This window comes from Nothoprocta perdicaria, unplaced genomic scaffold, assembly GCF_003342845.1.
Source record: "Nothoprocta perdicaria isolate Ctin4 unplaced genomic scaffold, notPer1 scaffold_11, whole genome shotgun sequence".
NCBI classification, from domain to species: domain Eukaryota; kingdom Metazoa; phylum Chordata; class Aves; order Tinamiformes; family Tinamidae; genus Nothoprocta; species Nothoprocta perdicaria.
In genome coordinates this window covers 2822731-2893451 of record NW_020454205.1, presented here as the reverse complement: position 1 = coordinate 2893451, position 70721 = coordinate 2822731, and the positions used below count along the sequence as shown (strand labels likewise).

General features: G+C 49.1%; 1 protein-coding gene across 1 annotated transcript; it reads left to right on the top strand.

Moving 5' to 3' along the window:
* Positions 1-16270: 16270 nt before the first annotated feature.
* Positions 16271-64868, top strand: PLEKHM3 (pleckstrin homology domain containing M3). Its single transcript, XM_026049101.1, has 7 exons — positions 16271-17067; positions 23536-24471; positions 29989-30134; positions 34289-34482; positions 42559-42622; positions 55690-55847; positions 63520-64868. The coding sequence occupies exons 1-7, from the start codon at positions 16512-16514 to the stop codon at positions 63695-63697; spliced, it is 2232 nt and encodes a 743-aa protein (XP_025904886.1). The 5' UTR covers positions 16271-16511; the 3' UTR covers positions 63698-64868.
* Positions 64869-70721: the final 5853 nt, after the last annotated feature.

The window sequence follows — 70721 nt, the reverse complement described above, 5'->3', positions numbered from 1 at the left end:
TAAGACCCTGTTTTTCCTCTGGATAGCCTGTGTTCTGCTGAGAATTTTCTGTCATCTCCAGGGTCAAGCAAGAGAGACTTGAGTTTCAGCTGCTTAGGCAAGTGCTGCAGATCTGCAGTTTGGCAGGGGATGCAGCCCTCATCCCAGCATCCAGCAGGAGAGAGAACAAGGGGTGAAACACAAGATAGACATGAGCCCGACGTTGTATGTCTTTCTCTACATCAAAAAACGTAGAGGAGAGGGTGAGCAAGAAGCCTCCAAGAGCAGCAAAAGGAAGTAAAGGTGAGAGTTCACTGATGACAACTGAACCCTTAAGAACTGATATAATCCCCTAAGTCAGCCAGCTGTGCATTGCATCTGGACTGAGAAAATAGCTTCCTAGTCTTCCTCCTTCCTTGGCAGTAACCGTTCTGTGCGCAGCAGGCTGCCCTGTACACATTAGAAAGTGCTTTTGGAGGCTCATAAACCAAAATTCATATCTGTATATATAGCTTCACACAATTATGTTGTGAAAAGTCAAAGCAGAACCTTTGTGTTCTTCCCCTTGCTGGGGATTGTAGACAGGGAAAGAGAAGGAGTTAAGAGAACTGCGAATTTTTAGAATAAATGTTAAACTTTGTGTAGACTGACATGCTAGGGAGAGTATACAAATGTCTCACTGCATTGTTTATGGGAAATACTGCCATAGGTAAACTACAGAAAACCTGTCACCCCTAGGCCTTTAGGACATGCTTAACTTGCAGAATTGCAGAACACCTGACGTAGGGAAGGGACCTTTGGAGATGCCCCAGTCCATCCCCCCTGCTGAAAGCAGGGTCAGCTGGAGCAGGCTGCTCAGAGCCCTGTCTGGCTGCATTTTGAGCACTTCTAAGGGTGGGAGCTCCCCAGCCTCTGTGGGCAACTCGTTCCGATGTTTGACCACTGTGCTAGGTGTATCTAATAACCTTCCRGTGACAGCTTTACCTTAGACTTGATGGAGAGCGTAGGTGACTGGCAGCTGGTCAGTGCTGCCATTGGCACGTGCTCAGGGTGGGTCCCAATTCAGCAGGGTTACTCCTGTGCCTTGTAGTAGGCACCTCTTTTGTTGGACACGTAACAGATTTTCCTTTGTGCTGGATAGACTCAAGTCCTGGAGAGAGCAGAAGAGGCAGGAGATATGAGGCTCAGTGAAGAGCCTGAAAGTCAAGGGCAAGGCTTAGATACCSCATTTTGGTGTAACAATAAATGCAAGCTGCAGTGCAGAGAAAACCCCWGGTAAGCACCACAAATATCATTGCCATCCATATCCCACCTATCCTTTGYTGGGATATGCATTGCTATCCTCCCTGCACTGCAGGATCACGGGTTTCTCCCTAATAGCTAGGGGAGAAGGAGCCATCTCTCTTAACCAGCAAGCAGCATGTTTCTGTGTATTACATGGTCTTGCAGTTCTGGCAAGCAACTGTACAGCCACAGACCCACTTTTCTGGCAAAAAGAGAAGAGGCTTTGCTGGGTGCAAAGGACYCTTTGCCAGCAGTGCAACAGGGAAACAGGAATTCCCACATTTTACTGGCATTGCTTACCTTTGTCCTCCTTCTGGTAGGGTGGCAAAGGTACTGACTGCATTAATCCTTTTGCAATACTAGAGGGAGCTCATAGCTTGAACATCCAGATTAAAGCGTAATGTATTGAACARTTCTTGAGGTACCACAGATGGGAAGTGGCACTGAGGGCTGTAACGCACCTTTTTCCATCACTGGCAAAACTAAAGGGCTGAATTTCTCTGTAGGAAATGATATGTTTGGCTCAGAGACACTTGAATAATAAAAGGTTGGAGCCCCAATTTCTTTGGTATCTGAGCACCTCTCTGTCACTGTTGGATTTATTTTCACAGCTTCCAGTAAGGAAAAAGGCCCGCTCCTCCCTAATAATGTGTTTGAGACTGGAACACAGAGAACAGTGTTTTGTGCTGCAGCTTTCACTCTGTACCTGCCGTAGTGACCCCAGGTGGGCAGCAGTCTGGGGCTGCTGCTGGAYGGACAAAACTTAGATAAAGTTCAGCTGGAGGATGCTTTGTACCCGAGTTCACTGAGCATGGGTCCCTGCTCATGTTTCTTTCCCCATGTAAGCACCTTGCAGGGTATGGCCACGTGCAGGGGTCAGACACAAGAGTGCATGTAAGAGAACACACAAATAGGTATATGCAAATATAGCCTATATGAGTGCACAGGGAAGTATTCCAAAGGCAACTTCAGATGAACCCTGGAGACTTGAAAGCATGGAATGAAAATGGAACATGATGGCTACTTGTTTTGGTTTGCTTCTTTGCCACCTCCTTGTTTTCTGCCCTAAGGATCTGTCATTGGAACAGGGAGGACTCAGATCTCTTAGTTGAGACAGACTTACGTAGTCAGAACAAATTTAATTTGCATTACAGCCATTTAATAGCTCAGAGCTCCTGAGATGTAGACTTCTAATCCCAGTTAGCTTTACCAATATCCTGCTTCATTATATGTTAACAAATCTTTAGTCCTTTAGGAACAGCTCAGCAGTCGCTGTGATGCTCAGGGAGGTTTCTGGAGGTGTCTGTGCAGCAGTGAATGGATTGCTTCCTTGCCGGAGGTGAGCTGAATTTTACCTGCTCTGCTGAAGTGTGGCCTGGGGTCCGGGAGAGGGCAGTGATGCACAGAGACCCTCCAGCAGACTTGCATAAACAGAGCTGCCTTTTAATAGCCTGCCTGGGCGCATGCAGCTGAACTGCTCTTCCTCTAACTTAGTTTATTCTAAATGTGAAGTGTTTAATGCAAGATAAACAAGTACGATACCACTGGATGGGAAGTGAGGCTTCTTTGACCTTTTCCAGTTCTGGGGTGAGCAGAGCTGTGCCGTGATCCTCCTTTTTACCTCCACGTGGGCAGGGAGAGAGGGATATCTCCCCATGGGGCTTTCAGGTGTTGTCAGGCCAGCCTGAGTGCAGCTGGGAGTCTTTGCCCTCAAGTGCAATATACCAGGTTGAAAGGAGCATAGAGACTGGGGGTACTACATGTGACACAAAATAATTATTCAAATGCAAGCCACAACAGGGGAAATTATGGCCAGACACATGGTTGCAAACAGGCTGTTCCAGGGGGAACATGCAACAGGACCATTGGGAAGTGCTGAGGACCTAAGCCTAAGGACCACAGTTTTCCTGGTGTTAAGTGTTGATAATTGCAGTGAGAACAGTCTAGGGTCTGAAAGAGCTGATTTTAGGATGGGTGCAGAAGACTGAAGTTTTTCTCTTATATCCSTTGCAGCACAACTATGTAAAGCTGGATCATGTGGTCTTTACTCTTAAAGGATGGAGTAGCAAGAAATGYCATTATTTGCTCTCTTATAGATGGCACCATAAAGAGTCCTCTGCCCACATCATGTTCATTGTCACCCAGACTGTTCTTCCTCATGGACACTAATGGCATCATTGTCAATCAGAGTGTGCTCTGGACATGAGGACAAGACAATACACGGGGATTTAAGCTCCAGGAACAGTATTTGTGTAGATGTTGCAAACTATGGGGAAGGTACTTGCAGGCCATGTTTATGCCCTCTCTCCTTGCACTGCAGAGTGGGAGAACCTTGGGACTGCTCTAGCTTGCATCCAAGTGCAACTGTCGCGAGTAGCTACAGCAGCAGCCCGAGAAGACCTCACCAAGGCAGCCAGTCCTGCTGCTTTTCTCCAGACGCTCTGTGCTACTCAGCATTAAGCTGAATGGTCACTGCAGAGGAGTTCAGAGATGGACACCACAGGTCAGTCTATAACTCCTGCTCTGAGGAGAAAACAAGGGCAAGTTTCTAGCACTGATGAAAACCAACACCAGTTGATAGAGACGGTTCCAATTCAGCAGGTTACTCTCCTGAAATCTGTGCCATCGCAGACATCTTACATGTAGGAAATGGGATTGGTTTCAGGTGTCTCTATGCAAGCTGTCCCAGGAGGGTTAGGAGTCGGGGTCAGTGCTGAGTCGCAGCTGTTGTCTGGTCTCATCCAGCCCCTCTCTTGCCTTCCCGCAGCAGCTGCTGCCCCAGCAGGAGCTCACGTAGGCTGTGCCCTGTGAGAGATCCCGGCGCTGGCGGGAGGCTCCCCGTGGTTGTGCCGCTGTGCAGGGCGATGATGCAGGCTGTGGGTGCCTGTCAGCACAGCAGGTTGGTGAGCTTGGGTGCTGCACTGCCCTGAGGTGTCAGAAGGGCTCCCATGTTCAAATCCCTGTCTCAAATTTGTCAGGTCTGATGCTGCCTGGGGTGTCTCTGCATGGTAGGGATGTCCCYCTTGGCTACCGTGTCCAAAGCTTCTCAGGGAGAGCGAGCAGTGGTTGGAACCAGGTTTGTGCCTGTGGCCAGGAAGCTTGAGAAGCTGTGAGCTGCCCTGAACCAGGCCAACGTAGGATGAGAAAGCAGAGGCCACTGCTCTAATCTGGCCTCCCCTCCTTTCAGCCTGCCCAGAGAGAGCTGCCTGGGCAGCTGCCCCTCTTCTGGTCTTGGGCCTTGGGCCTTGGTTAGCTGGCTGCCAAGCAGGCACGTGTGACGAGCTGCCAGTCTAGGGCATGTTCTAAGCTGTKAAAGTAGAAGTTTTTTAGAGAATGAAGAAGTGAAAGGATGARGAGACAAAGCAGAGAAGTGACAGTGAACTCAACCAGGGTGTGCTCACAGAGATTGACAACCACTTCCTGTCCCGTATTTCARTATGTTTGTCTGCTCATGGTAGTCTGCAAATAAGTATACAACTGATTTGCTGCAAAAACATCTTTTATTCCTGTTTGKTTTTTTCCTGAGTTTCAAGGCACAGGTACAATGAAAGGCACAGAAAATGTGAGTGCCACAGAAAAAATGTATGTATGATGGTTCTTTTTGAAAAAGGAAGTGTGAAAGATAAGCAGAAACTCTGATTAACATGAAGGATGAAAATAGGAGAGCAATCCATCAGATATTTCAAAATACGGTGAGAGAATACCCCTGATCTCAAAACAGAGCACTAAGAGTCCAGAGAAAGAGCCGTGTCCTCTTCCTAGCTGTACCAGGGCAAGAACAACCTCAGGTATTGTCATTTAATTTCCTCCTGACTTAGTTCTCTATGTGCAAAGCGTGATTGCTCTCTATCTGACATGCAGGCAGGTTTGTTTGCAGATGTTTTGGTCCCAGAGAGATGAGCCAGAGAGGCACCTGGGAAGAGGTTTTGTTACCAAAGATGCAGCTACTGGTGAAACGTTGAAAGAAAYATCCTGAAGTCATGAAAATTTTGAAACTGCCAAACACTCAGAAAGAAACGGTGAGTTCCTGGGTGGAATGTGTTTCTTTAAACCTGAGGCTTACTGTTTAAACAATGAAGTGTTTCCACATTTTTGCCTCTTTTCCATATTCCGTATTTTTATTCCTCTGTTTGTGATAAACACTTAGCATTAGGCCATTTACCAAGGCGGAGAAGGCTCTGTGGGTACCTGTGTGGGTATACCCCATCTGAAAGATGTTCCTCAGAACAAGGGTGGCAGCACTGATGTCAGGAGCTGCAGGATCTCAATACGTGCATGCTGCAGGAGGAGGTTTGCGGCATGCACATATTGCTTTGTCTCTGCCATCCACCTGCACACACTTGTGGGAACTTTTTCCTTTACTCTTCTTTATTTTCCTCATTGGCTAAACCTGAGTCTTGCAGTACTCAGCCTTATTTCCAGAGTGCATTTTACCTTATAGAGAAAAGGACTGTATCGTTCTCTTGGTTTATTAATTAGACATATGTGTGTCTTTACAGTGCACTCCTTGAACACCCTCCTTGGCAGAGAAGTCCTGAGACCTCTTGTCCCTGGTTTATTGTTTAGGTGCCTTGCTGCAATAGTGCAAAATGCTTCCAAAGATGAAAACTAGTGTTTGAAGATGAGGACAGTCTGCGAGATGACTTTGGGCATGGGCCTCTGAGGACRGCTCCGAAGGCTCTCGGAAAAGAGGCTCACGCTGCTTTTTACCTCTCCATCAGCAGGAAAGCACCAGCAGGCAGAGGTAGGATCTGCTRACCTGTGCCTAGATGCCCACCTGCCTTTTCCAGTCCTTCCCAGCAGCATCTCGCAGACGGAGCTGCTGGTCACGGACAGCAGCCCCGGGTTCTGCTGCGAGAACTTAATCTGCACTGTCGTCCCTCATTACTGCCACTCSGTGCTGTTGAGCCCAGCCATGAGAGGTCACGGGATGACATGAGAGAGGCCAGGCAGGGGGTGCGCGAGACGCCCTGGYAGGCACTGGGAAATACGGAAAGGCTCAAAAGAGAACAGCCACCCAAACGGTGCTCCCGGCGGCGCCGTGGGGATGGCCCGGGAAGCCGCTGGGTTCGCGCCGAGTTGTCCCGCAGGTCACTCTGCAATATGGTGGCGGGGAGCCGCGCTGTCGGGGCGCRTAAAGGCAGCCCTCCTCGCGGGGCGGCCGCGGGGGAGGAAAGCACGTTTGTTTAGAAGCATTAGCGTGCCCCTCCCCCGGGCCCATTAGTGGCCCTTATTAAACCAACACAGACAAAGAGCAAAGATGCCCTCGTTAATGGAGAGTCTCCGATAATTACTCTGCTCTGCCGCTTCTTTTGGGGCCTCAATGGCCTTTGAATAATGTTTCTCTTGCTGTGGTTGCAGACAATACCCTCGCAGACTGCTTTAAGCGGTGCCAATCCCATTAGCAGAAGAATAGCAGGGCTTTCTGGCTGTGTGGGTGTGTGTGCTTGCGGGGAGCATGGCGAGCTTGCAGTGGGAACCAGGGCCACATTTGCCCGCTGCTTTGCTCGCCTCTTTTACCCGCCACCACGCGAGGAAGCAAAGCAGGGAAGTGCTTGGGCGAGGCTCTGTTTCTGAAGCAGTCTCCCTGTTTTAGCTGTGTCTGAGCCGAGGAGATCCAGAGAGCCTCTTGCTGCAGAGCCGGGCCTTTCTGCTCGCCCTAAGGGACAGGAACAGTGGCTTTGAGGAGGGACGAGCTGCAAGGCAGAATCTCCCCAGCGTGGAGATCTTGTCTGGCCTCAGCTCGTGTTCCCTGGACCAGCTGCTCTCTCACACCCATGCAGGTCACTGGAGGGGACGGATGCCTAACGGCTTCCGACACCAGCATCGGTCCATGCCGCTTCCTTATGGGGTGCAGCAACGGGGTGACAGCCATCCCTCTGCAGCCAGTCCATTACAGAGCATGAAAATGGCCATAGCAGCCTATTTAGGGAGGGTTAATTCTTCTGGGCTGCATGCACCTCGAAGGAAGCTAATTAGTGCTTTCAATAGGTAGCTATCACCAAACTTGTAGGAGTTGGGAGTTATTCTACCTGAGCCCTTCTCTTTGATCTCTCTTTCTGCATGATAAGTGAAAATAGTGTATAGCTGGGCTGGCTGTGGTGTTTAATTTAATCATCTGATGATATTTGTTTTCACAAACATGAACTCAAGGAACAATTATCGGAGAGGTTTCATCTTGTGCTGAACACGCCAGTTAACGGCCTTTCTGTGAGGAAATAGCTTCTGTGTGGGGAGTCAGTAATTAAAATGTGTGAAAAAAGGCTCCTTCTTCAGAGGCAGCGGGGAAAGACAGTGGGTCTAATGCTCGGCTGGTGTGAACTGGCAAGTCTGCCCGTGGCCACAATGAATTGGCATTGCTCCTGGGCTCATTGAGAGGGCTTTAAACGAGGTATGAGGGGGATAAAATTGGGATCGCTAGGGATGAGCCATGGGGCAGCGTGCCAGGGTTGGGAGAGAGCTCAGCACCCAGCTGAAGTGCATCTACACCAATGCACACAGCACGGGCAGCAAACAGGAGGAGCTCGAGGCCACGGGSCGTCAGGGAAACACAGTCACCATCACTGAAACGTGGTGGGACCCTCGTCAGGACTGGAGCACTGCGAGGATGTCTCCAGGCTCTTCCGAAGGGATAGGCAAGGAAAGGAAGGAGGTAGCGCTGTATGTTAGGGAGCTCTTCGATTGCATGGAGCTACATGTGTGTGATGGAAAAGCAGAGTGCTTATGGGTCAGGATCAGGGCAAGGCCAGCAAGGCTGATATCCTGGTGGGAATCTGCTGTGGGCCAACCTCCTAGGGTGAAGAGACACATGAGGCATCCTACAAGCAGCCAGCGAAAGTCTCACAATCGACAGCCCTTGTTCTCCTGGGGGACTTCAACCTACCAGATTTTTGTTGGAAATAGAACTAGGCAGAGAGAAAACAACCTAGGGGGTTCATGGAGTGCATGGAAGGTGACTTCCCATCACAGCTGGTAAGTGAGCCTGCCAGGGGAGAAGCACTGCTGGGCAGAGAAGGAGTGGTGGGAGATGTGGTCCGAGGCCATCGTGGGCAGAGTGACCACGAAATTCAGGTTAGATATTAGCAAAACTCTACATGGAAATAGTGGCGACGCATTGGAACAGGCTGCCSAGGGACGTRTGGAGTCACCATGCCTGGCAGGGTTCAAGAAATGTGTAGTGAGGCACTCGGGGCACAGTGTYGAGGACCTTGCAGCTGGACTCACTGATCTTGAGGGTCTTTTCCAACCATAGTGATTATAGGATTCTACAATTCTGCATAACACCAGCTGAGGATTTGCCCAAACAGTTTTGTGAGAATTTCCCATTTAAGAGGAGGACGTTTAGAATTRTTACCACAAGGAGCCCAGCTTTGGCATAAATGGTGCAAGGATCAGTTTCTGTTGGACAGGGGTCTGCAAGTACTCACAGGAGATGTTCAGATCTAAAGGCCGCTTATTCCTGCAAGCCCTTGCACAAGGAAAGCAGCTAAGCTCCTGCTTTTATGCTCCTAGACCTAACACAGAGCCATTTCCTCCTCCTTTTGGTACTGACTCTAAATGTTTCCACAGCCTCAATCTGAAAGCTAAGAACAAAAGTGTAGATTGGGGACTTTTGGGTGGAGGGACGATGGTTTTCATTGCGTGGCCATGCAGGGCAGGGGCTGCTGGTCACCGTATGGCTCTGTGCAGCGTTGCCTGCGGGCAGGAGGCTGAGGGGCAAAGTGGGCAAAGGTGGATGGTTTGGCTGCAGAGCYGCCACCACGGCCTCTTTCAGCAGCACGTCCTGCTCAAACAGCCTGTGCTCTCACGTTGGTGGGTGGCAAAGTGCTCAAAACTGTTAGAGCTGCTAATCGGGAAGTTACACTTTTAAATGTCTCTGCAGAATGATGGGCTGCGGTGCTGCAGCTTTGGGGCCGACCGTTCGGAGTAATGTCGGTCGCTTGGAGTTTCCCCGGCCTCGCAAAGCGCAGGAAGAGACATTCCCCCCCACGAAGGAAAGGGGACACCGGGGAGCATCCCAGGAAGCCTCTGCCCTTTGCAGCCGTGGCCAGGCGAAGGTGGTGATGGACGGGGGTCTAAAAGCAGCACGGGGAGGCGCGGGCGCCGCCGGGGCCCGCGCGGCGGCAGGAACGCGGCGGCGGCGGCGGCGTTTCCCGGCGCGGCGGAAGCCTTAGCGCGGGCACGCGCGGGGCCTGCGCGCCGCCTCCCCGGCGGCCGCCCCGGCGCGCGGCCCGCCCGCTCTCCGCGCTCCAGGTAACTCCCCGCGCCGCTCGCTCGCGGCCCCGCCGCCTCCCCGCAGCGCCGCAGCCTGCCCGCGCCCGGGCACCCCTGCCCCCCCAGCCGGCCCAGGAGCCGGGGGCTCGCGGCGCTCAAACGGCAGGAATTGAACCCTCGGTGCACGAAATCAGCCCCTGAAAGGCAGAGAGAGGCACCTGTGCAGGGAGCAGCCGCTCTCCCTGCCCCGTAAAGGGCACTTGCATCGCTTCTGCAGCGTCTCACGGGCTTGAGATGATGCTGTGTGGGGCGTTTGATATAAGCAGGCGTCGTGAGGGGTCTGCTGGGCTTTCGCAAAGACTGTCTACAAGGAAGTTGTGGTTTGGTCTAGAAAACAGCCGGGACGAACGCTTGTGCTGGGGCAGTCGCACGGGTCGCTAGCAGGACAAGSAGCCCGTGGGGCTTCGCGGTTGCGCTGGGGCTGCCAGGGCCTCAGGACTTGGCATGAAGCTCAGCGGGGTTTGGGGCRTCGCTCCCTTCCCTTCTGCCCTCCCTTGCTGCCCGCCCCAAGAACGAGCCAAACCACCGTGGCCCTGACTGGCTGAAAGACGAGAAAAGGCCTTGTTTGAGGCACAGGGGGTGGTCCCATCGATGTCAGCGTTATCCACTAATAGTTATGGGGAATCAGAGTCTTGCTGCACAGAGGCTTGAGCTGCCTGCGCAGAGTGGCACAAGTGCCACGGCTGGAAAGAAGGGTCAACATCTCGCATCAGGGCGGCACAGACAGCATCGTGATGGGCAGATCCTGCACGATCCCTTACYGGGAACTTGGGGGAATCACCTATCCCGTGTTCCTGTGGAGGCTCCTGAGGTTCTTGCCCTTCTGGCAACTGTGATTGCTAGTTGTATGGSGGGTACTGGGCAGTCCTGGCAGAACCAGAACCTGGTGGTTGCTTCTGGCTTGATGTTCTCCAGTGAAACCTGCTCTACAGAGCTASGTATAAATTAATTGTGCACTCTGACATAGGCCTTAAAGGATTCAGCTATAATTATTTATATCAACTACTACTTCATCTAGAAAGGTCTCACAGCATCTTACTGGCCCTGAGTCCTGCTCAGAAGCACAGAGGTGACTTCATCTGGCAGCTCCCTCCCCTTTGTACGTGTCCTTCATTGCCTAAAYGCAGGGCCAGCAGAGCACTGAGCAGCAGTTCAGCTGGCTGCAGAGCCAGGGCGAGAGGAGCAGCACCCTCGGGAACCTCGTGCCTTCCATTTCCACTCAGCGCTCATGGAGACACGGTGTTTTCCTTAAAAAAAMTGAAAGTCAAGCTTCTAAGGGCTGCTCCTCCCTTGCAGCGTAGTTCTAAAAAGTGTGGAAGAGGGAGACATTTATAAAATTTCAGTTTGCATTAAACAAAAATCTGTTTTTTTTTTTTTGGTTTTGTTTCGTTTTTTAAATCAGTTGATATATTCAGCGTTCTTCCAGGCTGGAAACAAGTGGGTATCTCACGACAGGTACAATTAGAAATATTGAACTGAGTCTTATTTTCTGATCTTTCTTGCATGTCCAAGTCAGTCACTTTTCCTCTTACCCTCCTCTCAGATACCGTGTTCCCCAAGCCTCCCTCTTCCTTGTTCTGAACTCGGGAACTAACAGGCTGCTTTTCTCCCGCGTCCTCGCGCCGTCTGCCTGCCTAGCAGAACGTGCAGGAGAGGTTGCAACCAAGAGCAGCATTCAAAGYGCAAGTTACATCATTTCAAGCAAACAGGTACTTGCAAAGCAAACAAGCACAAAAGTAGAAATCACTCATCCTCCCATGTGTTGTTGGGTGGGACTTCATGKGTGCTGAAGGCCACGTGCCTGTGCCCGAGGCCGAAGCACTGCCTGGTTTTGCTGGGTTTGTCCTGGGGGGTCAGGAGCTGAGGTAGCCACGTGCGGCGGTGCTTGGCTGGCCTGCAACCCAGCCTGGGTGCCACRGGGAGCTCGCTCTTCTGCCCTTCTGCTCTGCGCCTTAGTCGTTTCCTTGGGAAGGGCCTCGTGCTGCCCCAGGCGCTGAGCTCTGCTGGTTAGTCAGCCCCAGCACGTGAACCAACCACGCAGCCCCGTGTCTGTGGTGCTCTCCAGGCACGAGGGACGGGGCTCACGCGGCTGCCACGCAGGGTATCGGTGCTGCAGAGCTTGGGAGGCTCTACAGCAGTCTGCCCTGGAAAGGAAACCCTCTGTGATCCGCTGCCCTCCTCATCCTCTGCGTCCACCACGTTGTTTGGGTGCCGTGTGCTCCTCAGTGCCCTGGAGGTGGTTGCATTTCGATTATGGCTTCCAGAGCGCACTTACGATGAAAAGCCTGTGCTCTGCAAGCAATACTCGTGTTCATCACTGGACAGGGTGGCCGTAGCTGGGACGTGCCACATATAGAGGATGCCTGGGGAGGCTCCTTGTTATGTGCATTGGGCCAGGCCAGTGCCAGGGGTAGATGTGTGTTCRCTCCTGTGGTCTTGCTAAGTGTCTGCTTCCCCTGCTCCACCGCCTGGCCTCCTCAGTTTCACCTCCTTGCTTGTTAATTCTGTCTACTTTTTTTCTTTATTTTTATTTTTATAGTGTGGAAGAGGTCTCTGCTGTCTCTTAGCTTCGCTGAGATTAAGCACTAAATTCATTGCAGCTGTTCCTGCTCTTTATCTCTCTCTCTCTCTAGCAGAGAGAATTTAGGAGCTCTTCCTTACTGATAGATTGTAGTGGTTCCTTTTCATCATGCAGGGAGATGGTAGCAAACAGGTGGGTTTTGTAGCAGACAGATGTCTTCACTTGTATTCACAGTGGTCTTGCAGTGCTTGGCACTGCAGTCAAGCAGTGGTTACTGGAGAGCCCCTTCTCCAGCCCTTGTGATCTTTTCCTGAGTATTTTCCATGGCTGTGTGCAGTAGTACTGGTCAGAAAGTACTTGTTCTGGCACATTTTTAAAGTAAGAACTTTAGGAAATTTTAAGCAGCTAGAGAGCTAGCAGTGCATGTGTGGGGTTCCTAATCCCTGAGAGTAGCAGCATTTTGCACTGCTCTTTGGTTACAGATGGATGGCATGCAGCAGAAGAGTCTGTTTGGGAACCTTGTAGGCTGAGTCTTCAACCCATAGCCCCTACAGCACCATGCCTCCTATGGCTAGGAGGGAGCTTTGAGGGAGCTCGGGGTCAGGAAAAGGCTGACAAGCAGATAAAACCTCACCTCTGCAAGTGAGCAGATAAAACCCTGCCCCGCTACGTTGGGGGGATGCTGTAAAGATGGCACAGCACAACAGCTTGCAATTTGCTGCTGTTTTCACCACTTTTTGCAAGCAGCCTGTGCCACAATGTGCAGAAGTGCAGACAGCAGGAGAGACTTGGTGCCCGCTGCGCATCCTTGTCCCCTTCGCTGTCTGTTCCAATGTGCCCCCACTTCATGGTTTCCCAGGGGTTCAGTGTGGCAGAGCCAGGCTCCCAGGCACTGTCACTCACCTGAACGCCTCTCATTCACGCTCTGGGCACCCCGTGCCTGGTGTGAGCCACAGAGCCAGCCAGAAATGTTTGCAGCAGCAAAGCCCCTGCGCTGCTAAGGAAGCTCTGCACTGATTTTCCAAGTGCAGACCTTGCAGACATTGAGGCTGTGAGTAGCAGTTGCTCAGAGCCTGACAGAAAAGCCCAGCAGGTATTACGCACAGCAGCCCCAGTCGTTGGTGTTCGAGGGGGCTGCACATCCATCTTTCCTYGGATCCCCTGCTGCTTAGGCAAGGCTTGCCCAGGCCTGCAGCACACCAGAATTAAAGGCCTCTGTTAAATGGTTCCTTGCAGGGTATGCTCATCTGAATGTGTCATCCCGGAGTTTTCTCTGCTGTCAGATTGCCATCCCTGCAGCTCCTCTGAGCGCTGCCTCGTCTTGACGAGGTGAAACGTCTGTCTCTCTTGCGGCGTGACCAGCAATCCTGGCTCTTTACCTCAGCCGTGTGAGTAACGTGACCATTATGTGCTCACGTCGATAAAAACATTACTCACGTTGCAAGGGCACATTTAGTTACCTGGCACCGACGTGCTCGTGCATGTGTGCACCTGGGCCAGGTTCACACACTGAAACATGCACTCTTTAGCTGCTGCCAGCTCTGTGCAAAACTTYACAAAGTACAGGGCACTGTGTTCCTTCCCTTTTTGTCAACGAGGTTATTTCCCAGGGCCCTGCATGAGCTACATTTCTCTGGAAAATTTCCTATGTTTCCAGGAACCAAAAGCAGTATGTTTTGTAGTTCATCCTGTCCTATTTTTTGTCTTTTTCCCTGCTCCTTCTCCTGTAGGGAGTGATTACCATTGCTTTTCTTCCCGGATGAGACCGCTGGAGCCATTTACTGGCCTATCAAAGTTTGCTTTCATTTGGCTCCCAATCAAAAGTCAAGGCCCTTGTGCAGTTGTTGAAAGAGAATGTAAGAAAATGGCACGTAGAAATGTAAGAAAATTGTGTTCCTGGAGAACACGTGGTGGCAGAATCCCAGYGCTAGAGAGGATGTACTGCACAACTGCCCTAGCAATTCCTCTGCAAGGAGGGGACAAGCGGCCCTGCTGGGGTCATCCTGCACACATTTGTTGAGCAGGGCCAGCAGAGGAGCTGCAATTTGTGAGCCATGTGACGCAGGGGCCTGTCATCTCCCCGTGACCTCGTGATTCAGCACCTTGCTGGACGTGAAGTCATCTTGTGCTTCTGAAAGGCCACAGTTGTCTGCGTAACTGCTGGTTAGAGCCGGTGTCACAGCATCCAGGAAACCTGCAGGCACCRGGAGCACTCAAAAATGAACCTGCTAAACGTGAGTGAGGATTTTCCCCCCCCTTCCCTCCTACCTTTCCGAATGATTTTGAGTAAAGCACAGCAACATTATGTCTTCCACCACTGAAACTCTTCCCCTGAAATGTGTCTGTTTCTGTGGTGTGTCGGGAGCCCTTCTGGACCGGCTACTGCTCTGGGGGTTCAGGGAGCAGGGCTGCTCCTGCAGCCTCTCCGCGGCGGCACCTCTGTCCGGAGCAGCCTCTCTTCCCTGCTCTTGGCCGTATGAGTAAGGGCACTATTTATTTGAGTGAATGTGTGTAGCAATTTTGCAACTTTTAAATGCTCTCCTTGCCTTCGAGATGGGTAAGTGTATGTGCTGCGTCACGTCGTGGGCCTTGGCCCGTCTTCGCTCGCTCCTTGCTGTGTTCTGCCTGCGTGCAAGCCCCAGCAGAGCCCGGGAGAGGCCTTGGCTCATGGTCCAGGGCCTGAAAACACATTGCTTGCAGTTGTTCCATGGCAAACCATCGTGTCAGGGCTTTACAAGGTGAGACCTGAGGCAGAGCATGACACGGTAGCCCCAGCTGCTGCCCTTCCTCCAGAGATGCTGCRTTTTAGGTGATATGAATCCTGCTGGTGGTGGAGGGGTCATTCATGCCCTGTGTCCCCTTCGTGGGGTGGTGGTGGCATTGGTCTCCTTTGGCTCACGAGAGCAGAAAAGTGCCTCTTCAAACTGCTTAGGCGGTGCATTTCCCTCCTGAGCAAGGCAAAGGGACTATTGTGCCTTCAGGAACCTTGTATACAAATATTTTGTGTTTCATGCTGCTTAATTGATGTTTTTTCCTGCTAAGCATAAATCTATATGGGTCTGATAGCACTTTAGCAGCACTCACAAGCTAATGAGCTGCTAATTACCAGCCCTGCCCAGGCTAATTAGTTCCATGAAAAGCATATTAATCTAGGCAGAGGGCTGAGCTAATGCAGCCTCCCTGTTCTGGGGACCAGGGCTAATGTGGTCAGGAGTGGGACATGGATCTTCACWCCTTTGGCTTGTGCTCCATGTCTGGACTGTAGGCACCGTGATTCCTTCGAGCAGCAGTAAGACCAGCTAGCAAAGGACCAGTCCCCAGGGCTCAAGAATTTGCACGTGTTTTATCTTTCTGATGCCAATTCTGCACCTCAGAAGGCAGAGCCGTGGGTGAAGCTTCAGGTCGGAGGGAGGAGGAGAGGGCATCAGGCCTGGTCAGAGAGCAGCCGGTGATGAGATCCTTGGAGAGACCTGCAGCCCTGGTCCCAGCCTGGAAGCCTTTCTTTTCCTCTCTGCTTCCCACAGTGGGTCAGCTGCTTGGAAGTAAAGATGTGCAGTTTTCTGACGGTTCTGAGGGTGGTATATTTTGTTTTGCTTGTGGGATGTGTCTAGGACTTTGGTTGTTGCAGCACCTTGCATAGGTGCCCAGCGATGCTGCCAAGAGAAGGTCCACGTGAGTGCTCTGCAGCAGCCCGTGTGGCAAATATTGCAGCCCTGMGTACTCGGACAGGTAGGAAAGGAGCTGCTGCCAAGGCCCACGTCAGTCCCCTGAGMATGGGAATGCAAACAATCCACGAGAAAAAGTACTCCTAAACCCTTCAAGGCTGGCTGGCTTGTATTGCTGCCCCTTATTTTTATTTTTTCTTAACCACCTCTTGGGAACATGTGTGACATGTTCCCTAGGCAGCTGCATTTGCAGTGTTGATCAATCCCATGTTGAGTGCAGCTCTCCAAAGCTTATGTTGGTTAATCAATGTTGTCCCTGTGGTTTCACTTCATTCAGTGCCCCAAGCTCCTCTCTGCAACCTCCCACCCAAGTGACAACCTGCACGTTGAACAACACAGACCAAAAGCAGTTACTTGATATCCTGATGCTGTTGCACAATGAGGGAGAAAGGGGGCTAGGACTATGGGAAGAGTTATATGATTAAACAGCCTTCTGTGGGAAGAGGCTCCCGTTAAACTGATGTTTTGCTCTGCTTTACAGGCCCTCTCTGTCACTGTGAGTTTAATCCCCGGGGATTGGAGTCGTGCTCAACTCTAACTGACTGCATCAGTCCACGTTGTGTCTGAAGACAAGAGTTGCTTTGGTTCCTTTTCTACCACGAAAGATTTGGACTGGCGAGTGCATTTGTCCCATCTCCAAGCCAACGGAGCGGCCAGGGCACATGTGAAGCGGCTCTCGGCCTGGATGTTCATGCAGGGTCTGCTYGGTGCCGCTGGCAGCGTCCAACATGGAGGCTCTCGAGGTTGATGATATTAGCCCTGCCCTGGAAGTCACCGAGGACTTTTTCAATAGTTTTGATGCGAAGCTTGATAAGATTGTGCAGCCTTCGGAGGTGTTTGGGGTGCAGCAGGTCCCTGAGCTGGTCGGACGCGAGGTATTCGATCAGCTAACCGAGAGCAGGAACCTGAGGAACGTCGCCTCCTTGGCCAAAAGCGGCCTCCTCTGGGATGGCTGCAAGAACGGGCTCGTGGAGAGCAAAGCGCCGGCCCCGTTCCCCGCCCGGGAGCAGCTGGCGGCGCGGCGGGGCAGGGCCGCCGACGTGAGCGCCCCGGCGCTCGACATCTTCTCCCTGTGCCAGCGGCGGCGGGAGCGGCCCCGCTCCGTGAACGACCTGCTGGCGCCGAGCGAGGCGGCGGCCGCCTTCAAGCCGGCCCACGGGCGCTCCCGCTCGGACGCGAGCCGCGTGGACTGGGCCGCGCGGCAGCCGCCCGCCCCGCACGCCGCCTGCGCCCTGCTCTCCTACCTGGCGCTGGCCACGCGCGAGGACCTCCAGGGAAACACAGGTGCGCATGGGGCTGCTCCGCGGCCTCTGCTCGGCAACGGCACCCCGGAGCAGGGGATGCTCGTGCGAGGGAGAGGAGCCCAGGCTCCTCGCATGGTGGCCACCAGCACAACTCGCTCATCTCCACTGTAGCTTGCTTCCCATTTGTGTATCTAGGGACCTGTTTTTAAAATGATCCCAACTCCCGTTCTTGCACGGTCTGAGAAACTTTAGTTGCTTTACGTTTTGCTCCTGCTTTCTCCAGATTGACTCGGGTAAAAAGCATTGGTGCTTGTGGTGTATTTCTGATCATTTCCTTACCTGCTTATCGTAAGCTGAAACGTCTTTGAATGGTAAAGCTATTTGAAGAATGGCAAATCCTAACAAAGGCAGTTTTTATTTTATATATATATATAAATATATAAATATATAAATATATAAAATTGAAGAGAGCTATTAAGTAGGGAGTATACAAAGCTTTCCTGCAAGCTCTGCTCTATTTCTTTAAGAAATGTTGACTATTCAATTCATAAACAATGAGCAAAAATGCGAGCATCCCATGTGTGCCTGTCAATACTAGTGCATCTCTGCCAGCTTTGTACGGGATAGAGGAAGTCCTGTTATCAGATTGACGCAGGCATCTCCAGCGGGACACGTGGGGTACTGGTTTCAGCAAAGGAGGCTTCTTCCTTTTCCTTTCCCAGGCGACCTCACTCCAAGAGGCTCTGCTCATGGCTTTGGAAAAGCTGAGCTGGTGTCTCCCTCTCTGTGATTTATGTGGTAGATGCCAGAAGGGAACCATGCGCTTGAGGGAAAGAAGAACAGCTTGTGCCACAATGATTTTATGATCTAAATAATGGCATGGCTTCATGAAGGAGTTCCAGAAAAGGCCAGAGGGTTGGGGAAGATGATACGTGTGGTCAGAGGGCRCTGGTTATAAAAACCTGGGCTAGCAGTTAGGAAGACAGGAAGAACTTCTTCACTGTGAGGGTGCCCGAGCCCTGGCCCAGACTGCCCAGGGAGGCTGCGGAGGCTCCTGCTCTGGAGGTCTTCCCAACCCTCCTGGATGTGACCGGGTGCCCCGTGCTCTGGGTGTCCCTGCTGGAGCAGCGGCTGGACTAGATGATCTCTAGAGACCTTTTCCAATCTCAACCATTCTGTGATCGTTCTGTGGCTCTGTGGGTGGCTGATGGTTAAAAACCCAGGACGGGGCATGTCCCTGTGCCCGCAGAGGAGCTGGTAAATGTCGTGCCACGCAGGCCAGCACGGGTGCCCTGGCTGTGTCTGAGGCTTAGGCTTTTTGACCCAGTTTCCATATCCTGCCCTCAGGAAAACAGAACGGGGTGGGGGAAGCGGGGGTAATTATTTATAGTAAGAAATATCCGGAGCGAAGAACTAAGCTGCTGCTGTGAGTCATTCTGTATTTCCAGGCTTGCTCACGCGCTTGGCCGRCGAGGGTCACTTCGAGCCATGATTTGGTGGCGGCCGCGGTGGCCCAAGGGCTCCTGGTGGCCTGGGCCCGCTGGGGGATGGATYGCAAGGCTCTAATGGCCATTAAACAAGTGGCTGTGAGAGGCTGAGAGCAGCTCGGGCCCCTCTGCGCTCYTTGCCCCGGGGAAGAACTTCCCTCCGCAGCCTGCAGAGGTCCCTTAGAGCCCCGAGCTTGCTGCRAGCACTGGCTTTTCACAGATACGTTTCTTCCTCATCTTCACAGCGTGTTTATTACTGAGATTGCCTGTTCCTGTAACTCACCTTTTCATAAGACAAATACAGCGGAGCTGGATCCTTTCCATGCACCATGAGAGGAATGATTTGGGCAGAAGGTTTGCCCTTGGTGGCAGTGCCCCAGCTCGTGCCCTCGAGAGGCGCACTGGGTGCTAGGGAGCAAGCCCCACGTGGAGCTGGCAAAGGAGGAAGCTGCATGGAAACTGGAGGCAGAATTTGTGTGTCTGGCCGTAGGGCTGCAGGCAGAGAGCTGTTCCTGCCGTAGCCAGCGCGAGCCTGTCCGGATCATTAAAGCACAACATGGGAGCAGTTACCTTGGACAGCCATGCGGATGCTTTCCCTGTAACCCGGCGCTCCCTGTGCGTGTGGGTGCTACAGCCCTTTCCCGGGGCTCCTCCTTTGCCTGCGGAGCCCGCGAGCCCCGGGGAACCTCCAGCAACACCGTGTCCTTCCAGCAGCAGCGATGCTTGTGCTCAGCCAGCCTGTTCCTGTGGGCAGCATCCAGGTAGGGTCGTTGGCAGCGCTGCGACGCTGGGAGCAGAGGTCCTCGAGGTCTGAGGAATCCCTGTTTGGGGCTGCTTCCCCTATCCCAGGGATCCTATGGACTTCAGGGATCCTCTATCTGCTGCATAGCCCTGTGTGCCATARGGAAGCCAGGATTCCACCTCGTCCAGCTGCTGTCACAAGTGTTGTGYTCTGCAGAAAGGATGAGGCTGGGGGGACCCTGCCTGTGAGCTGGTGAGGGGAATTCAAAGGGGTTTGTACTTTGACTGGATTTATTGCTTGTAAAAGGAGCAGGTGAGAGCTGTGCAGCCGGGGTCGTTGACACCAAGAGCTACAGCAAACCAGTCGTGAGGCCTGCAGGTCTCCTGCRCTGTGCAGGACTTTCCCCTCGCTGATGTCCTCGCGTGAGCTGGCCCTGTTTCTGTGGCTTCCTTCCTTCTCTTTGAATAAGTGAGTTTATACCAAAATCAGCTGAACCAYCATGGCTTTTACAAGCACATTCAAGTCCCTCCTGCTTTTTGCAGATTTTTGTTCTTCCCACTTGCGGATGGAGCACGTGAGAACATAAGTCCAGTGCTTCTAGGAGAGAAGTGCAGTTGTTCTGTAGATATTTKCATTTACCATGGCTAACTATTATATGAAGTGAGGAGGAAAAGAAAAAGCTAACCCAGTGTTGCCAACCATGGACAAAGCTAAAATTAAGATGTTGCCAAATTTGACATTTCAAATCAGGTTTTGCCTCTGCTGAGCTTAAAGGGAATGAAAATAGAGTAGTTGATGTAAGTGAATGCAAAGCACTACCTAGTTAAAAGGTTTTGTTAAAAATGAAAATAGAGTAGTTGTTGTAAGTACATGCAAAGTGCTACCTAGTTAAAAGGTTTTGTTACTGTAAGGGTCCCTTGGGAAGAGGTGGCACAGGGAGAATAAGCCAGACTTGGCTACGGGAGAGCCAACTGCTGGGAATTTGTTGCTAAATATCAATCCCAATGCTTGGGGCAAGGAGGGACATCCAATGAACCTGCCTGAAAAAGGTGCAGCTGCAGAGCCAGGCAGGAAGATGGGGGGAACAAAAGGCTGCTTTTCGGGAGGAAGGAAACGGGTCCCGCGGATGCCGGTCGCACTGGCCGAGCAGCGGTTCGTCCCTGACCCGGCCCCGGTGAGCTGAAGGCCAGGTCTTAAACCTGAGTTGAAAGTGGGGGTGTGTGTGGAGACTGTTTCCTTGCATGGGCCTTGGCAGCCTCTTCTGTGAGGCCGACTGCAGACGAGCAGCCTGGGATCCTCTGCCTTGTCCTCGTGCTTCCGCAGGCTGCCRTGAGCGGGGCTGCACGTGAGGCTTCCCATGTGCCCATAACTCCAGGTAAATCCACCCAGCTTGGGATGAGGCAGGAGCTCCCAAGAAAGAGGCTGGAAGTGGAGGGAACACACGGCCCATCCTCAGCTGCTGCATCTCCCTTTGTTCCCTCTGCCTCCTTCCCCCTCCTCGCTTGAAATTATAACTCCAAATGGCTCAGACGTGGGCCATTTACTCTCATTATTTCCCTTCTTTTTATTTACTCTTCTTCAATTTACTCTGCCCGTCTCTGCAGGAAGGAAAAAAAAAGATGCTGCTTCTCTTCGGAAGGTGGACGGAGGGAAAGGGAGCACTTAGTATCCGAGTGGAAAGGTATTATCTGGCACAGGGCACATCAAGGAGATAAAGAAGCAGAGGGCTGCAAGGTGTGTGTGTTTAGTGCACGGGTGCATATGGATGTGACCCCTCTCTGCCAGCCTCTCCTAAAGAAAACGGGATATTGGAATATTAACCAAGTTGGCTGCTGGTTTTGTCCTGTGTGCAGCAGGACCTGRTGGAGACGATTCTCAAGAGCTCGAGGGAAGCAGGGAGAGGGGCTGGTTCTGCCCTAACCCAACAAAAGGAATCAAAAGCCCCCCGCTTTTGCGTGCTGGCAAAACGGGGGGCCTGGGGAGGGCCACGAGGTGGTCTTAGCATGGAGCAACTTGAACTGTCATCTGTACCTGATGGAAGCGAGGGAGCCGCAGCAGCGCTGCCTCCCTGATTGGATTAATAGCAAAGGAAGATGACTCTAGAATGGCTGTCCATTATCTGCACTACAAAGGGATTAGTGTGGGTTTCASAGAAATTAATGGCTTTTGAGTTAGCACAGAAATACTAATGAATGTCAGGCCAGAGATGTATGGGGAGCAAAATTGGTTCCCTTTTAGCGTGCGCGCGCCTCTGTGTGTATCTGTCCATTTGAGGTAGCAAAGCAGGCTTTTTCTCAGCCATTCTAAGTCTTRGAGTGGGCTTTCAGTTTTCACGTTTAGCCAAAATGCACTTGAGTAGCTTATTTGTCTGCAAAGTATAGTTATATCGACTTCTTTTGAACCTTTTCAGACCTAGTGTCAAAGTAGTGAGTTTTTTTTTAATTATTATCATGCTTTTTATGATCTCTGCAGGAAATCTTCATAGGTAAAGTGCAGAGCATTTTCAACATGGTGTTAAATACAATCTCCATCCTGGGTATGTGTGGGCTAAGTGAGGAAGCTGAGCATGGGCTGGCCCAGCAAAACCCCTGCCCTGGAGACCTAGACACCTAAAGGTGTCGTTTTTGCTGCAAACGTGGGTGGGAAGCAGCATCCTTGTCCCGTTTTTCACTGCCTGCCCCAGGTCTGCATGTTCACGTTAAGTGTAGCCACACTCTACATTAATGCTCATGTGTGTTTTTGACTGGGACTTTACTTAATCCTTGTAAATACTTAAAGTTGGTATGAGGAGCTAGCCAGGACTTTCTGTTCTTAGTGGTCTCCTTGCCCAATAGACAACTCTGTCAATCCACCATGTGCTTTGCAGCCAGGAAAATCTTTTGTGCCGCCGTCTACCCCATCCCTCTTTCAAACGTTGTCAGCCTGAGGGTAGAAACCACGGGCTGAAGCAGCTCTGGATTTGCTGCAGTGCCCTCAGGTCAGTTGATGCCGGTCGTGGTTTGGCCCGGTTGTGCCAGGCAGAGTTTCAAGAGCCCTTCCCAAGTGGTTCCCATGTTCCTGCTTTGGGAACAGAAGCCTCCAGGGGCGATTGGAAGCTGGAATTTCTCTGTTAATTCTGTTAACCCAAAACCTATGTTGTTAATTCAAAGCCTATTGCAGATTCCCTTGCAAGGAAGGTGAAGCAGAAGCCAGAAAGGAGCGAGAATTGTTTCAGTGCTGGATTACTTTGGGATGTTGAGTATTAAATTTGTCATTAGAGCGTAACAGTGACTTCCTCTGAAGTTATATTATATATAAAGCCACACGCGCAGCCTCAGGTGAAAATACAGCGTTCACGTGTGTWAACAGAGGCTGGAGTGATGCAGGTTGGATTGGAAACAAGTTCAGCACAGAAACCCTTTTAAAATTCAGAAATTCTTTTAATAGCTCAGTTTAAATTCTTATGGTTCTGATGCCCAGAGGAACTTGTGCCTGGGCTGATTTTCTCAGAACTAAGAAAATTCCCCTTGACTTCACCCTGGGCCAGGGTTTTTGAAAGGGCCTGATCCAAAGCATTTGAAATGCTGGGGAATTTAACGTGTGTCTGAGACTGGGCAGCCTCCTTTTCAAAATAAATAAATAAATCRGTCGTGTCTGCTCATCCTAAGCTTGGTTCTTATAAATAATCAAAACTCCYTTCTGGTAAATGGAGCTGGGCAGAATGTTCTGGTCTTGGGTCTTGCCGAAATGCCGTGAGAAGCTCCTGTCATTGGATACAGTTCTGCACTCCCTGTCTCCTGGTGAGTCTGGTATGTGAGTATAAAAAGGTGTAAAATGCTATCAAAGATGTTGCTAGAGGCACTGTGAGAGAGACATTGAGACACCAGCACAGAGCTAAACTGGTTGCTTTTGTGCAGGATTTAGCATTTTGGAGCTGCCATTCTTGTTTTACTTGGTAATACCAGACTCTTCTGATGTCGGGTCCGGAAGACCTGCTCTGTCCTCTGGGATAATGTCAGGAAAATGGGTTTGTTTCTCTGTATTTCTGTTTCTTTGTAGAGTGTTCTGGCATTTCTGGATACAAAAGTGCTATACTTCTCTTGATTCAAGCGTATACTCAAAGGTGCATGCATTTTATGAATCCAGATAGCCTAATGGGTGATGGTTGTCAGTGATATTTATTCTGAAAACTCAAATTATACTCAAATGTGTCATGAGATGTATGAACTTAAATGACCTAACGGCGAGAAGCAAGTCATTGCAAAAGAACCAACCGTGATGTTTCTGTTGTGTCTTCCAGAACACCAGCCGACGTTTCCAAACATCCTGAAGAAGGGATACTTGGAAATCCGAAGGGACGATGACAGCTACTGGCAGAGCTGTTACGCCGAGCTCTCCCCGTGCGACCTGTGCCTGCACCGCCTGGACAGCAGCGGCAACGCGACGCTTCCCACGCTGTACCCGCTCGCGCGCTTCCAGAGGGTCGCGCTCACGGGCAGCGCTGAAGCCAAGGTGGTGGACGCGCTGCTCTCGGACAGCTCGCGGCTGCAGCTCAAGGCCGGCTCCTCCTGGGAGGCTTTGGACTGGGGGCAGAAGCTGTGGGAAGCGGTGCGCGCTGCCGGGCCGCCRTTCGGGAGGCAGCGGGAGACGCTGGAGAACGCGCCCAAGGCCGACGACAACAGCGACCTTCCACAAACCAACGGATTGCTGGAGAAGCCCATGGAGCTTTTCCTCTCCATGAATTTGACCGAAAATACTAAAGAGTACCCAAATATTCTCAAATCGGGGACTCTCTATAGGTTGACTGTCCAGAATAACTGGAAGGCATTTACGTTTGTCTTGAATAGATCTTATCTCATGGCATTCCAACCAGGTAGGCTTGACGAAGACCCTCTGCTGAGCTACAACATCGACGTGTGCCTGTCGGTCCAGACGGACGCCCAGGATGGCTGTGACTCCTGCTTTCAGGTCATTTTTCCTCAGGACGTCCTCCGGCTGCGTGCGGAGACGCGCCAGAGAGCCCAGGAGTGGATGGAGGCGCTGCGAGCGGCAGCCAGCGCTGCCMGGAGTTTGGGTCAGGACCTGCAAGTCACGCTTAGGAACAAAGCCGGAGATCGGCCTTTCGGAAAGGACCTGAGGAAGAGCAAGCGCCAGTCGGTGACCACCAGCTTCCTGAGCATCCTGACCACGTTGTCGCTGGAGAGAGGGCTCACAGTTCAGAGTTTCAAGTGTGCGGGTAAGCAACAGAACTGCGGAATCGGCCCAGGAAAACGTTGGAAAAATCCCTTGGGAGCACTCGCATGCACTGCAGCAGCGCAGAGCTGCTCCCTTCCTCCATCTCCAGCCAGGGAGCCTCAGCGTGTCAGCCTGTCTTGCTCTCTAAAATAGGGAGAAAAGCCTATGAGGTGTATGAGGTCAGGAGTGCTTGAGTAGCAAACAGGTATCAGATCCGTGCTTGCTTCGGAATCACAGGGGTTTGCCTTCCAGCTTTCTGGTTTCGAGCCTGTTTCTTTCCTTTAATTTCTGTCTGCTGTCCTTTTTGGAGGCCGGGCTCAGCTGGCAGCCTCCTGGGAGGCTCCCCGCCGCGTGCCGGTGCTTGCCGCGGGGCTGCGTGCGCTCCGAGCCCCGGGTTCACGCACCGCCTTAGCTGCTGCTCTCCTCTCTCGAGGCAGAGCTGAAACGTGGCCTTAAGCAGCTGCATCTGATCGTTCTTATCCAGAACCCCAGTTGGTGTGAATGCTGAGCTAGCCCAGGGCTGTGATGGCCTCAACACCACCGGGTACCTGAGTGCCTTAAAAACATCTGATGTGCAAAAAAGAGGGGCAAAGCGATGCCTTGTCCCTACTGGTAGCTGTGAGAATGAAAGCAGCAGCGAGACTGGGACCGGGTCAGGTGGAAGTCCCCCGGATGGATTGAGCCCAGTGTGTTACCCAGCACATTGGCTTTGTGGAACTCCAGCAGACAGCAGGATGGACAGCCTTGCTGTAGGTAATGTCCATTCAAACTGTATTCCCTTCTCCTTGTTGCTTTTCAATGCAAAGTTCRGTGGAGAAAGATTTTTGTCATTTTGTTCCACCCTCTGCCTGAGACGCAGGAGAGTTTTGAGTGAGCGTTGCCAACGCTCTCCTCCRAAGTCCTCAAGCCTGAGCTGGAACTTCTAGCTGTTCCCGCAGTACAAGTGAGTGAATAATCCCCATTGTAACTGGGAAAATCCCAGTTGTRACTGGGAAAAGCTGCTGCTGAGGAGGCACAGCGGGTCCTTCCTCGCGCCTTGCTCCCTGCRGGAGCTTGTGCTGCTCTCCTGCACGGGCTCCTGTTTAAGCCARGGGGCCTGCTGCTCGTAATTACATCTTGCAGGCATTGAGAGCCCTTTTCTCCAGGGCTCCTGGGAGGGGAAAGCTTGGAAAAGGGGGAAACGGGGAGGAGGAGGGAGGAAGAAAAGTTTTGCTGTGAATTCTTCAGCCATTTAGTGCAAATTCCTGTAATTACCGTCTTTGTGTCCTGTCCCAATGGCACATAATACAGCAGAAGCTTTTCCTAATTGAGACCTTACAGGAGGTACAAATCCCTCCTTTGTTCGGCCTGACAAATTAGTGCCAGAAAGTGGCAAGGTCCGAGTGGGAATCAAAGGCAAGCAACACAAAGATGGAACTTAAGGCTACAGTAATAACCCTCTCTAGTCCTGCAGGGCTGGGAGGGAAGGAAAGGGAATGACCAAGGGAAAAATTGAGGGGCTTTTTGTTTTGTTATAAATTCCCTTGACATGACAGCACCTCAGGGCTGCTTTATTTACTTAGGAAAAGTGATTAAATAGCAATACAAGAGGGCAGCCTGTTGTCTGTGGCGCTGCCCCCCTTCCCGCAGCCCCCTGCTGCCTGCTTAATGGAGTGACAAAGCGCCTCCGCCGGGCCGGGACCTGACAGGGACCCTCTATTATTATTATTATTATTATTATTATTATTATTATTATTATTATTATTATTATTATTATTATTATTATTATTATTATTATTCCTCTCCCCTCCTTCTCTTTGCAGCCTGCGTGGGGTTCCCCTCCGCGTGCATTGCCCTCGGTGTCCCCTTCAGAAAGCGCCCTGCAAGTGCAGCAGCCTCCGGGCAGCACCAGGACCTGCATCCACCTGGCACGGCTCCGGTCTCCCGCCTCCATTCCCGGGAGACCTAGCCAAGCCTGAACGTAAATAGCTATAGGGGGTGCCACAATTAATTAGCCCCTGTGCTTACTCCTAGCTCCCATCCTGGCCAAGGAGCTGCCCAATTCCTGACTGCTGCCCAGCACAGCAGCTCCTGTCCCTTTTGGCCACACAGTGCCAAGCAGCCGAGCCTGCGGAGCCCGATCCTGCGGCACATGGGGGAGAAAAGGAATGGGGAAGGAGAGATCCGCTTGGAGCGTCCCGGGAATGGGGGACAAGGAAAGGAGGCACCAGGAGGAAGCAGAGGGATGTGCTAAAGGGTTCACTGCATGTGAAGCAAGGCTTTTTATGACTGCTTCTAATTCCCTCGGAGCAAGTTCTCTGGGAAAAACAGCACCTCAGTGCTTCTCAGCATTGAAAGTAAACCTGTAGTCTACTGAAATTCCATTGGGAAGATCCAAGCAAATAAAAACCCAGAAGTTTCTTTAAAAAAAAAAATAGAAAAGAAAAGAAACTTCATTGCAGTCCTTTGACACACAGCTAGTATTTTCTAGTCCTGGTTTATTTATGGAGTTCTGTTCTTAATGTGCACAAAGTGCAAGGCTAGGTTTGGACATTTATGTCTTTTCAGGGTTAAAGTTGCAGGCTTCATTGCCGTTAGTTTTATTATGGGGGCAGAATAGAGCCTTGCAACCTGCAGCGTGCACGTGGCAGGCCCTGCATAGGGGACAGGTCTAATGCCAACATGCAGAATGTTGCATATGCCCAGGTAGGTCTGCAGATCCTGACCTAACATCCGCATGAGAGAGAGCAAAGACAGGGCTCTGTGTTGGGTCGAGTTGTTAAATGGCGATAATGGAAGTTAATTCAGGGCTTAATCCTGAGCTCCTCCTAATAGTCAGGAAGTTTCCCCTGGCTCGGGAGCGTTGGGCCCGTCCTTTGGGTGGGATTGAAGCGGGAATAGGGGAGCACTGAACCCTTTGTGACTTGTGGGGAAGCCAATCTAGAGGATAATCACAGTGGGATTTGCCTATGGCTTAAATAATTGCAACTGCATAGGGTCAAAGCCACAGGGCTTCAACAGAGAACGTTGTGTGTGTTTGATCTGTTAGCCTTTTTTAAAAAGAAGTCGATAAGAAGCTCATAGAAAAATAGGCAAAGGTGAGTAAAGGGCCAGACTTTCTTTGGAGGTTTAAAAGTTCAGATAATTTCTTGAGAAAGAGRATTTCTTTGGCAGAAGGCTAATGCAGGGAAAGGGACAAAGCGTAGGAAGCTCAAGCCAGGGTGGGAATAAGGGGAGCAAACACCTCACAGAACAAAGGCTGTACAGAAAACGGGCAGCAGGAGACACGCTGGGACCTCAGATGCCTCCTAAGTGTGCCTGCCTGCCWCGTGGCTTTGGGCTCATCCATGGAAAAAGGTTGTGGAGTGAATGGGGACGTGGCAAAGCCTGCCTGAAACCGAAGCGCTTCGCACGTCTGCTCTCTGTGTGCTGAGCAGCCAGGGAAATGTCCGTCTGATTGAACGCTGCACRTTCGTTGCTGTGCTTCTGCTTAGGTTGTTCTGTGGCTTTATCAGGCTGAAAGCTTTTTGAAGTCTCTGGGTCATTATCTTCTCTCCGTTTTTCATGTTGCTGCTAAATGAATTAGCTTCCAAGCTAATCTGTCACAAATTTAATTATGGTACGCAATCATGAGAGAGTTGCTTTTTCCTGATACTGAGYGAGGAACTTTATTGGATAAGGAAAACAGTTGGGTACTTAATTCTAGTTTGGTCTTCCATTTTCTCTGCTTCACTGGGGAGCTCCTCCGATCTCTTCTTGCTAAAAGTTAAAAGAAGTATCTGGGTTAAAAAAATATTGTCTGCCTTTGGGGTTGAAGAGTTGTATCCAYGTGTCCTGGGTTCTCCTCCCCAGGATCCCTCTCTTTCCCTTGCTTGATTCCAAGGCTGTTTAGGTGCCTTTCCTTTGATGGAAGAGCTGGGATTGCTCCTTCCCTCGCCTTGCTAGCACTGCATCTATTCACAGCTTGCTCTCCAACACCCTTCRGGCAAGGATGGCTCTCCAAGCCCAGGAGCTGCACTGTGGATCTCGCCGAGGTGCTTTGCTGGAACTGGGCTCTTCTCATTGGGAAGAACCCAATGTTTAGAACTCAGTGCTAAACCAATGCAAGGGTTTAAAGCGAGGAACCGGTAATGTCTTCCTCTCTGGCAAATGTGATGTTTATGTTCCTGAACATCTGARTGCAGGATTTCCAAGGTGTTAAGCCATGAGCTATTCCTTCCTCCTCTTCCTTCTCCTTTTCTCTCTCTTGCTCTTTTTTTTTCCCCCRCCTTAAGAAAGCAAAGTAGCCTAAGTGGGCTATGCCACAGGAATATGTTTGTCACACTGCATCACTTTGAACTGCATAACATCAAAGAAAATCAGGGCTTTGATAACTTGATTTGAAAGGATTGTAGAAATAGCCATCATTATGAATCACAACAGATAGGAATGGAAAAGATGGTGATTTTCAAGCAGCGAAACCTGTAAGGTAAAGAAGAATGTAAGGTGGGTGCCACATTCTCATCTAAAAGAAATCTCAGCCTCACAATGTTATGTAGCTGTGCAGAATATGATCTACTTGAGGATGTGAAAAGGAATGGGAAATGCTCTGTGTGAAAATGTGTTTCTGAGGAGCTAAGGAACAAAAATAGGTTCAGAGAAGCATCCTTGGGCTTGTAAAATGCTSTTTATTGGAGTGGGTGCTAATGGTGACTGTAGCTGTGGGGGTCCTGTGGGGACACTGGCTCTTGAAGGCCAGGCAGAAATGCCAGTGTGTGGGCCCTGCCAAAGGGGTGTTAATAACACGCCTCTCACTGTGGCCACCTGAGCATTTTTAGCCTTGTTCCCTAAGCAGGTTGCCGTGTGTCTCCCAGTCTTCAGCTCTGATATTGCTGGAACCTCGTGGTCCATTTTAACCACGGTTGAGAGAAAGACGGAGGTGGGAGATACCTGGTGTGCCTGCGCGTTCGGTGAGAGGAGGCAGTTGGATGAGGGAGAGATCTGCTTCAGTCCCTTCCAGCCCAAGGAGAAGCCTTGGCCTGCGTTTATTTTTCACCCAGGGACCCTGAGCAGGAGGCGATGGGGAAAAAAACAATGATCCTGATGTGGAAAAAAGTGTCAGGCAGACCTTGTAAAGCACAGGGTCATGCAGGGATTCCTGCCGATCCCTCTGGATGTGGGGAAAAGGCCTGGCTGTCTGGAGCGAGGGCATGATGCTTCTCTGGCCTGGGGTTTTCTATTTAAGCTTCAGTTTTCAGGTGACTTTCAGTCAGTTTCATGTTAAGACATCTTGTTGCTCTGGTCTTTTGCCTTTATTTCTTGAGAACTGCTAAGGCCTCTCTGCTTTCTGAACAGTTTTTCTTGCTAAATTCCATGTATGTTTTTTCCATGCTAGTGACAGAACATTGGTATTTGCTCCTTTATCTCCAGGGAATGCGAAATACTTGGTTGGTTGTTTAAAAAAGGGAAGTGTCAGCAGGGGGGACAGTTAATTTGAGCGTTGTATTTCCCAATTGTGCACGTTGGGCTCAGTTAATCTCCTGCCCCGTCTCTTCCGCAGGCTGTCAGCGCTCCATAGGCCTGTCCCACGGGAAAGCCAAGGTGTGCGGCTACAGCGGCTGGTACTACTGCAGCTCCTGCCACGTGGACGACACCTTCCTCATCCCGGCGCGCCTCGTCCACAACTGGGACACCTCCAAACACAAGGTCAGCTGCTGCAGCTGGGTTTGCTTGCAAGTCACCCCAATCGCTGCTTACATCCAAACAAAGACCTCACAACAGGTCGAGGATTAAATGTGTTGTCTGCTGATGACCTTTAGGGCAGGTGAGGATAAACCTGCTAAAAACTGGTGTCATCTGCAGCAAAGATGACACTTGCAGAGTACACTAGGTCACATCTCCTGGCACAGACCTTTCCAGAAGACTAGCAAGATGGCAGGACAACACTTGTTTGGGCCACACAGACAAAAATAAAGAGAAAATTCTACACCCGTTCACTTGTTACACAAATGGCTTTTCCAAAACTTCAGTAATCTGCTGGTTAAAACTGCAGTAATCTGGCCCGAGGAATTACACCAGCAAACGTGGTAGCTGTTGCTCTGCTATCAGAGAGAGTTTAGGCTGAAATAACAGCAAACTTGTCAGGAAAATGGATGTTTGATGTTTTGTGTCTGCATATATTATAATTATGGGCTATTTGTAAAGGAGAAAGTGAACAGTGCATTCCCTATTAGAGGAAAAGCTCCTCTCCGGAAGATGAACATTTGTCTGAAGAGATTATTAAAAGGTAGGCAGAGCCTGCCATGAGGAAAATGAAATGCAGGATGCTTCAAAATGTATAAAGCTGCTGTATGTAGAGACTAAAAACCTCCTTTTCCTAGAAACCCTGAAAAATATTTAAGGGTTATTTCTTTGGATGCTTTTTCCAAGGACTAAACTTGCTGGCCCAAGGCAGTTGGTTAATCCTGATGTAGAGAAAGTGCATAGTAGGCAAATTGGCCTCATATCAAGGTATCAGTGATATTGTTAAGAAAATAAACTCTTTTATTTTTTATGTAAAAGCTGTGCTCTGTGCTCAGCTTCCTGTGGCCTAGGTGTAGGCAGCTGACACACAAAGACTGAGACTTTTAAGCTAAGCTTCAGTTGAAAATCACTGTAATTATTACAGTGAGAAATCATCAATTTGCACTTTCTGTAGACAAGCAGAACAGTTGTGAGGTGGTTTGGGAGCACAACCAAATTCCTATCCATGTCTGATTGTGGCAAAGTACAATGGAAGGAACCACCTGCTTTTCCCACCAGGTGGGAAAACGCCAAGTTATCCCCACCTATTAGAGAGGGAATGGAGGTCCTGCAGGTTCGTGTGCCAAAGTGGCCGTGCCACAGCTGAGCTGAGACCGTTGGTTGGATCTCTTGAACTTTCTCTGATCTACATATAGGATAAACTCTTTACTTTGGGGAAATCTGTCGGATTTTACCTTTTTGATCAACTCTGCACATTCATGCTTTTGTGTCTCTTCCTGCTATTCTCCCACAGGAATCCAACACTGCTTTTCCAAGGCAGAGCACATAGTGCCTGCACTTTTACACCTATATTTCTTTTCTCCATTCAGAGATAAGGTTTGATGCCTGTTTCTCCAGAATTGTCTAAAAGGCAACTTAATGCTGGGTGCAGCACTAACTAATGGTAACGAAGACACACGATCCCTTAATAGCGTATTGGTTAGATGCTCTGATTTGGCAAAGACAGATATTTTATTGAGGAGCAAGAAAGCAGCATAAAGTATCTGGCAACATATATGTTGAATGAAGCCAAAGAGCAGAGCTCCTCCTAAGCAGGCAGCCCTGCCTCGCACAGGCAACGCTGCAGTAACCCCTGGAGCTGCTCCAGGCCCAAACCACATTTATTGACCAGCAAAACTAAAGCAGGGCTTCAATCTCTGAATGCTTCTGTATTTCACACAGTCTGCACTGTGCCTGTCAGCCCACCAAGGAGGGAAAGGGAATGAAGTAACTTAAATACTTCACTCCCTCCCACTCCTCTGCACTTCTTGCCCTCTGCAGAGGTCTCTGGAATCTGTCGTGTTTCTCTTAGGCAAAGCTAGCACTGATACATACCCTGGGCCATGGGATTTAATATAATGTGAGTGATATAATGGGATTGTACACTTTTTTTGGTCATGTTTCATGGATTTCCCCACAACTAAGCAGCATTCTTAAGGTCAACTTGCAACTATTAAGTAAGCCTTGCCAAGGCTGAGGTTCTGCTCTGCTGCTGGCAAGGCAACATGTGAAGAAACAGAAGCAGTAAAAATCTGCAGAATTGTGTCCTCCCATCGCTAGGATCTTGGAAAGCAACAATGCACTGAACACCTGCAAGCATGTGGGTAAGAAAAGGAGAATCACCTGGGTTGTAATTAAAACTGCTTCACAGAACCTGGCCACCAGGCAGGTTTCTCCTGTCGTAACTGAACCAGCAGTTCAGTCCCCAGCTCACAGGGGTCTTTTATTTTCCATCCTTTTCCCTTGTTTCTGTATTTGTGTTTTTCATGAGTTTGTGTGCAGGGAAAGAAAGAGGCAGTCTTGGGAACATCCCTTCTTCCTTTTGCTTTTGCCAACTGGTTTCCCTGTTTACTTTGGAGAGAGAAAAAAAAAAAAAAACCCAAAAAAACGATATTGCAGTTTGGTTGTGGTGGCTCCTGGCTTATTGGAAATGCCAGATGAACATAGAGGAAATGGACTTCCCGGCCAGAAGGCTTCAAGGGAGACCAACTTCTGGTCAATTGAATTCTGAAGGGCAAGTTTGCAGCCTCTAGAAAAGCACGGCCTGGAAGTATTAACATCCATCCTTGTGTGACATTGCAGGCTAACACGCTGCCCTGCTTTGTACCTTCCTATTCCTACCAGCTTTAATTTAGTGGGATGGTCCAGTCTCCTTGAAAAAATGGGAGGATTGTAGGAGCACAGGTCAGCAGAGCTTCACTACAGTACATTGTGCTTTGGGGTCTGGATTTGTGCCTTAGGTAGGGCTTGCAGGACTTGGGGATGTGTCCTCAGTGATGCCCTTCCTCACAGATAGCTCCTTTAGAGGACAGAAGTCAGGAAACCAGACCAAGATATGAGAAAGAGTGGGATGGTTTATAGAAGTGATATGTTTAACACGGCTTCTGGACCTGACAAGTCAGTGACATTATGGTTGCTGTATTAGCTGTGCAGCTGCTGGTGGGAAGGCTCTCCTGAGTGTTATTTGTTATACGATTATTATGCACCGTGAAAAGGCTGCAGTTAGGACGAGCTTTCCCTGCCTCAGACTGGCTCTGTCACTGGCAGTGCTGCTGTTTTTAAGGACATCTCCTGCTTTTACTTGCTTCCTATTTTACAGCCCCAGAAGGGAAATAACTTCCTAAAGCAGAGGAGACTGTGGGGTGCCCTTGCTGCCTTTGTTACTTTCATGAAAGGTAGCATATTAGCCTAATTCATCCCTCCCTGGCCTCAGTGTAAACACTGATTTAAAGGAGGACTAATTGAATTGCGGAACACACAGTATTTCTGTAGCGCGGTTTCAAGTGACTTGCAGTTCATTTCAGATAATCCCATCTTCCCTTTTCCAGCTGTGATAAAATGCAGAAATAGGGAGGGAGAGCGACTGTGGCCTTCTCACCTCAAAAACAGGAGTGTCTCTTCCAGCGAGAATAAAAGTCCCATTAATTTATCAGGATTATAGGAGCTCTTTGCCGGTGAAGATAGAGCACTGCCATGAGAAAGGCATAAGAAAATTTTATTTTCATCTCAGCAGATGAAATGCTGAGAATGAGTAACCCCAGTAAAAACAAATTTTGTTTAGCTGTAATTTAAAAACCTTGATAGATGTGCCTCTTAACTTTATAGTTAAGAATWAAAAAAAGGGAGAATTACAGTACACTGGAATTCTACACCCTGAGATGGTACAGTACAGCTTGACTTGTATGTATTTCCTTTTCTAATATTWTTTTTTTTCTTCTAACGTCCCACTTACTCAATCTTTGCTTTCTTGCCCAAAAGAAAGCAACAAACAAACATAAAAATATTAACAGGGAAGAATCTTGCTGATCACAGCGTTTAGACTTGGGAAACACTAGAATGCAATGCTCTTCTGCAGTGAAAATATGTACCTGAAAATATGTACCTGAAAATATCACTGTGCTTAATAGACTGCAAGAAGTTTGACTGGGTCTGAGCCTGGGTCTCTCTCAGCTTTGTCTTTATCTATATCTGGTAGCAGCAGCATTTCAGAAGTAGAACATAACTGATCACAGAGGAGAAGAGGCACTTAAAAAGAATTGGGAGGAAAGCCTGGCTGAAGCGCTTGCTTTATTTTTCAGGTGTCAAAGCAAGCCAAAGAGTTCCTGGAATATGTGTACGAGGAACCACTGATTGACATCCAACAGGAAAATCCCATGCTGTACCAGCATGTTGAACCTYTGGCAACTGTTGTGCGCCTGAGGCAGCAGCTAAAATCTCTCCGGGCCTATTTGTTCAGCTGCAGAGCAGCAGTGGCCGAAGACCTGCGTAGAAGGTAAGGACCAAGGACAACACACAAGACAAGGGTACAGTTGCTTTGTTTCCTTTTTTTTTTTTTCCTCTTTTTGCTCCCTATTCTGAAAGTTGTTACACATTTAGAAAGACACTGTTCTTCTACCTGATTTCTTGGGCAGCCAAGTACCTAATGCTGAAGGAAAATGGTTCCAGGTGGTTGTATGGGGCCTGAGTGCCAGAAGTTGTTCTCGAGAACTGTGAGCGCAGGGGCCACACGTTATGTGGGAGCCCCCGGAGCTCCTCAGGCTTCCTCACCCTGTGTGAGGGTGTTTGGCCAGGGCTGACACCTCTCTGTCACAGGGCTCCCAGGTGCTCGAGGTGGGTAACCACATTCAGGAGCTCTGAGTYAGCACGTGGACAATGTGGGAGAGGCCAGCCTGGTGCCTCCTCTGGCCTTCTGCCCTGGCACGAGATAACTCGGGAGGTAGGTGGCCCCAGAGCAGCCACGCTGCTGCTCAGCACCCACCTTCTCTGCCCAGGGCAGGGCTGTGCTGAGTGTTTCTCTATTGGAAAATAAATGGTCGTAGCACAGCAGAAGGCATTTTGTTTGTCATTCCCTTCATATTGAGTTTTTCTTGGGGGAAATCATGGGTTTATAAAAGGCGAAATCCATTTTGGAAGTGCTGTAACTCAGGCTGTTCAGCTGCTGCTGCGTTTTCCTAGCAAGCTACAAAGAATATTTCAGAATATTTCAGAATATTTAAGGTTGGAAGGGACCTCTACAGATCATCTAGTCCAACCTTCCTGCTCAAGCAGGCAGGAAAGACCAACCTTCTTGCAACCGTCAAGCCACTGTTGTGGCTTTAAAAAAATAAGTAATAATAATGAAAGATAAAAGTGTCTTTTGTTCTGAATCTCATGAAAAGATGGAAAACGGGCTGTGGGGTGAGAGGCTACAGGCACACGCAGGTGACCTGAGAAACCTGTCTGACACAATGAAAGGATTTGTGTCCAGGTTTGCAAGCAAGGCAAGTGTGCAAAGAGGGAAGAAGCAGCCCTGGAATATTCAAGCTCCCAAATGATAAGAAAGCGGATGACCTTAGTGGCTGTGTTTCGAGCACCAAGTTTTAAGGACAGCAGACCTGAATTGTGTGGAGGGGAGCAGAATGCACCAGTGTTTCCTCCACAGGAAGAGGAGTGATGACAAAGTCTGCTGGTCAGCAGGTAACTTAGGTCATTCCTTTGAATAGCTACCTCCTATATGAAGGATATGGCAGCAAGTTTCTGGGGAGCATTACTGAGCTCTTAAATCCACAGCACAGCAATACGTGCTTGTGTCGTAATGCTCAGTTCCTATGATTGGCAGGACAGCTTGCAGCATTTTAAAAATCAGGATTTTTTTTTCTGTCATCCCAGGASCTGGTATTGTCTTGTAGGATGTCTTGCTACTCAGGTCTGATAACTTTTCCATACTGCCCTCTTCAGTGGCAAATACAGAAAGGAGAACAAGACTGGGAAGGCTGCTGTTCAGAGAGTGTGGTAGGAAAGAAAATATGTCCTCTGACTAATGCTGAAGAAAAGAATATCCTTGAAACTGAGAGGAGGTGGATAGGAGAGCAAAAAAGACATTGAAGGAGGCCTAAGCACGGAACTCAATGCACTAGTGACAGGGAAAACCAGGAGAATGGAGGAGATGGAAGGACCAGAGCTGAGGGAGATAGTGAGGGGGGCTCCCAGGGAAAGGAAATGTTACTGAGGGAACCCCAAAACCTGCCTCCAAAAGGGAAAGATGATCAATGCTGAAGAGAGAAGGAACAAAAAATAGCACAAATGTGTATGCAGTATTTTAGGGGAAAAAAGAGAAAAATAAGTTATTAAAATATGAGGTGAAGCATTTGACACCAACTGTGGTTAGCATAAAGAGAGAAGAGGAGGAAGCACTGCAGGCAGATACGTCACAACTGCTTTCAGGGCTCTGGCTTGCGTGATGGTGCTTTCTGTTGTACTGGCTGGGCACCGCTGGAGCCCAGGCTGGGGGGGAGATGCTCCCTTTCTTGAGTCTGGATCCTCAGGTTAAAGTGGGAACTGTGAATGGCTCCGTTACTGGGGGGTCCTTTGTCTCAGGAGAACCTTGAGCTAAACTTGGCCTCCTTATGGTCCTGCAGCTGAGCTCTGCCTAGGGCGGCGAGACGGACCCAGGCCGAGAAGGATGAGGATACCTGGCTGGCGCTTTGCCTCTGAGGAAGCAGCTCCAGTCTCGAAGGACTTGGAAAAGTCCTTTAAAAGCCAAAGAAGGAATGTTCCCAATAAACTTTAGGAGCCAGATGCTTCTTGGATTGTGAAGCCTCTGTCAGGTTGGGTTGTGCTACATTGGTTCCTGAGGTCTCCCCTAAGGGGTTTGCAGGGATGTAAAGGAAGAAAACTTCCTTTCCTGGAAGCAGCTATTCCTTGTTCTAAACTGGTTCCAGGGGGTTTGCTTTCTGACGTAGCATCAGAGCACACAGACCCTCACTCTGGGTGGCTTTACACAGCACAAGTGACAAATAAAGAAAATAGGGGATTAAATTTCCCTTCGACTCTTTAYGTGGGCAGCCTACAAGAAAAGGGGCAGTGAAACCAATGCTGTTAGGCAGCACTGCTAAATTTAGTGCTGTTTCCTAGTTAGAAATGGAAGTCGGGGGAGAGAATCCAGTTATCTGTCCCGCTCTAAAAACATTTTTTTTCTGCTTGGTCTTCACCTTCCTAKGTGCATGACTATTAATCACAAGCAAGTGAACACAGCATCTTGAAGGCCTGTCAGGCCCATATAAACAGACTGAAACAAACTGTTAATATTGCTGTCTAAGGAGAACTAAAAACAGACTGATTAATTGTATTGGCACCTTGCTGCCTTAGGGACACTGATAGAGCCTGCCTTATTAGGGAAAAGGAGATCACTTGGAGGCTTCTTTTATTAATATTATTTGTATTATCATATTCTTTAAATCTATACCTTGCTCTTGAACCCAGATCTCAAAATGAAGATGGCAGTGAATCTGGAAACTCTTGGTGTTCCKCTGGGAAGACAAAACTATTTACAGTGCTTACAAGTTGCTTTTTTGAAGAATTCCAGATGGCTATAAACCAGGTTAGCTCAGGATCCAGTAGGTTTAAATGTGGAAATGTTATTTGTAATGCCTAGATAGGTACTTGGGGAACTTTGTAAAACTTGGCATCTAGCAGAGGCATCTAGCAGAGTGCTCAGGGCTCTGAAGCACAGTGTGAACTCTGAGAGGCAGGTGATCGTATGGCAAGGAAGGCAGAAAAGTGAGAAGTCTTAAAAAAGGAGCGAGGAGGCAAAAAGTAAAGCTGGATTGCGTGACTAATAATGATTTATTTGCACAAATGGGTTCTAAACTCTTGATGCATTTGCAGGAAAGGAGCTCAGAGCTGGAATCAAACCCTCCATCAGTGCCTATCAGCAAAGACAGCCAGGTGATGCTTCCAGCCTCRTGAAGGGACACTACCAGAGTCCCACCTCATCTCTCATCTCCTCCGTATGATGCCACTTGTCGATCAGCTCCAGAACTGATATTTACGTTGCAGGTTTACTTCACAAAACTCCAGTGCAGGCCACGTTACTTAGAGCTGTTGGAGCAGTTTGCTGCAGCACCAGGTTGAAGGCACTCGCAGCGCTGCAGACACAMGGACCTGGCGGAGCCGACCGCTCTGTCAGCACGGTGCAGAAGGAGCCCCAGTTCAGCGAGGCTGAGCACTGGGATCCTGTCACTTCCTACGCCGAGGCCTTAAAAATATCACTCTGACACAGGGCTAGGTTACTTTCAAAGTATTTGTGTGGCCATCGGGGGGCCTGTCCAAACACGTCCCAGGAGTCCTCATTGATGTTATAACATCGCTGTACTACCAAATGCCTCACGTACGTGAAGCTGGGGCTGTGTCAGATCATCCTGCAGACCTAGGAGGACAGAAGGTCATTAAGCCATGGCGCAGCCCTCAAAGGAGACCCGTTTTCTCCATTTTCCTTGCAGCAGGGAGACCCTTCGGGGAGTGGAAAATCCCAAAGCAGGAGAACAAAGATGCAGCGCGGGAAAGCAGTAGACTGCAAAGGGAAGATCTTAGGAAGTTTTCCCTAAAGCTGAAGGAGGCTCAGGATGGAAGGTAGATAGACCTTGTGCTCTCATTTCAACGAGGGCTAACAGCCAGAGCACAGTGGATAGGCCGGTCTCTTGGTTCTCATTGACGTTTTCCCATCCAGGGACGCACCTGCACCTCTTTGCCAAATGCATCAGTAATATTAGATGTCTTTAAAAATGGTAGTTTTCCTCCTTCTTCATAGACTAGGTTGCTACTACCTTAAATATTACCTGTGTTTTCCCTCAGCACTTGCAGCAGATGCAGAAGGGCACCTGGCAAGGAGAGAGAGCCTTTGCGTGTTCCTCATTTCACTTCCAATTAATTGGGGGATCTAAGCTATTTTGATTTCAAAATGAAGCCCTGTGCCTCTAATTCTCTGCATCCTGCTTTTAATGTGGGTGATGCTTAATTTCTGTTTTTTATCTGCAGTAATTCTTGCCTTTCACGGCGCTGCTGTAATCTTGCTCAGGAAACTACAGAGGAGAGTTTAGCGTGCTGCATTTTAGCAGAGGGTTTATATTCCCGTTTAGGATTGCTGATGATTGATAAGAATAACTGTTTTTAGGAATGCTCACGTGAAATCTCATTCACAGCATTGAACAACATCTGATTTAGACATAGTATTAAAGCCAGTATTAAAGGCCATCAATATGGGCTGAAGATATTTAGGAAACAGCTGCTCCCTGAACATAACCAACAAAACGAGCATTGGTACCTCATGAATGTGAAGTGGTTCACAGCTGCCTTTTTAGCCAAACCTTTAGAATTAAAATAATAATAAAAAACTTTAACCTGGTGTAGATATCACAAAAAAAATAAGTAAACAAATGGCTTCTTTTTACTTCTTACCCGGGCCAAGAACCCGCTCGGCCTGGTGGCACCAGTGCCAAGGGGTGTGGGTGAGTGAGTCAGGCCCACTCATGCACTTATCAACCTGGCCAAGCGGGGCCACCCTCCCGGCTGGCACATGAAATCACGGTGCCAACTACTTTTTTTTTTTTCTCAGGTCTTAGCAGTTTTCAACACTTTTTCCACAAAAAGAGGGACATTTGTGCCCACCCACCAGCCAACTTGGTTTCTGCCGGCGGCCGCGGCAGGAGCGGCGTTTGCTCTGCTTATCACGTTTGTACTTTGGTTATAGTGTCAGGCGCGGGCAGATTAATTGCTTGTAGCTAGAGCAGAGCTGTCAGGGTATTTAACCCACTGGAGAAAAATTACCTAAGCTGATGATAAACAGGCTTTAAACGCAGAGCAATTACTTAGTGTTAACAGAGCACCATGGCTACATGCTTTGTCCAAATGTGCAAAGCCAAGCCTTATCGGTGACTCTGTTTGCAGGAGGACACTAACAGATAACCTTTGTTTGGGTAGATACTTGCCCGATAAAATCTGCTGAAAAGAAACGAGGGAGGTTTCTGGTTCTGTCTTGCCTGAAGGTTGTACTTCGGATTACACAGTACCCAACAATGCGTTAACAGTCACAAATTGTGACTTCTGCCTTTTAGCTGGACCCCAAAGCCCCTGTGGGACCGGGGGGGTCCTGCTCACCTTCCTGGCATTTCTAGCACACTGCAAGGAAGCAATTCCGAGATCTCTGACGCCCAGGGCTGGGGATGTCGTTGCTCAGAGGACCCRCCGAGGGCCTGGCTGGTGCTGAACTCCCTGTGAACGGGGCCCGAGCGGCAGCAGCACTTCCAGCTGGGAATGCTGTCCCCAGGAGGAGCCCGGCCTGGGGGTCCCAGGCTGCTCGAGGCACATCCCGGGGGGACAGACACCGGGTGCCATTCACCTCCCTAGGCTGCAGGTCCCGCTCTGATGCAGCACGGCTCAAGGTTTTGTTTTCATTTGACCTCTAACTCCGAGAGGTCCTTCCTGTGTTTTAAAATCTGTCTTAAGGGTGTGAGCGCCTATTGAGTGCTTTTAATTGGCCAACAGTTTCTTATAAGCACCCTTCAAGTTCCCTATAAAGATTTGCCATTTGGAGATTCRGGATGGCCTTTATGTTAAGGAAAACCTAAGCACCAAATGCAAGCGCATGGTTTTGTCTCTTCAGACCAGGGTTTTGGACCAAAGTGAGATTTTAGAAATCACTTTGGACCCTGTGTAGCATCTTGGCTGGTCCCTGGTGTAATGCCCTGGTGTTGGCAAGGGCTGCACACACCCGCAGAGCGGTCTGGATGGAGGTGGCAAAGACATGAAGTTCTTACCTGCTACGTGAGGAGCCTGAGCAGAAGCCAGAGCCACTGAGAAGTCCTGCCCAGCCCCTTTGAGCAGGGCTTTATTAAACCATCACTCATTAGGCTGAGTGAACCTGTGCAGACAAGCAAGCCACTGGCAACCAGGTGTCATTAATCTCGAGCTTGCTGAACTGCTTTGCTSCTGTCATTTCCTGCTCCGAGTGACTTGTTTGCGTTTTATACAGAGGAGTTTGTTAAACGTGTCTGCTGCGTTGCAGGAGGGGCTCTGAGCACCGGGAACCCCACAGCAGCTCAAACTGCTGCTCTTAGAAAAGCTTCAGGCCCACAAGGAGGCTGCAGCAGCCCTGCGCACCGAGGGGTTTCACTGCCTGGTCTCCACAGCAGTGGACGTCAGTGCTCCCGGGACTCGGTGCCACTCCTGCAGCTCCAGGTGTGTCCTCCTGGCACCCAGGAAGGCAGCGCCAACTTCCAGAAAGTCGGCAGCCTGGCATGTGCCGTGGGGACGGGCACCACTGGGGGACAGGGGCTGTCCCAGTGGCCAGGAGTGGGGCAGAGCGGGGCCCACCACGGCTCTGCCCCACAACGCGCTTCCGTGAGGAGGAGCAGCTCCTGCAGGACGAGGAACGCGGTCCTGGAAGGCAGGGAAGGAGGGGTTAGTCAGCCCGGTTACTCACTGGCAGCTCCTGCCTCGCGGGCTGTGCAGGCTCAGGACTTTCTGCAGTCTCAGAAAGGAAATCTCTCATTAGCTAATTATTTCCTCAGGAGCACGGTGAGGGCGTCAGCAAATCGTGCAGCTCCTGGCAGCGCCACCGCACTGTCTAGCGCCTGGCCTGGCCGAACAGGGTGAGATTGTAACGAAAAGGACCCAATTGGGACCCAAAATACCAGCGGCTCCCAAATGCTGGCGGGAGCCTTTAGCAGTCAGTTCTAGTAGTCTGTGCATGAGCGAGGAATCGGGGGCTGCCCGAGAGCTGGATTTCCACCGTTTTCCAGCCGTGGAAACATCCAGAGATGTTTTCCAGCTGTCTCTGAGAGCATGCCGAGCATGGTGAGGAGGGCACGGCGTGACCAACGTCACCCGCCTTGACTGCCAAGGGGGAAATGAGCCCACGGCTTTTGCCCCGTTGTTGTAAAATCGTCGCTCTTCTTGCTGTGCCTGGTAGCTTTTATTGCAAGAGTGATGCGGTTGTGTCGCTGTGCCTGCTAGGTCCACCCCTTGCTRGCATTTTCATGGCACATAAACTTTCAGAAACTTTCCCTGCTAATATCCACCTTCCTACAAAATCTGCTTTTCACCGTGGCCTTGCTTTATCCCGCTTGTCCATTTTGCTGCACGTGATCCTAATTAGCACATTTCCTTTCTCTACTTTCTGTTCAAATTTGTGTAATTTAGCTTTATTGCACAGGACTGTCAGGGCATAATCAGTGATCTCACTTTAAATCTTGTTCCACTTAAGGAAAATATGCCTTTCTCAAATAAGCCAGTTCAAAGTCTATACTAGCACAGATATTTCTGTATGCAAAAGGGAATAACTCTACCAATATAGATCAACTGTATGTTGGAAGAAGAGCATCTGCACTGACATTTTTCCCTGTATAATTATTTCAGTTAAAAAAATCACATTTCAAACTGACCTGTAAAGTTTTCTAGCAGACCAGGAATCTCTTTTTTCCTCCCCTTCCCGAAAGAGTCATTGTTGCAGTCTTTGGGGCAGACAGAGGCACTGAGAAGAAGCCACCCTATTGAAGTATGTTGCCAACATATCCATTTTTCTTTTTTTCAGGATCTTTCCCAGAGAGTACCTTCTTCAGCAAATCCATCTTTACTCTCTTGCAGACCTCCAGCAGGTAAGTTTATTCTGCTGATTCTACATGTAACCCACCAAGCAAGTTCTCATCTTCGATGCTAATTGTATGTGCTCCCTTCTTGCTAACCAGAGCGTAGGCAGCTCTGCATCCAAACCATTTCTGGATTAAAGCTTGGTACAAAAATGGGTTAACAGCAGCGCTGGTTAGGATTGGGAAAGAGCAAGTCTAGAGCTGCAGTTGAAATGGGGCTTGAAAGAGGTTATGAAACAGAGGTGTGGGCTGCAAAGACAGCTTTGCAGTGTGAAGATTTTCAGCTGGATGAAAGCAGTGGGATGAAAGGGGACTCATCTAGGGCTCAGCCCACAAGTGAAAGGTAATACTTACTGAAAGAACAGTTTTTTGGGAGTCTGTTGAGTGCGCAGTAGCTCTGCTAGACTTCACAACGCTACCAAAACAGAAAAGCTTCAGCAGGCCCACGCAGAGCCCTGCGGTGCCACCAGGACACTCGTAACCACAGCACGAGGTGTGTGCATCTCTGCACTGATGGTTGATGTTGGTGGGGCTAAGCAAGCAGCTTGCAGTGCACCTGCCTGCACAGCAGAATTTGRTCATGTACCAGGTTAAACGAGGAGAATTTGGCCAAATGAACTGCAAAGGGGAGGGGAGGGAATCGGTGCAGGATGTGCTGCAGCACTCAGGTGCAGCTGAGGAAGTAATAAGGTAAGATGGGCTTAGCTGATCTGTGCACATCTGTGCACACAGGCTTATGCCATTGGCAGTAATACGTAAAATACATTAGTTTAAGCAGCTTTCGCAGAGGTTTCCTGTGCTTGACCTTGCCTTTTCTGCTGGGGGAGGACTTGCAGAGTCAGTGCTGCGTGTTCAGGCGACACGTGAAGTTGAGGTTGTTCAAATGCATCTCAGAGCTGGAGCTGCAGAACCACAGGAAGCAATGTGTCCTTTGTTGGCTGGTAAAACCACAAGCTGGAAATTATTCCAGATATGTAAGAAATGAAAAGTCCAGCTTTCTGAGGTCTAAAACTGTTTCCACAGCTTTTCAGCATGTTCTACTATCTCATCTTTAATAATCAAGCCATGAAATAGCAAGCTACTTAAGTCCGGAGCTGCAGTCTCCCTGGTGGGCCTGTCTGTTAGCCCCCAGTGCTCTGTAAGCTGCTTAATCAGTTCCTAACATTGGTGGTAGCTGTTTTAGAGGCAATCAGCAGCTTATCAAGCAACCTGTGGGAGGCAGGGYGGGCAGGAGTCACAATTCATTCATCGATTCAGCCATTCCCTGTAGCAGATTTCTTTGTGTTTATTTGTGTTTGCAAGACACCTTCTCCTCCCGCGGGGGCCCCAGCCCCAAACTTAGCGTATTTGAAGGCAGTATAATTCAATTACCATTTCTGCTGGGGTGGGTTAAATTGGATTTACTTTTTAATCTGGCCGTATCCTTGTTATCAGCCTAGAGAGGGTTTCCCAYGTTTCAGAGGCTTCAAGTTTGAAATCAGATTGCCTGTTTTGGTCCAAGTGGAACCAGAGTGGAAAGGGAGAAGGACCCCGTTGAAAAGATGTGTCCAACAGCCGGGGAAACTGATGCCCTCCAGCCCCTGCCTCCTCCCTGGTTTGTCCCTTACTGCTGCCRGCTCCTGCCCGCTCATTGCTTTTCCCTGACATGCACTTGGGCAGTTTCTTAATCCTAAATGTTTCCCCTCCTTTTGATTCCTCTGCTGCCTGTTTCTTCATATCCGTGGGCTGCTTTCACACTGTATCCTGCTGTCATGTATATTGTATGTGTTTGGGGAATTAACTAAAAGATTTATTAAAGATTAATAGAAAGATAAGACATGGTGAGTGAATTAGAAAAGCAGAGAGGGGTAATCTGCAGAAATAAGCAACCTTACCCCAGTTAGTCCCAGCTCAATTCTGATTTATTTCCTAGTTCCCTTTAAAGATCCTAAAAAACAAGGAATGCTTTTCTACCAAGTGGTGAGTTTAAAATGTGCTGAGAGGGTCTGTTCTCAGGTGCAAAAAAAAAGTTGAAATGTACATTTGCTGAAGCGGCCTGTGGAAGGAAATCTGATTTAGAGCTCCTTCCACGTGCAGCAGAGCCCCATGCCTAGGCTGAGCAGGTGCAGCAGAGCGAGTACTTGAGCTCCCTCATGGCCTGGACATGGTGGTTATGGGGGTCCCTTTGCACAGGGCAAAGCGGGGCCCCCGTAAGCAATAGCCCCGTGGGCAATGCAGTGGCCTGTGTGTTCATAGCCCCTTCTCCTCGCTGCTGCCGGTGAATGGAAATGCCAGGAATGGAAGGAGTGACAACCCATCACCCTTTCTGTCCCTCTGGCTGCGGTTGCTCCTCGCCAGCCCTGGCCCCAGTCACCCTGAGGCCTCTGTTCACCTTCACTGTATCCCAGTTACCCAGTTTATCCAGGGCTGTTCCAATCAATTAAAGCTTTAAAGAGGATGACCTCCTGAAATGACTCTCTTCAGTAGACCCAGTAACCCTCATGTTGGTGCCAGCTCTGCTCATACGACTGGTGGAGGTGCCACTGGTTTGGGGGCAGGCGCTCACAGTTCATCCAAGTTGACATTCAAAATGACCCTTGCATCTCGTGTGACGAGTGACTCTTTTTGGTGAGAATAACAGCTTTTAAGCTGCATTGGTTTGGACAGAAGTCGACTTAGGTGAGAGGCTCCTTCCTTGGGAAAACCAGTTCTTGCTATTTGCACTAGATTGCAGCAAAACTGAATCATTTCAAGTAAAGGGCACGAAGGGGCTGTTGACCACCTCAATCACTGTGTGCTGCACTCACCCAGGGTAACCATATCCTGCCTGATTTCTGGGTTAAATAAGATGTGCAAGCACAAAAAGGGAATTACAGGGGTGTTCTTTACTGGTGCAAGACTCTTCTTTTTGATTTTTTTTTCATGCTGGTTACACTACCCCCAAAGAATACAGGAAAAGGGGAAAAAAAAGTGTATATAAGAGTAAAACTGACTGGAGGTCGAGGATGGAAACCTTGAGTGTGACAGGAGATACAAAAACATGATGATTTGAAGGCTTGTTTACATAGGAACACTCAGGGGAAAAAAATCTCTTTAAAGTGATGAAATATAGGGTTTAAAATGCTGAGCTGAACTGCATTGAATGCCTATGTAAATACTGTTATTCAAAAAAAGTAAGTGTCTTTCATTTGCCTTGTCTTCATGTACTTTGGAAGCAAAGTAAGCTAAATTGTATTAAGGCCATTTTAGTTCTGAATATGTGCGTTCATATAGGGGTTTAACGCAGTGAAATTCATTCATTTTAGCAATGTGGATAAACCAATCCAATAATATGTAATTTAGATATCCATTTAATTCAGATCAACTTTCCTGGTTATCTGTATGTAGATAAACCATTAGAGAAGAGACTGGTTGACTTTGCACCCCCTTTTCTCCTGTTGCAGTTGCTTCTTTCCTCCTCTTGCAATGGGCAGTGCTGGTTGTTGGTTAATGCAGATTTGCTCTGACTTTAGGAGTGTCACTGGGCTAGGTGTGACAGAGAACCCCGTGCTTTATGGCTTTACACGTGCAAGCATTTGTGCACGCTTGGTTATGTCAATGAAAATGTCCCTTTTTTGCTGGGATCCTTTACTTCATTCGGGGAAGCAATTTAAGTGCATCAGCTTCACCTCTGTTTACAGAAGAGCTTTACCTCTGCAGCTCTACCTGCGGATCCACGGGAGTTTAGACAAGCCCTTATTTTGCTGCAGGAGGTGGCACGTAGATCCTGAAGCCGGGTTTTGGCAGGGCACTGAGCGCTCCCAAACGCTGCTGAGATGGCTGGGGACGGTCGTGCCCAGTGGCCGGGGCTCTGCGGCAGCGCGGGGCGCTCGGAGTGCYGGGCACGGCCCCGGCACACGCACGGATGTGATCCGGGAAGGCGGCGTGTCGGAAGGACGGTCCATGCAACCTGGTCTAGGTGTCTTGCAGAATGCAAAGTGAAAGGGACCCGGAGTGACCAGCTCAGACCTAATAATCCTCAGGTTGGATGTTAATATTTTCACAAATGTGTTGTACACTTCAGATACATAGAAGATGGTACAGCACACAGCTAATGATATGTACTTGACCTCTGTGAATAGAGAGAAGCCTCTCGGGCCATAAAAACATCATGTTAGTACCCATCTGCATGCCCCTCCTTCGGGGCCTGTGGACTATGACTCCACAGAAGAATATGATTAATCCTGGGAGGGGGAAAAAACACAGTGTGTATTTCCATAACAAATTAAATTGGCTGGTGGCAAAACATCAAATAGGCTGTTCGGGTGGAGTGGTGTGCGTGTGTGTGTGTGTGTGTGTGTGTGTCACCTTCTGTCACTCCTTTCTGACGCTCGGCTTCCTTTCCGCAGAGCAGGAAGCTCTGCAGGGCAGCCGTGAATCATTCCCCAAATCCCAGACAACTCAGCTTAGTTGGTGGCAACGGCAGGGATTTGTCCAGCATCTCCTCTTGACTGAATGGCGTTGCCATCGGGAAGGAGCTGTGGCCGAGCAGAGAGCCTGGCACAGCAGAGGGGCTGGCAGATGGCAGAGCAGGCCAGGAGGACGAGTTCATCCAAGTTTAATTAGATGTGTCAAAATCTTGGAGGTGAAGTGTGGAGACAGGGCAAGATTATTAATAGATATATTTTACAGCAGAACTGGTCTTTGTTCTGCTTGAAACAACGTTTTCAACAAGGCTGAGACAGTATACATGACACTTTCCCAGGYGGAGGTGTAATATGGACCGCTTGGGTAAGTGTTGTAGGACTTGCCTTGGTTGCAAACAACCCTGCAGCCCCACGAGGGGGTTGTGAGGGCTCCTGCTTGAGAGCGCCYGAGGACGTGAAGGTCTCCAGCAGCAATGTGAGCTGCCCTTTTTCTTGGGCATGGTGCTCACCAGGCTTCTTGTGCTCTCTTTTGGCTGTGGAGAGTGCTGAAAAAGGCAGGGATAACGTGTGAAGGAAGGAGCTGTACCCTAATGCTGTGCTGGCTGCTCAGGACAAGCAGAGGGACACGTCCAAAGGAATGAAATTCCAAGCAGCAAAACTTACCAAAGAAATAAACACTGTCTCAGCCTAACCTTTTTGAATGAGAAAGGWGAAAAGTAATTTAAATATATCTTGTACTTCAGCATTACCTGAGCCATTTCCTTGATGTATTKTTTGCTTGTTCTCGAGTCCTTCAGAAGACTCTGCTTTAAAATGCATTGATCCAGCCCTGTTTGAGGCAGACAAATATCCAGCTTTTTGATGTCCCTCATGAAATAATGCCCGATTCAGGAGGCTTGTAGCCTGAGTTAGTACCTGTGCATGCATTGCCCCCTTAAACACAGGCGCACATATGCACACATGTACATGCATGCAGTCTCTGCATGATTGCCTGTGAGGGTATATGTAGTCCTGTATATTTTTAAGCTAAGGAAGGTGTTTTCTGTTCTCTGCCAGCCAAATTCCTGGTGCTCTTTCAGCCTTGTTTGATTAAAGCAGCCTTTAACCTTAGCTAGAATACCTGTTTTTTGAAACAAACTGTAGCTCATCCCGGCTCGTGTATCAGCCTGAGCAAAGGGGCTGCTGAATTTTCAGGCTCTCCCTGAGCAGAGCCGGGAGGGCTTGGGAGGACCTGGGCATCCTCTCCACRCTCTGCTGGAAATCCACGTGGACTGAAGGACAGGCTGTGTATCCAGCCGCTCCGTTTTTGCCTGTGCCCCCCTGTAAGCACTGGGAAGCCCGTGGTCAGTATTTCCTACTGACCTTCCCGGGCTTTTTCTCACTCCTGTCAGTGCCTCTTAGAGCTATTCTAGCCAATTGCGTGGGTGCAAAACACCAAATCTTGCAGCCACAGGTAGCGTGGTGGGGATGGCACGAGGTGGGACGGGGCGAGCGCCGAGGGGACAGACCCTGCCCTGTGCTGGGCAAAGGGCTGAGCAAGGACGTCCCGCCTTGGGGGGACCTTAACCCTGGGCCTGGGCCCAGCTGAGCACCCCTTGTGCCCCTCGCACCGCTCCGGATGCGCTGCCTCTCCTTGGCAGCCCTTCCCAGCCCCACTGCCCACGGGGCTCCGGCTGTCCCAGACTCCTAGCCCTAACCCTGGCCGCTGTCCGTGCAGATTGCCTGGCACAAGGAGGCCAGGGAGCGACTGGTTTCTGTTCATTCCAATCGTCACTTATTTCTGCTTCCATTTGGTTTGTTTGCTTGTGCTATTGGGAGAGGAGAGAGACATTATGGGGGTGTCTCCGCCGCAGGTCCCACACACGAAGCTCTGCTCCCCTGCAGTTGTTACTGGCTTCATTTTGTGTTTTACAGCTGCAGGTAGTGACTCTAACCACCCGCTGTGGGTGTACGCACAAGTCTTAAGAACTCATTCTTCCCTTAAGTCACTTACACTTTAAATAAGCAAGCCAGGCAACGTGAAAGGGATGACGAGCAGCCAAAGCGGAGCAAGGAAGCTGAGCAGACCGGTCTGTTGCACAAAAGCTGGGGCAAAGCTGAGCCTCGGTATCTGCTTCCCCGTAACCTCGCGATCATCCTTCCTCCTTCCATTTCCCTTTCCTCTGAACTGAAGATTAATTGTGTATTGAAGTCATAGCAAGAATTYGCGGTGTTAAGAATCTGGCAAACAGAAGGGAACAAACCCTCAAGGAAATTGCAGTCTGTAAGCATTGTCTGCTCCCTGGATCTAAATGACTGTGAACTTCCCAGCCAGGGAACATGTTTTCCCTTTCTTTTCTCTGTAGCTTGCATTATTTCCAGCTAAACATCTTGTAGCGTGCTAGCTGCCAAGTCTGTGTTTTCATGGGAGAAATCCTGACCATGCTGAAATCCGTGGTGGGGTGGAGATCGCATTTTTCCCTTCGTATTTTAATGCCTGACCTCTACACTTAATTGCTTAAAAACCTGCTTGTTCTACAGTTAGCAAATAGGTAAGGCAACCATTGCATCCTGCCTGCTCCCAGGTATGCCCTTGCCAGGCTTGCAACAGAGATCACCTGTGACAGAGAAGAGAATGTGTCACAAAATGCTTTCTGAAAGGATTGCAAAATGTGAGGAGAGGAGATGGAGCCGGGAGCACAGAGATTACATGGCCGCAAACGAGATTTGAGATAGGTATTAGGAAAAACTTCCAAGATGTTTGGAGCACTGGAGCAGTTGTGGAACCTACGTGGTGGGATGTTTTAAGGCAAATTTTCCATGAGTTGGTTGTGCTGTAGGATGAAGGATAAAGTGAGGATAACCTGAGGTAGTTCCTTCAGCCCTGTTTTCTTATGATATCAGTGGTAGGTCCTTCAGAAGCTTATTTCTTGGCTCTCTTGGAGTTGAAGAAGATTCCTGGATGTTTAGTGCTCCAGCACGTGTTGCATTTGGAGGGCAGTGAGCAGAGTGGTGAAACCAAGCCAGCCTGTTCAGGAGATTTTGCTGCTTTTATCCTTCCACCAAGACACACARTGTCTTTGGTGCTGCACTGCCCAGGTGAAGCTCGGCCTAGCTCTGAGCTTGGKAGCAAAAGGCTCCCTTCAGGTGAGCTGCTCCTGGAGAGGGAGACCAGGAAGAGCAGAAAGGTGGGCTGCGGAGGATGGTGGAAAGCTGTCCTCTGTGTTGACTGCTCCTTCAGATACTTTCCTTCTTCCAGGCATGCCTGTGGTGCTAACCTCAATAATTAAAGGACTTTCCATCCCTTCCGTTTATATAATTGGGGATGCTGAATGGGACTCATGCTCGCTACCCCTTTTATTTTCTCCGTGCCTCTTGGCCTTCTCGTGTCTCTCCTGCATTGTGTAAGTTTGCCTCCTGGCAAACTCTGTGTCTCAGCTAGAGCCAAGAGAGTGTCTGGCCTTGAGAAGTAGTCATAAATTTTACCCCGTCAGGAGGAGAGGTCGGGACAATCCAGCTGAGATTAGAACCTGTAGTTCAAGGTGTTTTAGGGGGTTCACTTAACCCATCCTCTCCAGGCATCATTCGTGTCTRCCTTGTGAATTGAAATAAGAGGGGCAGGTTGCTGGGCACTGCAGCGGGTGGTTCAGAAGCAAACCCATCTCTCCAAAGAGAGGGCCTGCAAATAAACGTTCTCTGCCAAGAAACTCAGCAGCCCCTACGTGAGTAGTTCACGTTGCTGCTTCAGTGTTGGCCCATAAAGTACCACCTCTGTGACGATCGTGACTATCAAGCTGATTTACCAGGGTGGAGCCATCGGGCACGTTGTGCTTGTCTTGCAGTGGAGGTGAAACAGGTGAAACTTATCTGAGGCTTCATAGCCAGCATTACTGACAGGAAAGTGAAACTTTAACAATTAATTTTGCATATTTTTTTGTGTCAAAAAAGTGTCCTTTTATTCTCATTCTGTTTTCTGAACAGAAAGTTGTTTAAATATCTGGGTTTAGATCTCCATCTCTGTGGTCCAAGTGCATCTTAACAGAGAGAACTTCTGCTGTTCTTACTTCAACCATCTGCTTTTCTAGTTCAGTTTTTGGTATGAAAAATGCACACGCTGTCCATGAGAAGGACTTCTGCGAGAAGTGTGCTTAGCCTGGAGAGCTGGGATGACGATTGGCTCAAGAAGGGGGGTGAGGCTTGGACCGGGATGTCCTACAAGGACAGGAGCGTTTGGAGCGGGGTAGGATTCCTTTGGCTCTGGTGCAGGGATAGGGCGGTGGGCTCAAAAATGGGTCATGAAGGGAGGGAACGAGGACCCCAGTGAGAGCAGCCGGGGCTGCTTCTGCTGGAMGTTGTCCATGGAGGGAGACTGTGGTGGTGCCCCTTGCGCTCTGCTCCTAGGGGCCTGCAGGTTCCTCTGCCCGTGACAGGTACTCCTCTCTGCACACAACTGGCTGCACGTTTCTATCTGAAAATACAGCTTGACAGAGTGCAGGGACTTCATCTTTTGCGAGAAGAGCCAGAAAGCCCCAGGGGACCGGGGGCCCTCCTGACAAGCAGCGCAACTTGGAGTGATTGCGCGTTGCCCTCCTGATCACGTAATATGATGGATGCAAAGGGGTTTTGACTTGTACAATAGCCCCTGCTGCCTTTCATCTTCCCCCTCTTCCTGCTGAATCAGGGAAAACATACCCAGGGCACGAGCATTTTTGCCTCCCCACAGCCAAACTCTCACAGCAGTTTCCCCATGTCCCTCTCTGCTCATATGGGACTTGATCATTTCTTTGGATTTACTCTGCTTCCCAACCGGGCATAGCACTGAGGTACAGAGAGAGGTGAATTCTCTCACCCGTGTTCATAAATTTCTGACTTGTCTGCAAAGATCCTCATGCAGCCAGTTGAGTCCTCCTAGCTCAGGCACCAAAGGATCTGGACATTTACTTTTCATTAGCTTAAAGAGCATTAGGCAGTTTTGAAGATCTGGGTTCTTTCTAAATGCGTCAGACAAACAGGCCTGAGAATGCTGCAGTGGGATTTTAGACATGCAAATGGGAACAGGTGTATTTGTGGTAAGGACAGAGATATGCAGGAAGACATCCTCCTTTAGCATTTGTCTTAATGTGCTTTCTTTTCATGGTGTGAGAATATTACAGGCAGACCGGAGAGAACCAAAAGAGATGGATTATACATGCTACTTTCTAGTCCCAACAGACCATTACTGGCTGCAGGTCTTGAACATGATACTGCAATTTTCCTGCTCCACATGTGAATAAGAGCTGCAGTCGCAGAGACCAAATTGAGGCACTTTTTCTCCTCTCCCCACCCCCTTTTTTTGAAAAAAAACCCCAACAAAACAGAACATGTAATTTTCTGATGGTTTGCAAGAAAGCCCATTGAGTGCAGAAGATTGCATCCAGGCTAATGGCTGTATTTTTCAGACCCACTGCATAGTACAGAAGAGCCCTTCCTGGTGCTGTCCTGTCAGGAGGACCTGCTGGCAGCTGCTCGCCGTGTTCTGTTGAGATCTTCAGGTCTCGGTGTCCACCTGAGAGCCGGGGTCAGATACAAGCAGCACTTGTGTTTTCACCACTGTGACACAAGTGGTTCTGGATGCTCCCGGGAGCTGGGCAAATGAGTGTCCCCAAGCTCCTGGACAGGACACATTTGAGCAGCATGTTTGATGGCCAGCGTTGAAGGCATCATCTGCAGCCTTTCAGTTTCAAGGGGCTTCCTCCACGCTCCACTTCTGCTCTGCTTGCTGGGCGGGTGCCCCTCTCTAGTAGGTTTTCTGATGAGAAGCGAGACTCTGGAAGCCTTGCAGGGAGATGCATGTGCTGCCAGCCAGCAAAGAGGTTGCTCAGCAAGCCTGGGAGATGTCAGCACGGGCTGCAGCAAGCCTGCTGATTTGCCCCTCGCCGTTTGGAGGTGAGCGTGCAGGGTTTAGTCTGGAAAGGCCCCCACATGYGTTCAGCCTCCGCTTCCCGACAGCTGGAAGGACTGGGCATGACCACAACAAGAGGCACCAGCCCCAGCCTTGCTCTGATTCCAGCATCACCTCGGGGGAGCTCCTGGCTCTGTGCCATGGTGGATCTGGGATGGCTGAACCGACCACCCCGGCCTCTGTCTGTCACAAGGGAGGCATCGGAGCAGATTTGACACTTTTTATGACTCCCTTTCCCAAAGCCATAAAGCACTCGTATGGAAGTTTTGCCATGAAACTCTTCTCTGGGGCCAGCATTTAGAAATCCTCTTCTTTGCTTGCCAGGGTAAATGGAGATGAGAGTTTTATGAGGTATAAACACGAATGAGAGAAGGCTGCAGGGGAGAGTCATATCCTCTGCGCAGCCTTGAGGTCTGTGATGAAGCAAAATGACACCAAATTTGCAGATGCTAAAAATAGTGATAACATCAGTTTGATGTTGCATTTTGTCTTCCTCCTGTAATACAGTAAAATGGCCTGTAATTCCCATTGCAAAATTGGCATGCATGGCTCTTTGAAGATATCATCTTCCGTGTACGTCTGCAGTGGCCAGAGGTGCAAGTCAACCCACTACAGGGCTATGACGAGCCCTGCAAGCAAATAAATAAATAGTGGTGAATAACACAACTCCTTGCAGGGAGCTGCCTAGTCTTGGCCTAACGTGCTTGGGGTGTGAGCTCTTTGGGATGGGGAAAACCTCTGTGCCTCCTACAGATTTAAACCCACCTCTGGTGCTAAGGATGGTAATAGAAAGTGTTAATTTTATATACTACATTATATGAAGTGTAATTTTAGTTCAGAAAAGTAACTCTGAAGCCTTGCTGGCATTAGTCCCAATTTGGAGTTTGTTGGCACTCTGTTTTCGGTGCGGTGTTGTGAGCTGAGCAGCGTGCCAGAGCGGATTGGGAGAGCATGAAAATGCCTTGAAAATATGCRTGTGTTGTGGCTGATTTATTAGCTTTGCAAGTGTGTGCTGCTGCTAGCGTGCAGGGCCTCCTTGCTGGGCACGGCCGTGGCCGGGCCGTGCCTCGCGGCCTCGCCATCTCCCTCCTCCTGCTCCCTGCTCGGCTTTGCCGCCTCCCGCCTGGCCTGGCTTTGTGACCCGCTGGCACTCGGGAGTCTGGAAGCCAGAAATYTCTTCCTTTGGACTGAAAAACAAAAGCTGCTCAGGGGGAGCTAGACTCACATCTGTCAGGAGGCCGGTGGCAGCTACCTTGAACTGCGCCGTTGTTTTTGCAGCGATCCCTCCCCGTTGTTTACGTTCAGGTTGCAGGGGCTCTTCCTATTCCAGGATGCAATAGGAGGGTCGTTTTTCCTCTGGCAGGAGTGGACGGTCCCTCTGTGCAGCCGCCGCCGCTTCCCGCTGTTGCGGATGCCCTGGAGCTGCGAGAGCTGTGTCCGGCCCGCGCTGCCCACGGGGCTCCCACGCTGCCCCACGGGGCTCCTGCGCTGCCCCACGCGGCTCCCGCGCTGCCCCACGCGGCTCCCACACTTGCTCCAGCTCAGCTAGCGGGGAAGCAGTTCCCCCGCAGGGCAAAGCTGCTCCCTTGCCACCGTCCTAGGGGCTCTGCAGCGTCTCCTGCCCTGCTCTGCCTCAACCCCTGCCTGCCCTGGACCATTTTGTACCAGCCCCCGTTACAAGCGACGAGGGCGAGGGGCAGGGCTGGGTCTGGCACAYGTCTGAGTGCAGCTCTCCCCTCTCTTAGGTTTCAGGGCACAGCCTCCAAACAGCAATTATTGCCTCCCTTCTGCTGCTTACAGGAGGTCGCTCTGGAATTGGGTGCCACGTTTGTGTCCCTAGTCAGGCAGGCTGCCATTCAGACCACGGGAAGCCTGGCAGAGGAGAATATACACTTAGGGCCTTATTCCAACTTCATTATTCCCTACGCCAGCAGCATTCCTTGAAGGCTCTGCAAGTTTAGGCTGAATGGCAAGTATTTTGCCTGAATAGCACCCCTGATTGAGACATTGTGGCTGAGTCACAAATTCAGATGAGTGTTGTGGCTGGCAGATTAATCTGGGCTACATGGTAGGGTTTTTCACGCCAACACGGGCAGTGCTAATCACTTCTAATGGTCTAACGGGATTGCTTGGCAGTGGCGCGTGAGGGACTTCTTGATTTGGGAGCTGGATGCTGCAGGAAAAGGCTAGGGGGGAATTCAGCTCGTTGCAGGAGTGACTAAGTAATGTGCTTTCATGCTTAGCAATGGAAAAAATAATAAAAACTACTAGAATAGGAAAGCCGGGAGTCTGCTCATGAGAAATAGAGTGCGGGTAAAACTGTGCTTATGAGGAAACAGAGGCAAAACTATGATTAAAAGCTAGCAATAAACAGTTAGCGTCAAGTTAACATAAAAGTTAACTATAAATGAAACTCAGAAATTTAAGGTGGGCTCTGTAGCTGTTGGTTAGGTGGTGTTATGGAAGCCTTAAACTTTTTTTTTTCATATTTACTCCTCTGAGACTCAGTCTGTGAATGTGGTGGTGTGCTTACAGTGGTCACTATTCATGTGTGTCATTGCCATGTGGACACAGATAGTAATATGTTTTCTCTGCATTTGGTTATTGTCAGCTTATTGGCTACTATAATTTTATGTAATTTCACACCTCTGTAACTGTTGGGAAATTACTTTCCTGCAATCTCTACATTTATAAATATGATAAAAAAAAGTCTTTCAAGGAATTCTGGTCACTTTATGGGTGCATTCAATGCCATTGTTCTCTCATTTCAGGTTATTGAAGGAAAGCTGGCCCCTTTCTTGGGGAAGGTGATCAAGTTTGCCACCTCGCACGTGTACAGCTGCAGCCTCTGTAGCCAGAAGGGTTTCATCTGCGAGATCTGCAACAATGGAGAAATCCTTTACCCCTTTGAGGACATTTCCACCAGCAGGTACTCTATGTCACTCCTACCTCTGATGCACACATAGGATCCTTGCACATTCCAGCCCTAGTGAAGTCTTTTGAAATAACTAGGGACCGGATCCCACAGCTTCACATTTCTGGATAGCTGTTCTAGATTACTTGCCTAGGAAGGCCACCATGAGACATTATTATTATTATTATTATTATTATTATTATTATTATACTGCTATTTTCAGGTGGGTGTGTAAATGTAGGTATATGGAGGTTCCTATGCTCTAAATAAAACAAAAAAAAAAAATTTATTTAGGTTTCTGTGCAGTACTTGATGACAGAACAGGAATGAGAAGTAAAGGAGACTATATCTGGTTGCAGTTGCATGGAAAACCTCGCAAAATGCAGGGAACCAGAGCAGATTTGGCAGCACAACTGTGCTACTAAATGTCTTTGATTTTGAATAAAGATTGGTTTTTTTTGTTCTTTATTTTCCCTGCAACAGGAAGACAGTATACATGGCAGCACAGCACAAGTGCCCTTCTTGCTTTTTCACATACAGTCCTTTTCATTTGTTCTCCAAACAGTTGTGTTGAAGGAGAAAAAAGAACAGAAAGCCAGATTAGAGAGACACCTTTGGAAACACTCAAGAGTAAGCTGTTCAAAATGCTTCATTTAGAAACTGATTCCCTTGCACATACAAAGATGTTAAACTGGGGCTAACGAAGGCCTCCTGTTTGGGGATTTCAGCACAGTGTAACTTTCAAAGACTATTTGCACATTCTTTCCCCAGATTCACATTCCAAAAAATGCAGAGAGACAAAGCAGTGGACAGAAGTTAAACAAGGTGTGTAGTTCAGCGCAGTAAATGGTCTTCAAGACAAAAAAAAATGCATTTGGAGTACACAAGGAGGTAGGTTTARTTAAAAAGGGAGAGACTAAGATGAAATACAGCATGATGGCTRTGGAGACTGTATAAATCAATTAAAAAAACCTTGATGAAAACGTATAAAAGTATTTAGGAAGCAAGCTCACCTGAAGCATCTGTGTATTTGATGTGCCTGGGAGGTCTTTGGTAGCAAAAGCATCTCTGGGTGTACGTTACTCCCTTGTCCTTCGTTTGAGATAGAACATACCTTGTAATTATGGAGTTTAAAAACTTCTGGACCCAAGTAACRTTTGTCAGCATGCAGTAAAAGCCAAAGAAACTGCTATCTCTGTTTTTACATGAATTAGAAGCCATACATTACTTTTGTTGAAGTTTCACAAAGGTGGAATCATGGTTGATACCATGCCAAAAAGAGCACTTTTTGCTAATGGTTTTTAATCAGCATGAAAAGTTCTCCAGAATTTTATTTTATTTTATTTTATTTTATTTTATTTTATTTTATTTTATTTTATTTTATTTTATTTTATTTTATTTTATTTTATCCCTAGAGGTCTTTCCGTTTGCTCCTTTTGTACCCCTTATCACTAAGCCTTCCTTTATCCTCACCTTTTTCCATTTCCTTTCCCTGTTAGTTTTCTCATCTCATTACTGCTCCTGTGAGCCCAGGCACCTTTGTGAAGCTAACAGGATTATTTCAGTCCYGTGTTTTTGCTCTTCTCCACCTTCGGGCTGCCAGGGAAATGTTTGACTGTGCAACTCCACCAGCTGTGGAGCGGTCGGGAGAAGGCCTGGTAGAAAGAAGGTTTTGGTGACGGGTTCCATGTTATGCAGGTGACAGAGGTGTCTGAGGTAGGTTCCTTACCACCACAGAGAGACTCATAAGGTGAAGAAAGAGACTCGTTAGAAATAGGTGGATGTGCGTAATAAACTAAACTGAAACTGTAGACAACACAACATTAATGTGAAGACTTGCAGTTATACCCCAAATTTCTGATGGTGTTTACTTGGCTTTGCTTGTTAGCTAAGTGTAGAACATATGACTGAGTAGGCACTTAACTCAGATTTGTGATTCACTTGCACTGTTCTCAGTCCATCCTGCRTAGTGAGAACTGACTACAGGTCTCTTTTTGTGTCCTCTTTTTGCTAGAACTGCCACATCCATGTACTCAAACATTTTGTGCACAAGGCCACCTTGGCTTTGAAGTAGCCCAGCAGTAGCTGCTGCAATGACACAACAGCAGCTCCACGCTGGACACCTGGTTTTCCCTCTTGCTTTCAGATATTCCTCACCTACTTGGAGCATCTATCACCAAAGGAGCCTTCCAGGATAGATGCTCCAAAGGGGCGGCAGCTTTTCCAACCTCGCCTCTCTGTTGAACATCTGAGAAGTGAAGGGTGTTTGTGTGTTTTGCTGCGCGTGTCGAGGGGGCGTTTGTGTTTCTGGCTGCCTCCCTGACCTCTCGTGCTCTTTGGAGAAGAGTGGCAGCTGTCAGAGCGGCCCCGTGATGCCAGGGAAGGTCCCAGCTGCCTGACAGCCTTGTGGGCTCTAAGGGAAGACCCGGGGCAGAGAGACTGTTGCCCTCCAGAATATTCTCATCAGTTCCTGGAGCAGTCTGCAGCTGAAATGTATCAAGGGACGGGCTCTTGCTTAGATATATCTGGGAGAGAAGGGGCCTCTCCTGAGGGACAGAGTTTCTCTTGGGTCGGGTTGTTTGCTCAGGAGTCGTTTCTGTCAGTGCTCGAGCAAACAGAGCGAGTACCTGGGCTGTGCACTCCTCAGTGCTGAGTACACACGCACTGCATCCCCTCCTCTCCCTAATCAGCGTGACACATTCCTCTGTTGGCAAACGCTTCCAAAACAAACACAGCCTTAACAGTCCCGTAATTAGYGGGCAGCGTCCCCCCGGCCCGCGCCCCGGTGTGCCGGTGGACTCCGAGGTCCCAAAGGCTTCTGCTGGTGTCCCCTTTCTGTGGCTTTCCATGGGAGGTGGCCATTAGGCACGAAGCTCCATGAAGATTTCCATTCCATAAAGAAAATCTGAAAAATTAGCCCGTCCTTTTGGGCACCTCTTCCAGSATTTGATTCCTCCGTCCTCCTGCCCTTTTTTCCCTCATTTATGTAGAAGTTCAACACTTTCTCAATATCTGCCTCTTTCTGAAGGGCTTGAAATCATGATATTGACTTTTAAAGGCTCCTGAGTTAATTACACATTTCAAGGAGCAAATGGGCAAGTGCTGTAAACTGTCACAGCTCTGCTTTGGCCGGAGCTTCGGCAACTTAAGCCACCTTAGCATCTGCCTGCTCTTTAATTTCTTGGGTGAAAATCTGCCCTGGTTTTAAATTTAGCCACTAAATGCATAAAATTATGTTATCACGTCACTAACTTCATTTACAAAAGCATTGAGAAATAAGTTTAAATATCCCTGATTATAAACTGGCTGGTTAGAGCTATACTTGCATGTTGGCTCCCAACTGGCCCTTGAGTCGTCACCATTGTCATGGTAAAAAGTTTGTTTCTCTCTCCTAAAATACAAAACAAAAGCAGAAAAGAAAAAATGCCCATGCACTGAGTCCATAATACACGACCTTATTTGTTTTATAACCTAAAACACCTTTAGCAAGTTTTAAATCTTTAGGAATAGTGAGAAAAAAGCCACTGGAATGAGTATAGATTTATTCAGAGCAATTAGGTAATTACAATTTTGGTTGAAATTAGTATATGCTGCCTAGTTAAGAAAGTTTAGGTCTTACCCGTGTGTCGGCACACGAGCCACTGCTCTCATGAGTGAAGGGCTGTGTTGGGCTGGCAAAGCTGCTCCCTCGGCCAAGAACTGCTCAGTCAATTCCTTGCCTTTCTGTGGTGCTTGTGGATGTGTATGAACCGTGCAGAGTGGTTCTTTTGTGCTCATACCCATTTATCAAGGCCAAACTGTGTTCACTTTGCAAAGTTAATTTGCTCTGCAGATCACGTAGACAAAGATACAAARCAGAAGAGCCAGGTTTAAAATAGACGTGCCACAGACCAGGCTCGACTTTATCAACCAGCTTGGATGCCTTTGGCCACCATYCTGATAAGCCCTGCGAACGTGCTTAACTCTACCCAAAGTGAGAAGCCGTCCTGAGGGCTCTGAGGCCGGCTTAACTTCCTGCATGTGCCAAGGCTTTGCAAGGCTGCAGCTGGCTGCTTTAGGGATGGTCRCTGGAGGACCTACACTCGGCGTGTGGTTTCCCACCTTACCCAGTGGTTTGGTGGGTGCTGGAGTGGGTGTTAGTGCTGTGGGAGGGGAGGGGACAGGCTGCCAATGGGTGCTATGTTAGTGCCCACTTTCTTCCATTCACTTCCTACCCCGGAGACCCTTTTCTCCTCCCAAGGCAGATTCCCTGGACTCGTTCCTGGCAACTCTAACAATATCCCCGCACGTGCGTGATGGGCATCGATCGTCTTTGGGGCTGTTTGTGCAGTCAGGGAACACGAGCCAGGCCTTCCTTTATTTCTTCTCCTTGTGTTTTGCTCAAGTCCCCAGGTCCTGGAGGGCACCTGGAGCGACACCGAAGGGCTCGCTGGGGACCTGTCCCTCATTCCTGGTTTATTTGGAGTGTTCAGGGTTTATTTTGTGTGTTTATTTTGTGTGTACCTTTGAGGCAGTCTGCCTTTTCGCGTGGCAGCCCCAGTTCAGCACCTCAACGGCGGCCTGATGCAAGGCAGAAATACCAGTATAGCCAGGGGTATAGCCAAATAATCTAGAATTATTTGAGCCACRAGCCTGTGAAATACATGAAAACAAATTGTCAGAATTTGCAATTTGCCCAATATTGATATGGGTATGTATAAAAAGCCCATACTCAATGGGACATATTAATATTGGCCATTCCTCAGCACAGAAGGAATGATTTTGTGCTTTTAATGTAGAAGGTTTTCTTTTGTAAGTAATAATAATGATAGCTCTATTAAGCCTATCTGGCCTGTCTCACTTTGGAAGGGTTACTCTTTCTTTCAGTGCAATGGGAATTATTTAGAGGACTGAATAATTCGTTGCATTTCTTTCACTCCAGCATTCAAAAACATAAAAAACCCTCTAGCATTAAAACATAAAACACCTCCTATTCTCTCAGCAGAAATTAAGCTGGGCAGGAAAGAGGGAGGAAATGGAGAAAATACCAAAATAGAAAGGAAGCTCTTTAAGATGCCTTCGTCGAAGGCTGGAAGTCGTTCTGGAAGCCACGTGCCGTGCTCACCAATTGTACAAATAATGCTTGGCAARTAGCGAGCTGCTATTAATGTGCAGGATCACAATATCATTCATTACGGAAGAAAACATGAAAGGCCCGAATAACTACAGGCTCATCAGCTTATTATCAGCCGCGCATTGAAGTGCCACAAAGGATGTAAAGACTTCTGGCCTCTAGCCAAAGAATGGAAGAAAATTCAGAGATAGCACCTGAACCACGAATTACCTGCGACAATAACCRGGGTTAAGAGGGAGGTGACTAAGTGCAGTGAACTATCACACAAGCCTTTTGTAGACCACAAAATGTATTTCTTCTGTGGGGAAGTAAAAACGTTTTGGAGCACCATGGTTTGCAGATAGAAAACTGGGAAACTTCCACACAGAAGCCTGGTTTCAGACTGGTTTTATCTTCTYCCAGCAAGGTGAGGGAGGGTTAACCCGCTGACATCTCCAGGGTTGTTTCACCCTATTTGTGCCTTCAAATTTGGCGTGGTGGAAAAGGAAGATGTGGGTGGCTTGGCCGGGGTAACTCAGGTTGCTCCAGGAGCAGCTCCGGCTCTGCACCACGGAGCCGCCTTGGTGGGGAGCAGACAGGGACAGTGGCCAAGRAGCAGCGCCGGGCGCCCGGGCTTCGTGTGGATCTTTTATTGCTTTCTCGGTGGATGACCATGGGCTGGGGCAGCAGGTGTGCCGGCTCCTCTCCCATCCTGCTGGCATCCATTTCAGCAGCCGTTTCTGGTAAGTGTTGCCCCCTCCACAAGGGCTGGGGGAATTAGGGAATGGGCATGAGGAGCGGTGGTGCAAGAGCACAAGGTTACGCTCCCCATCCAGCACTGCCCTCCAGCCACTGGCAGTGCAAATTGCTGACTAACGAGGTGAATTAGCTCGATAAAATCACCATTAGTGTCAGCCCAGAGTGATGTGAAGTTTCCAAGACGTGGCTGTCCGCTCGGCCCCTCTCTCATCCATTAGGGTGTCCGCGTGTGGAGCTCCCCATCCCGCCGAGCACGTGCTTTGTTTAGGCAGGCTGCTAATCCCGAGGAAATCAGGGGGACACCAGTCCCCATACGGGTGTTTATGTCCTTTACTGGGCCACAACTGTAGCACACATTCTCATTCTGGTCATAGAAGTGATAAATGTCTGCGTGAGCTGGTTTCTTGGTTCAAAAACTGGTTTTGACGTATCAGGCCTAGAAGTAATTGCACAGGAGTCAAGTGTTAGTGAAAAAGAGCATGGTATTGAACAGATATAATACTTTGGGGCCGTATATAGCATATAAAATATAACCAGATCAGGAATTGCTTTATAAAAGTTATAAAGGCAAATGTAGGCAATATAACTAATAAAGCTGTATTGGTTTATGAACTTCTCTCAGTGTTGCCAGCCCGCAGGTGGAATATCACTGCTTTTAAAGGTAGCTTTTATTTGCCTTTTGGTTTCTGAGAGTTTAGAGTTTGTTCCTTTGTGTTTTTAGTTTTTTCTCACCGTCTTGAAGGCAAGAGCCTTACTGCTTAAAGAGAGGTCAGTAAGTGAGGGCAGAATAACGGAGGCTCAGACTCTTCCCCTGGTCATTTGAAAGTGCAAAGCATTGCAAGACTCACGAGACCGCGAACTCACAAAGCTGATCAAAGCCCTCACTTATATCCCAAAATTGCTCTAAAGATTCGTGTTTTGTTGCTTTCATTATCRCTTTATGCAAATGTAAACCAAGACTTAGCTTCTCGGACGCTGCCATCCTTTTGCCGTTGTCATTTGACGCAAAGCTGCAGCCAGACAGGGCTTACTCATCGCTGCAGGTAGTTACTTGTGTGGACAAGATGAGAGCGTAGCCTGCTCTTGAAAGGCACCATCTAGACCTGGGGATTGACCCGCRAGACGTTACCCACTCCGAGTGCCCCAGAGCCGTCCAGGCCCCCTCGTAGAGTGTTTGATTTGTCCACAGTTGTCATATATACACAGCTTTGAATGCCAGCAGCTGCAGTTAGGATGGGCTTGGATGTCCTTCCACGTGGCACAGAGCAGGAATTACAGTCCGCTCATTTTCTGTGACTCATTCCTTGTTTGCTGAGTGACTTTTTCCCCGTTGCTGAAGCGGCCTGCGCTTTGCTGCTTCCAGAAGGGCTGAGCAAAGCGCTGGCATTGTCAAGAGCAAAATGTCACTGCTTTGTTGTTCTAAATGCCAAAATACATCTTAATGTGAGTATTTCTTTACTTAGAAACCAAAGCATCAAAATTAACTTTCATAAACCACTAAAAACAAACAAAAAAATCCATTAAAGACCTAAATGCTACTTTTAAGRAGTATTAATCCTTTCAGTGATTTCTATCCATACAGTGGAAGTGCTYTGAGGGCTTCCCAGCAAGTGCAAGTGGATGGAAGCCAACTGGTTTTGGTAGCCCCTGAGCGGCTTTGCAGCAGCTTTACCGAGGTGTGGGCCAGCTTGTGTCTCATGCAGCTTTCCCTCTTCTAAACCCCAGCACCCTTGGAGCTGCTGCCCCCATCTGAAGGGTGCCCACACTGCTTTCCAAGTCCGCTGCATGCTCTGGTCATGCTTTGCCATTCACCTTGATGCTGATTTGTGTTTGCAGGTGTGAAAGCTGCGGGGCCGTCTTCCACGCGGAGTGCAAAGTGAAGGCTCTGCCATGTCCCCGCTGCGTCCGCAAGGAGCTGCAGAAGAAGCAGAAATCCTTCTGGAGGCGACTGAATATGGACGAAAACTTTGAAGAGTCCTACAACATGTTTGAGTTGTCCTACCAGAACACCTGACTGCCCCGGGGCGGCCCCAAGAGAGTCTCCTCCCCTGGTGCAGCTCAAGCGAGCTCTCGGCTCGGCCAGGCAGAATCCCTTTTGCAGAATATTACCTGACCACCTTCCCCATCTGTGAACAGCAGCTGCCGAAGTGGCCACGAAGCCCTTTTGGCTTGGAAATAATGGTGGCCAAATTGCGTTTTGCATTGAAGTCCGGCCAGTAGCGCTCATACAAAATGTGGTTTACTTGAAATGCTTTAGCTCTATCTAATTAAGCACCCAACCTTTTCTTTTCCACGTCTGGAGAAGACTTTTCCTCAAGGCAGAGAATATTTCCTGCTGTGCCCATGTTCTTAATTATTATTTTTCATGTTACTCATTTAGAATTGATGGCTCATCTGCTTATTTATCTGTATTATTTATTCTTAGCCTTGGCAGAGGTTTTGGTGAGGTGTTTTACAGAACCCAATGGGGCAGGAGTGGTTTTAAGCCCACATGCTCCTTCTGACATGGATACGGAGTTGCATTTCCTCATGTTTCCAACTGGAGAACTATTTTTCAAGGATCARTGCATTTATTTGTCACTCCTCTCTGAGGAAAGAGAGATATCTCCCATCAAAAACCCTACTTAAGATGTTTGCAAGCATAAGATGCAGAAGAATTCCCTTAGCTATGTTTATGTATTTATAACCAGCTCCTTGGAATATTACCTAAGCAGATAAGCAGGGACCTTAGTGTGGTTTTGGCTCAGGCTGGGTTTATGGTAACGATCCATCACTGAAGTCCATTCAGTTTTATGATAGTTATTCTTGATCTGGCTGAGGCCACATCCTCGACTCCAGTAACCCAATGATGTTTCTGACTTCCTGCTGGTCTCGTATCTGAGGACGCCGTAAGTGTTCACTTGGGTTTTGTTTTTTCTCACATGAAGTTTACTTGATCTGCTTCTAACCTCAGCCTCCTAGACTGCTAGACAAAAAYGTGTCTTGTCCTTCCTTAGCTAGAGAATATCTCCAAAGCTGTGGAACGTATTTATTTCCCTTGCTGTGTTCGTGTGCAGTTTGTGTCCGTGCTCTCTGGAAGCTCCAAGGATTTTATACCTTCTATGGTGACTTGCATGGTGGAGAGAGGAAGTTCTTCAAGGTATCGTTCTGCCTTACCTACCTGGCACACGGAGGAGTATTAAACACGGAATATTGCATATATTGAGGAAGAGGAGTATGTGATAGGTTTGATTAGGGAAATATATGTGCCTCACCACTGACAGGGTGTTTAATTCATGTGGTGTCACCTCCTTTGGGTACTTGGGGATCCTCCTCACTTGAATGGACATTCTTAGCTCTTTTCCCTACCCTGCGGAAATGTGTATTGCATACATACAAATGCATTCATATGTATGTACATATATATGTGTGTGTCTATAGAAAGCAAATACGGCTTCAGGAAAAAACTCCACAGTCATGTGCATGTGTATTTCTTCTCCCTTTTCACCTAGGGTTGCTAAAATGCAGAATATTGATCTTTGCTTCCTATATAATCTGTGGGCAGATGCATTCAAGGCAGAAAAGCAGGCTCGATCACTGAAGCAGCTCCCTAAGGCCTGGACTATTTTGAATAAAAGAGCAGGGTCCATCACGTTGACGTGAGGGGTCAAGAAAGCTGCACAAAGGCTTGCCTTGTGCTGGGGGATATACACTTACCTCCTCAGCCTCCAGTAAGTAGCTGAATCCGAGCTTTTCCAAACGAGTGCAAGTACCAAACATATCGAGGCATGTTTATAGCTGTAGACTTTAGACAACCAGTGCCTTTCTGTTCCAGAAGTCCTTCTCCCTGGTTTTCTCGGGAAGCGGGCTGCTCTCAGCCGTCATCCCCAACGCTCCTCGCAGGCCCGTCGCCTCGCGGGGAGCTCCTGGCTGCAAAAACACCCTGGGTCTTTCCAAGCCCTGTGGATCCTTCCCCYCTACGCCCATGCGGGTGGGTGTTACCTGTGGGGACCTCTCGCCCCGTCCTGCCCGCGCATGGAATAGGTTGGAACAGGAACATTTCCTCATGGATCGTGTGGAAAACGGGCTGCTCATCTCCTTCAAAACAAACGACTGTCTTAGCTTTATTTTTTCCCTCTCTTTTATCCACATCCTCTAGCTTTTCTTTAACAGGGGAAAGAKGTATCTGTGGGATGTAAACTGCAGCTTTTTTTAATGTGGTCAAACCATAGCAAGAGAAATTCACAAAATCTTGCTGAATTTTGATGTCCAAATTCAGCCTGGTCCGAATCTGTGTGTAAAACAAATCTTCAGGCACCAATGTTTGGGTTTTTACAGGTAAACTCTTCTTACTAGGTTAATTTTTAGTGTTCTTGCTGCACTAAAATTAGGAGAAGGGAAATGGCCGTTCTGGATCCATTTACTTCTCTGCCCGGAAATATTTGGCGCTCCTATGTAGAAAAATTTCTATCACCTTCCTATGTCTGCCATAGGGGATGGAAAATGCTCCTTTTGGGATGTGACACAGTGTCCTGGCTGGCACTTCCCAGCATGAACTTGTTGCTGGGCTGATTGAAGCAGGTAGTTGTGCTGGACTCCTAGAAAAGGGGGTAGGATCTTTTTTTGGAGAGGAAGTGGAGTTCTTCGTGCTACTCCACGGGCTCCAATGGCCCTCTCAGGGTTGAATCATCAGGACACCTTTAGCAACGCTCATGTTAAGGTGTCTCTTGATAATTAATATCAGGATACTGTGTGCATTTTATGGATTGATGATCATGTCCTGCAACACTAAAAAAAAATAATAAAAAGCAGCATAGGGTGCCAGTGTGCAGTGAAAGGGGCAAGCTGGGGGCTTCTACTTTGTTTTCTCCCTGTAGTGACAGAAGCCACTGAATTTCTGTGCTTACTGAGTCACTGGCTGCATTGCAGCCACCTGTTGGTCTGTATAAAAGGAATTTAATCAAATAATTGTTTTAATCTGATCTCGGGTGTCCTGCTGCAAGCCAGTCCCTCCCTTCTCGCCGTCTCTCCTTTGCTGACAGGGATGAGTCCTTCAGGCTTTGTAGCTCGTTGCGTTGACGCTGAGCCAGTCGAGTCTGATGATTTTCTCATTCATAATTTGCCTTGCAGGGTTCCCCGTCCCCGTAGCAGTGCCTTACAGTGCTGTACGTTAGCATGGCTCTCCCTACATGGGATTTCCTGACTCAACCTGCTCCTTGTGAACCTGTAGACCTGAAGCGAAGCCGCCCCGTGGCTGCACGTGCTGCTTTGCCAGCCCTGCATGGTACAGATATCAGCTCGAAGACACCAAGCTGCAGGGAAACCCCCCACTTTTGCTTAACTTGGTGCCTTAGATTTCCCCAAAGCACCGCTCTTGTCAGGAATGCTCTGCCACCGTGTTGGCCATCGAGCTGAGAACCCCAGCTCCTGCCTCGCTGGGTGCGATCACCATAAAAACTACTTACACGTTTTGAGAGGGAAATACASGGAAAGTTCACGTGGAGAAGGCGCTGATTTCTGTTCCTGATATTGTGGGGAATAACTGAGATTGTGGGGAATCTCCGGCGGGAAATGAGGCTGTGCTTACATGGGACCTTGAAGAGCTGTGCGCTGTGACACTGGTGAGGTCGGGCTTGGGAATGGGCTCTGCTCATGGTGCTCCTGCCCTGGTGGAAAAGGCTTTTCCCAAGCTCACTTATTTATATACCCCTGCCTAATCGGGGCTTTAAACTAATGTAGATCCTTGAATACACACTGCTGTTTTAGTGGGGAAAAAAAGGATTTATTTCAGTTTTGCTTATGCACTTGTCTGCTACAGAGTTGATCTTGCTTTAAAAAGGTATGTGTTTTAAACTGATTTTTAATGGCACCGACACCTGTTATAGCAGGTTAGCCCTATAATCCCTCCTGGGCTTGACCTAAACACATTGATGAGCGAAAAAAAGGGACCTTTTAAAGGTTTTACACCTAACCTCTAAAGCCAGCCTCAAAACTGCCTTGAGTTCAACCAATTCCAGCAGTTTGGGGGCTGGCGGGAAGCTGGCGCTGACCCCAGGGCGGCTGCACTGCTGCTCCCGGGGTCGCTCCGAGCTCTCCGTCCCACCCCGGGCACCCGGTCACCGCGGGCACTCGCACACGGGTTTTGGCACCAGTGGCAGTGCCCCACGTGTTTCCAAAAACCACTATGTGTGTGTGTGTGTGTGTGTGTGTGTGTGTGTGTGTGTGTGTGTGTGTGCGCTCATCTCCCTGTTAATTTATTGGCACCATCGTTATTTGTGTTTTGTTGCTCTTTGTTTGTTCTGGTTTAGTTACTTTCGACAAGGATTTTTTAAAAATTATCTGCAACTGTTGGGCAATAGTCTTAATTTATTGTTGGTGGGTAATGATGTTATAATTTACGTTCAGGGAGTTGAATCGCTCGTTGACACTTGAGCAGGGTTTCTTCGGGCCATTAGTGACAGCACCAGAGCACCAGTCCCTCGTGTATAAAGGCAACTCTCAATAAATACTACAAAAACATCACTTGTGTCCTTTTTAATGTGATTTCTGCTGGGAACTGCACCACGAGCAGGACAAAAGCTTTGGAAGATGCTGGTTTCCTTGTGAAAGCTAAGCAAGCTGCTGCTGGAATGTCCCAAATCTAAGCGAATTATCATAGTTTTGTTCTGAGGTCCGAGCCAGGACGTCTCTGGCAATACCACCAGTGGCTGCACCCGGCCCCGGGTGTTTGGATTCCTGGTTAAATCTCCCAAGTGTTTCAGAAGCTGCCGGGGTCTGTAAAGCCCCAGCAGCAGCCAGAGGAGTTAACTGGGAGCTGAGTTGTTGGGTGGCACCTTTGGACGTGGAGCTCCCACTTGACGTGTCCAGTGGAGCCGCCTTTCCCCCCGTCCTGAAGGGCTCGGGGGTCATCCCGCCCTGCAGGGTTTCCAGCTCGGAGCAGGAGGCCCCAGGAATGCCAGTGCTCCCGCTTGCAGKCACCTTTGGACTTCATCCCTGTGAGGAAAGCGGCCGGGAGCCGCAGGTTAATGTTTGACCTGGGCTGCACCGAGGARCCGTGCGCATGAACTGTCCCTCGCCTCGTATTTGCTTTGCAAAGTGAGCAAATTTGGTTGCGACACCTCGGCCCCCTGTCGCTGCCCTCCGCGCCGGGCCGAGGAAGAGCTGCCGGGAAGGAARCGGAGCAGCCGAGCGGAGATCCCGGATCGGGGCGGCCCTGGGAGGAGCGCCGGCCGTGGCCTGTTTGTCTTGGCCTCACACCGCTCTATTTGAGCAGCTTCGGCCCTCAGCACCCCTTCCCGCCTCCCGCCCGTGCCCTGTTTGGGTGCAGGAGCCCTTCACCAAAATAACCTGTTCCAGAGGCACCCTGGGGCTGGGGTTTCGGGCAGCGTTTCCTCGGGGTTCCCTCAGGAACAGAAGTGCTGGAGTTTTTCTTCCTGTTGTCCTCACAGTGGGGCTGAGCCCTGCACTTATTATCCCAATAWAACCTTACGCGGGCAGCCCTGTTCTAATCCCCACCAAAGTCATGCTTGTTGGGTAATTCTCTTACCCTTTTTCATTAAKTTATTGACTGGCCTTTAGCTCAGCAAGCCCCAGAAAACCTGGGCCCTTCCAAGTCCCTTGGGAAACAGGAGAAAAACTGGCGGTTGCTTCTGATGCCGAGCGCTGGGATAGGGCAGTACCCAGAGAGCACCCACCTCATCCCTCACCCTGGTAGGACAGGTGCCATTGTGCAGCCAGATAAGCTGCTGTGTTAGGCAATGCGAGATCACATCTCTCAGAGCTCTCAACCCTGTAGGTCCAACACACGCAGCCTTCTGGACTCTGTGCTTCCGTGTTCCCCTCATAATCAATGCTTTGCAGTAGATGGAACCGGGAATTAAGCACCTCTTACGGCCAAGTCCTGTGGCTGCTATTATATCCATCCTGATGTGATCCAACCTGAGCGTGCCAGGCCAAGCTCCAGCTCTTCCCCAAAGGTCAATACGGTTCATTTTAAAAACTAAGCCTTAGCTCTCAGGCCCAAATTAAAAATATTCGGTTTCATTCGGGAAGTGTCGCTATGGCCAGTTCTCTGACAAAGGCAACTGCAGCCTGCCGCATCAAAAAGCCTTTTCCTAAAGGATGGGTTTGTAAGGGCTGAGGGTTAAGACTCCCAGCTTAGCATTGGATTTATTGTTTGATTGATTTTCTAAAAGGTGGCACAATGAGAATGCACCTCTTTTTCCAGGAATCTGTGACAGTGATAAGTCAACAAGTTTACGAAGTCTTGAGGACACTATCTAGAGTAAATAGAGTGACGCAAGTCTCTGTCCAGAGCTGGGTTCCAGGCCCAAGGAGACACATTTACTTTTTTTCATTCAACTTGTCAGCTCTCCATAATGTGTGTGACATAATCCAGATTACAGGGCAATAATAAACTAACCCAGATGGAGCTGCCTTGCTCCTGCTTTCTTTAGGGCTGGAGAGGGACCTTCCACTTCTGAGGTTGCCAGAGTTTCTCACTGGGAAAAGCTGAGGGCAAGTGAAATATTTGGGGAGAAGGCATTTGTGTGTACACAACCCTGGGCTGTCTTCTTAAAAGGGTCCCTGTTTGATTCAATGCTCTCCACAACAGAGGTTCCAGCTAGAGGCCTCAATATTATCAATATGAGGAAGTGGTGAAAAGCATCTCAGATAATCAGGTGTCACAAGTAAAACCAGACAATGTCTCCAAGGCCAGTAGGAATAAATTCCAATCATGTTAAGCATAGACGAATATAAACCTGGGCACTGCAAACATGCTCAGAAAGTGGCTTCGTTGTTTACAGTAAAAGCCTCTTAATTTTCTGTAATTGAATCTGAGGCCTYGGGTATAAAAGATGAGGTTATGGGGTTCATGTGCAAAGCAAGAGAAGTCAGATAAGAGCTTGTAATAAGGGCTGAACTTCACGTGGATTTTATAGTTCCCAGGTATTTATTGCATGGGTGCTGTAASATGTGTCTGAAAGAATAGGAAGGAATTCTTGTAACATGAAGGGGTGTTTAAAGGTAGGAATACACCCCTACTGCATCCAGTGCGC